Below are 72089 nucleotides of genomic sequence, written 5' to 3' on the forward strand. Positions count from 1 at the left end.
AGCATATGAATAAACACAAATTATAAAAACAAAACCCGACAGAAACACTAAAGAATGAACCAACCATCAACAATTATTTAATAAACAAAGAGGGATCAAAAAATAGTTATAAATAAATACTTTAACATAAAGATAAACCAAAAGAATTAAAAAAATCATTACCATGAGAACGAATTATTGAAACTAAAATAGAAAGACCTAAAGCACCCTCACAAACAGAAAAAACTAAAAAAATAACAGGAAAAAAATAATCATAATCAAACTCAATAAGAAAAACAATAACTAACATAAATAAAGAAAGAACAATATATTCTAATCTCAAAAGAACCATTAATAAATGTTTACGTTTAGAAGAAAAAACGTAAACACCAGCAAAATAAATCAATAAAGAAGTAAAAATAGAGAATATAAACATTAGTTTTAATAGTTTAAAAGAAACACCGGTCTTGTAAACCGGAAATAAGTCCAGCCCCCACTTTTAAAACTTCAGAGGTGGAAAAGCTTCCATCATCGGTCCCCAAAACCGGTATTTTAAATAAACTAACCCCTGAAATGATCAAAATAATAATTATATCATTATCAAATGTAATAAATATTAATTTTATTAAATTAAGACACCCAATATCAATAATGCTTTTTATTATCCTTCAAACCTTCCTAGTTGGATTAATAACAGGAGCAATAATAGAAAGATATTGATTATCATATATTTTATTTTTAACATTTCTTGGTGGTATACTAGTATTATTTATTTACATTACAAGAATTGCATCAAACGAAATATTTCAGCCTAAATCAATCACTATAATTATTACATTAATAATGTGAGTATTTATCATATTAATATTAATTATTCTAGATATATCTATATTTATAGACTTTTTCAAAAACACCGAAACTATAAATATTGATAATTCAATCAATTATCAAGAAATAACAATATCTTTAGAAAAATTATATAATAGACCAACATTCATTATTACAATAATAATAATAATTTATTTATTTTTAGCACTACTAGCAGTTGTTAAAATCACCAATATTAATCAGGGACCTATTCGTAAAATAAGATAATTACTAATGAATAAACCCTTACGATTAAGACATCCTTTAATTAAAATTATTAATAACTCTTTAATTGACTTACCTGCCCCAACAAATATTTCATTTTGATGAAATTTTGGATCCCTATTAGGGTTATGTTTGGTAATTCAAATCGTAACTGGACTATTTTTAGCTATACATTATACATCAAATATTGAAATAGCATTCAGTAGTGTAGTACACATCTGCCGAGACGTAAATAATGGTTGAATTATCCGAACCTTACACGCAAATGGAGCATCTATATTTTTTATTTGTATTTACTTACATGTAGGACGGGGAATTTACTATGGATCTTATATATATATACATACCTGAATAATTGGTACAGTGATTTTATTTTTAGTTATAGCAACTGCATTTATAGGATATGTCTTACCCTGAGGCCAAATATCTTTTTGAGGTGCAACAGTAATTACTAATTTATTATCAGCAATCCCATACTTAGGAACAGATTTAGTCCAATGAGTATGAGGAGGATTCGCTGTTGATAATGCAACATTAAATCGATTCTTCACATTCCATTTTGTATTACCATTTATTATTGCTGCTATAGCAGCAATTCATTTATTTTTTCTTCACCAAACAGGATCTAATAATCCTCTTGGACTAAATGGAGATATTGAAAAAATTCCATTCCATCCATACTTTACCTTTAAGGATTCTATTACATTTGTAATAATAACATCATTATTAATTATACTATGTTTAATTAATCCTTACCTATTAGGAGATCCAGATAACTTTGTACCTGCCAACCCATTAGTAACACCAGTTCACATTCAACCAGAATGATATTTCCTATTTGCATATGCAATTCTACGATCTATCCCTAATAAGTTAGGAGGTGTTATTGCATTATTTTTATCAATTAGAATCTTAATAATTTTACCATTTTATAATAAAACACCATTCCGAGGCATTCAATTTTACCCTATTAATCAAATTTTATTCTGAATTATAGTAGTTGTTGTATGCTTACTAACGTGAATTGGTAAACGACCTGTTGAAGAACCTTATATTATAACAGGTCAAATCTTAACAATTATTTACTTCACATATTTCTTAATTAATGTCCATGTCGCAAACGCATGAGATAAATTAATTAAGGAATAAAGTTAATTAGCTTAGGAAAAGCATATGTTTTGAAAACTTAAAATTAGAAGTTTAACTCTTCTATTAACTTTTCTCAAAAAATTTCACTAAACAAATGAGATAAATAAAATCTTTAAACCAACAAAGAAAATAAAAAAATTCAAAGATAAAGGTAAAAAACTTTTTCAAGCTAAGTACATTAATTTATCATAACGGAACCGTGGTAATGTTCCACGAACCCAAATAAAACCAAAAGATATTATAGCAAGCTTAATAAAAAATATAAAAGAATAAAAATCACCGCCCAAAAAAATTAAAGCCAATAACATTCTTATGAAGACAATTCTAGTATATTCAGCTAAAAAAATTAAAGTAAAACCACCCGCACCATACTCAATATTAAATCCTGAAACTAACTCAGATTCCCCTTCAGCAAAATCAAAAGGAGTACGATTAGTTTCAGCTAAGCAAGAAGCAAAACAAGCTAAAGCTAAAGGAAAAGAAATAATAATAAATCAACATTAAAGCTGATAGTTTATAAAATCAAACATATTAAAACTACCAATTAAAATAATTAAAGACAATAAAATTAAAGCTAAACTAACTTCATAAGAAATTGTTTGAGCAACAGAACGAAGAGAACCTAATAATGAATAATTTGAATTAGAAGATCAACCAGCAATTATAACAGTATAAACACCTAATCTAGTACAACATAAAAAAATAAAAATCCATAAGAAAAAGAACACATATAAGTTAAATAAGGAAAAATTACTCAAACGGCTAAAGAAATCATTAAATTAAAAACAGGGGAAAAATAATAAAGTAGGTAATTAGATATAATAGGAATTGGCTGCTCCTTACAAATTAACTTAATAGAATCTCTAAATGGCTGAGGAATTCCAACAAAACCTACCTTATTTGGATCCTTTCGAATCTGAATATAACCTAAAACCTTACGCTCTAATAAAGTTAAAAAGGCAACACTAATTAAAACACAAATAACCAATAAAAGAAAATTCAAAATAAATATAAATAAGTCATAAAGTATCAATACTATTTGTAGAAAAAATCTACATAAATGAATTCTAAATTCAACACATTAATCTGTCAAAATAGTAAATAAATTAATATTAATCAATATAACAAAAAATATTTTACTCATATGGTCCTTTCGTACTAATATGGATTAACAATCTTAGGATAGAAACCGACCTGGCTCACGCCGGTCTGAACTCAGATCATGTAAGAATTTAAAGGTCGAACAGACCTAATCATTGGGCTCCTGCACCCAAAATTTTTCTTAATCCAACATCGAGGTCGCAATCTGCTTTGTCGATATGAGCTCTCAAAAACAATTACGCTGTTATCCCTAAGGTAACTTAATCTTATGATCATAAATTATGTATCAAAATAACAAACATAAATAAATGATATAATAATGAAGAGTTTATCTATTCTTCATGTCACCCCAACAAAACATCATCATTAAATATAGAAAGACAAACAAAAAACTATATAAAAGTAAAATGTCAAGCTCTATAGGGTCTTCGCGTCCTAAAGAAGAATTTAAGCCTTTTGACTCAAAAGTTAAATTCAAAAATTTATTAAGAGACAGTTGATTTCTCGTCAAGCCATTCATTCCAGCCCTAATTAAGAGACTAATGATTATGCTACCTTTGCACGGTCAAAATACCGCGGCTCTTTAAAAATACGCTCAGTGAGCAGGCCAGACCTCAAAATATAAACAAGAGGACATATTTTTGATAAACAGGCGGAAATCAATTTTGCCTAGTTCCTTATAATAAGTTCACAAGGTAAAAATTTAATACAAATAAATATACTAATTCTATCATTATTACAAAAATTTTAAAATTAAATTAATAATCTTAATAAAAAACCTAAAATATTTATAAAATCAAAATAAAAAATAATGAACTAAAACGTAACCTTAAAGATAGCTGGTTTAAAGCTTACTATTTTATTTCTATAAAATAAATTATAGGTTATTAACTTCAAAGCTTATCCCTTAAAGAATAAATAAGTTAATATTTTTACTTAAAAAATTAAATAAAAACAAATAACTTTAAAAAATTAAATTTTTTCTTAAGAAACTAGATATCTTGGGAAACGATTAACATCTCATTTCTATAAATAATTTAATATAATTATGATACATTAACTATAAATTATTTATAAATCAACCCAAATCGAGACAAGTAAAATAAATACTAAAATTTTGATAAACCCTGATACAAAAGGTACAATAAATAAAATCTACTTAAAAAAATTTAAAATAATATTTCATAAAACACTTACATTACCAATAAACTATAATTTAAAAAATCAATTCTATAAAATATAATAAGACAAAAATACAATAAAATTATTTATATTAAATAATTAAATAAACAAAAAATAAATATAATAAAATAAATAATCAAGATATCCTGATTTGCACAGAAAAATTTTCAGTGTAAATGAAACACTTTACTAATAAGTTATATCTTGAAACTCTTCCTAGATACACTTTCCAGTACATCTACTATGTTACGACTTATCTCATCTAAATTGAAGCTACTTTAAAATAAAATAGAATAATCAATAATGAGAGCGACGGGCGATGTGTACACATCTCAGAGCCAATATCAGTTAAATTAAATAAATTAAATTACTATCAAATCCACCTTCATTAACAGTATTTCACTATCAAATCCGTTATAAACAAAAATCTATTGTAACCCACCTCTTCTTAACTATAAGCTGCACCTTGACCTGAAATATTTTATAATTATAAATCTTGAGAATTATAACTCTAAAAAGATTCTCTGATAACGGAGATATACAAACAAATAAATTAAGTAGAGTAAATCGTGTATTATCAATCATGGGGTAGGTTCCTCTGAATGGAAAGAGATACCGCCAAATTCTTTGGGTTTAAAGACCTTAACTAATAGTACCCTGGTAAATATAATTAACATTTAAAATAATAGGGTATCTAATCCTAGTTTATTATTTAAATTTCACAGATTCATAAAAAGGGCCACAAATAAATTTTAACATTTCACCTTACAAATTTATATTTCAACCCTAATAATATAAACAACTGTTTTAACCAATAATATTCACTTGTATCAATCGTATAACCGCGGCTGCTGGCACGAATTATGCCGATACTAAATCAATTGCTAAATCGAAAATCACTTGATAATTAAATAAATTACTGCAAAAAGAACATTTAGTCTAACAAAACTTACATATAATACAAAGAAAAAGTGAATAAACAAGCAAGAATAAAACTTTTAAAAATAAAAAATAAGAAAATTTTAAATCTATTAATTCAGGAAAAAATAAAAGATTCAAATATTTCAAGAAAAAAAAGAAAAAAACCACAAACATTAACAAAAAAAAAAAGAAACGCCCCTATGTATGACCACAACAACTTCTCTATTATATATAATTAAAGATTAATATGGAACATGTATAGCAATAAATGTATTATATTCTTTCTTATTTAATCTTTCTTTTCACTAATAAATAAAGAAAGATTAAATAATATAATAAATATATTTTATACAATTATGTAATTTAATATAATATGTTATTAATATGAATTCTTTTTTTTATATTAAGTTAACTTTCATATATATTAGTTAAATAATCTAATTATAGATAATTTACATAATTATATTATTATAATTAATATAATTATTTATATTATTTATAATATTTTATATTTAAATTAATAATTTTATTTATTATATCCAATTATAATAATATTAAATATTAAATTACATATTATTATGTATATTATATTATAATAACATATTTTAAGCTAAAAACATAAGTAGCTATAATCCTAGGTAAATAATTGCATTAAAATAATCAATTGATAATGGTAAGATGAACTTATAATACTTTAATTTCAATTAAATGTAATATATTAATATAAATTATTTATTATATATATATATATAAAATAAATAAAATGAGCAGGATAAATTAATCGTAATTAAACAAAATAATACATAAAAGAATTTCAAAAAAAAACTTTCGATTTATATATTAAATAAATGAAGTGCCTGATTAAAGGGTTACCTTGATAGGGTAAATAAAGTAAATAAAATTACCTTCATTAAAATTACATAAGATAGAATTAAACTACCTTCTTTAGTATCAAAAACTAACGTGCATCATACACCTTAATGTAAAAAGGTAAGCTAAACAAGCTAATGGGTTCATACCCCATTTATAGAGGTATCAATCCTCTCCTTTTTAATGACCAACAACTCTACAAAACTTCTCTTCCTATCAACATTAATGATAGGAACGATCCTGTCCATTTCATCAAATTCCTGATTTGGGGTTTGAATAGGACTTGAGATCAACTTACTTTCATTTATTCCGCTCCTAACAAGAAATAAAAATATAATAATAAATGAATCATCAATTAAATATTTTATTGTCCAAGCAATAGCATCGACAATATTATTATTTTCAATTTTGCTGATTCAAATAAAATATCCCATGGGATGGGAAACAGAATTTATCCCATCAATAATAATTAGATCTAGACTATTATTAAAGATTGGAGCTGCACCTTTCCATTTCTGATTTCCAGAAGTTATAGGAGCATCAAGATGAAATAATTGTTTAACATTAATAACATGACAAAAAATCGCCCCAATAATGGTCTTATCTTATTGTATTCAATTAAGAACTTTTATTTGAACAATTATTATCTTAAGAATTATTATTGGGGCAATAGGAGGTTTAAATCAAACATCCTTACGACAACTTTTAGCATATTCATCAATCAGACATCTAGGTTGAATAATTAGATCATTAACAGTCAGAGAAAACATCTGAGAACTATACTTCATTATTTACTCACTATTAAGATTAATTATAGTTTTATTATTTAAGCAAATAAATTTATTTTTCATAAATCAAATTTATTCAGCCAGAAATATAAAAACCGAAATTAAATTCATAATATTCTTATCTTTATTATCTTTAGGTGGACTACCACCATTCCTTGGATTCTTACCAAAATGAATGGTAATACAATCATTAATAGAAAACAATATAACAACTATTATAACTATTATAGTTGTATTTACTACAATTACACTCTACTACTATATACGTATTAGATTCTCAGCTCTAATTATATCATACACAGAAAATTCGTGATCTATAAAGATAAAGTCCCAAAAATCAAGAATCATTTTTCCTATAACAGTAATAATTTCAACAAAAGGATTGATTTCAACATCAACCTTAATTTCATTATACTAAGGACTTAAGTTAATCAAACTAATAACCTTCAAAGTTATAATTAAAAGAATAATCTTTTAGGCCTTAGTAAAATTTTACACCTCTAGAATTGCAGTCTAGAATCATAATTGAATATAAGACCTAAATATGATAAGAGAGAAAACATCTCATAAGTAGATTTACAGTCTACCACCTAAAATTCAGCCATCTTACCGCAAAAATGATTATTCTCAACAAACCATAAGGACATTGGTACTTTATACTTCATATTTGGAGCATGAGCAGGAATAGTAGGAACATCAATAAGAATACTTATTCGTGCTGAACTTGGCCAACCCGGATCTCTAATTGGGGATGACCAGATTTATAATGTTATTATTACAGCTCACGCATTCGTAATAATTTTCTTTATAGTAATACCTATTATAATTGGTGGATTTGGTAATTGACTTGTTCCACTAATAATTGGTGCACCAGATATAGCATTTCCACGAATAAATAATATAAGTTTTTGATTACTACCACCTTCACTAACCCTTCTTCTTACATCTTCTATAGTAGATAATGGTGCTGGTACAGGATGAACAGTTTACCCTCCTCTAGCAGGAGCTATTGCACACGGGGGTGCATCTGTAGATCTAGCTATTTTTTCACTGCACTTAGCAGGTGTATCATCTATTCTTGGTGCAGTGAATTTCATTACAACAGCAATTAATATACGATCAGAAAGTATAACTTTAGATCAAACACCTTTATTTGTATGATCTGTAGCTATTACAGCATTACTTCTCCTTCTTTCACTTCCAGTTTTAGCAGGAGCTATTACTATATTATTAACAGATCGAAATTTAAATACATCATTCTTTGACCCTGCAGGAGGGGGTGACCCAATTCTATATCAACATCTATTTTGATTCTTTGGACACCCAGAAGTTTATATTTTAATTCTACCGGGGTTCGGAATTATTTCACATATTGTATGTCAAGAAAGAGGAAAAATTGAATCATTTGGAACATTAGGTATAATTTATGCTATACTATCAATTGGACTAACAGGATTTATTGTATGAGCACATCATATATTTACAGTAGGAATGGATGTTGACACACGAGCATATTTTACATCAGCAACAATAATTATTGCTGTACCTACAGGAATTAAGGTATTTAGATGATTAGCTACATTATATGGAACTAAATTCAAGTTCAATCCACCATTATTATGAGCTCTAGGATTTATTTTCCTATTTACAATTGGTGGATTAACAGGATTAGTATTAGCAAATTCATCACTTGATATTGTATTACATGATACATATTATGTAGTAGCCCACTTTCATTATGTATTATCTATAGAAGCAGTATTTGCAATTATAGGAGGTGTCATTCAATGATATCCACTATTTACAGGATTAACTATAAATAATACATGATTAAAAATCCAATTTACAATTATATTCATTGGAGTAAATTTAACATTCTTTCCTCAACACTTCCTAGGATTAGCAGGAATACCTCGACGATACTCTGACTACCCAGACGCATATACATCATGAAACGTAGTATCAAGAATTGGGTCTACAATTTCTATTGTAGGAATCATTATATTCATTGTAATTATATGAGAAAGAATGATTACAAACCGAGCAATTATATTTAGAGCTAACATAAGAAGATCAACAGAATGACTACAAAATAACCCTCCTGCAGAACATAGTTACTCAGAATTACCATTAATCTCTAGATTCTAATATGGCAGATTAGTGCAGTAGATTTAAGCTCTACAAATAAAGGTTTGACCTTTTATTAGAAAATATTTATTAATGGCAACATGATCAAATTTATCTCTTCAAGATAGAGCTTCACCATTAATGGAGCAATTATCATTCTTTCATGATCATACTATGGTCGTATTATTATTAATTACAGTAATTGTAGGTTATGCCCTAAGTTATATATTATTTATTGCCTATACTAACCGTAATATACTTCATGGACATTTAATTGAAACAATCTGAACAGCTTTACCAGCAATTACATTAATTTTTATTGCCCTTCCATCATTACGACTATTATATTTACTTGATGATTCAGTAGATGCAATAATTACAATTAAACCATTGGACGACAATGATATTGAAGATATGAATATTCAGACTTCATAGACGTAGAATTTGACACTTATATAACACCAGAACAAGACCTAGAAAATGATGGATTCCGACTACTAGATGTAGATAACCGAACAATCCTACCAATAAATACAGAAGTACGAGTATTAACAAGAGCATCAGATGTTCTACACTCATGAGCAGTTCCTGCATTAGGGGTTAAAATTGATGCAACGCCAGGTCGGTTAAATCAAGGAACATTCACAATAAATCGACCTGGATTATTCTTTGGACAATGCTCAGAAATCTGTGGAGCAAACCACAGATATATACCAATTGTAATTGAAAGAACTTCAGTAAATTTATTTATTAAGTGATTATCTAAGATAATTTAAGGAGTTAGTTAAAATAAATAACATTAGAGTGTCAATCTAAAGTAACTAAAAAAAATTAGTACACCTTGAAATTCATCAGATGACTGAAAGTAAGTAATGGTCTCTTAAACCAAATAATACTAAATTAACGACTACTTCTGATGGGGAAATTATATCCAAATCCCTCAAATATCCCCTCTTATATGATTCTCACTATTCATTATATTTTCAGCTACATTAATCTTGTTTAATCAAATAAACTTCTTCTCATTTAAACGTAACCTTATTAAAAGAGCAGAAAAAGGAACAATTGAAATAAAAAACTTAAATTGAAAATGATAACAAATCTATTCTCAACATTTGACCCATCAACTAACATCTTTAATTTATCATTAAATTGAACTAGAACATTTCTAGGACTATTATTAATCCCATCACTATTTTGACTTACACCATCACGAATTAACATTATCTGAAATAAACTAAATTTAACCTTACATAATGAATTTAAAACACTTCTTGGACCAAAATCATTTAATGGAACAACATTCATTTTCATCTCAATTTTTATTATAATATTATTTAACAATTTCATAGGATTATTCCCTTATATTTTTACTAGAACAAGACATTTAGCATTAACATTTGCAATTGCCCTACCTATATGGCTAAGATTTATATTATTTGGATGAATTAACCATACTAATCATATATTTACACACCTTGTACCACAAGGTACACCGCCTGCATTAATATCATTTATAGTACTAATTGAAACAATTAGTAATGTTATTCGACCAGGTACATTAGCAGTACGGTTGGCAGCAAATATAATTGCAGGACACATATTATTAACCTTATTAGGAAACACAGGACCATCTATAGCAATAAACTTAATCTCATTACTAATTATTGGACAAATACTTCTATTAATTCTAGAATCAGCAGTAGCAATAATTCAAGCCTATGTTTTCTCAATTCTAAGAACTCTATATTCTAGAGAAGTATATTAAACCTATGTTAACAACTCACTCAAACCACCCATTCCACTTAGTAGACTATAGACCTTGACCATTAACAGGAGCAATTGGAGCAATAGTCCTAGTATCAGGACTAGCAAAATGATTCCACCTATTTAATATTAACTTATTCATAATTGGATTTGGAATTACCCTACTAACTATAATTCAATGATGACGAGATGTAGTACGAGAAGGAACATATCAAGGATTACATACAGGATTTGTATCAATTGGATTACGATGAGGAATAATTTTATTTATTGCATCAGAGGTATTATTTTTCGTTTCTTTTTTTTGAGCATTCTTTAGAAGAAGATTAGCACCAACAATTGAACTAGGAATACTATGACCTCCAATAGCAATTCAACCCTTTAACCCTATACAAATTCCATTACTTAATACAGCTATTCTTTTAGCATCAGGAGTAACAGTAACATGAGCACATCATAGTTTAATGGAATCTAATCATACTCAAGCACTACAAGGATTATTCTTCACAGTGTTATTAGGACTATACTTTACAATACTTCAAGCATATGAATATTGAGAAGCACCTTTTACCATTGCAGATGCAGTTTATGGATCAACATTCTTTGTTGCAACAGGATTCCATGGTTTACACGTAATTATTGGAACAATCTTTTTATCAACATGTCTACTTCGACACTCAATAAATCAATTTTCACCAAGACATCACTTTGGATTTGAAGCAGCAGCATGATACTGACACTTCGTAGACGTAGTATGATTATTCTTATATATCTCTATTTATTGATGAGGTAGATAATTGTTTTTCTAGTATAAATAGTACATTTGACTTCCAATCAGAAAGCTTGATATAAATTAAGAAAAACAATTCTAATTCTATCAACAAGAGTTTTCATTAGATTTATTATTCCAATAATTGTTATAATCCTGGCAACAACACTATCAAAAAAATTAATTAATGATCGAGAAAAAAGTTCACCATTTGAATGTGGGTTTGATCCAAAAAGATCAGCACGAATACCATTCTCAATACGATTCTTCCTAATCGCAGTAATCTTTTTAATTTTTGATGTAGAAATTGCACTAATTCTACCAATTGTAATTATTTTTAAAACTTCAGACATTATAATCTGAACAGTATCATCAATATTTTTTATTCTAGTTCTATTAGGAGGACTATACCATGAATGAAACCAAGGAGCATTTCAATGAGCAGAATAAAGGGTTGTAGTTAAATATAACATTTGGGTTGCATTCAAAAAGTATTGATATTATCAATCAACCTTAAATAGAATAAGAAGCGAAATATTGCAGTCAGTTTCGACCTGGAAGATTGGTATGTACTACCCTTATTCTTATTAATTGAAGCCAAAAAGAGGCGTATTACTGTTAATAATATAATTGAACTATAATAGTTCCAATTAAGGAAATGTAAAGCCAATATGAAAGCTGCTATCTTTTTATATTAGCGGTTAAACTCCGTTAAAATTACTAAAATTTATATAGTTTAAATAAAACATTACATTTTCACTGTAAAAATAATATATCTATATTTATAAATACTTAAAAGTAAAAATACTTCCTTAACATCTTCAGTGTCACGCTCTAATTATAAGCTATTTAAGTAAACGAAAAACTATATTACCAAAATAAATATTCAAAAAATAAAAGTTAAAAGATAAATCTTGAAATTAGAATCATATCAACCTTGAATATAACCAATTAAATAAATAAATAATCTATATAAACCTTGACCACCAAGTAATTCACCTCAACCATAATCAAATGACTTAGATGAATAATAACCTATTTTTAAAGGAATATATCTAATAAACTTAGTTGAAAGAAAAGGTATAAATCATATAGAACCAGCAAATCTAACAAAAGAAAGTATACTTAAAGAAAATAAATTATGAGAAAAATCAAAATTAGAAATAAGATAACCTAAATAAGCACCTAAAATAACAACTGTAATAGTTAAAAACTTTAAATAATAAGGTAAAGCAATCACATGAGGAATAGGAAAAATTAATCAAGATAAAAGACTACCACCAAAAACAGCAACAAACAATAGACCAATTATTCCAAATGAAATATAATAACCCTTATCATCAAAAGAAAATCTAGAATAAAAATTATTATCACCAGATATTGAATAATAAAACAAACGAAAAGAATAAGAAGCAGTTAAACCAGTAGAAAAAAAATAAAGAAAAAAAATTAAACAATTAATTCATCTTAAACAAACCATCTCAAGAATTAAATCCTTTGAATAAAATCCCGCTAAAAAAGGTATTCCACACAGAGATAAACTAGAAACATTAAAACAAACTGAAGTTAAAGGTATGAAATTAACAACTGATCCTATAAAACGAATATCCTGAGAATCCTTCAAATTATGAATTATTGAACCTGCACATATAAATAATAATGCCTTAAATAAAGCATGAGCCAATAAATGAAAAAATGCAAGCTTTGGATAACCTATAGCCAAAATTCTTATTATTAAACCAAGTTGTCTTAAAGTAGAAAGAGCAATAATCTTCTTTAAATCAAACTCAAAATTAGCGCCCAATCCAGCCATAAATATAGTTATACAACCAATTAAAAGTAAAAATCAACCACAATTATAAGTATCCAATATTGGTCTAAAACGAATTAATAAATAAACACCAGCAGTAACAAGAGTAGAAGAATGAACTAAAGCAGAAACAGGAGTAGGAGCTGCTATAGCAGCAGGAAGTCATGAAGAGAAAGGAATCTGAGCTCTCTTAGTTATAGCTGCTAAAACAATTAATATAGTAATGAGCTTTATTTCAAAAGAATTAGAAATAAAATCATAATAATAAATATAATTTCAACCACCAAAATTTGACATTCATGCAATAGAAATTAAAATAGCAACATCACCAATACGATTAGAAAGTGCAGTTAATATACCAGCACTATAAGATTTTACATTTTGATAATAAATAACTAAACAATAAGAAACTAAACCTAAACCATCTCAACCTAATAAAATTCTAATTAAATTAGGACTAATAATTAAAAAAACCATAGAAAGAATAAATATTAAAACAATAATAATAAAACGATTTATATTCTTTTCACCAGATATATAATCCTCTCTATAATAAATAACCAAAGAAGAAATATATATAACAAAAGATATAAAAATAAGAGATATTCAATCCAAAATTAAAGTTATAACAACTATAGAACCATTTAAATTGAAAAGCTCTCACTCAACAAAAACTCTATAATCAATTATTAAATAATAAATACCTAAAATATAAATTATAGTTCTCGAAATAAACAAAGAAAAAAAAACTCAAAGAACAAATAGAAAATAAATTCACGGCCTAAGATGAAAAACTTCATATCATTGATTCCACAAAACAATATTTTTAATTAAAATACTTAAGCAAACTAAACAAAGAAATATTCACCCTTTAAACAGAGAATATTTAAAGGCAATCAATGTAAAACTAAAAAAAGATATTCACGAAAATAACCAAGAGAACAAGTATAAACACCAGAATAATAATTCCCATGCTGAGAATAAGAATATAAATACAAAGTATAAACAGCTCTAAAAAAAGATAAAAAAATCAAAGCAAAGAATCTAAAAGAAGATCAAGATATAATTCTATTTAATAATCTAATTTCACCTACCAAATTTAAAGAAGGAGGAGCAGCCATATTTGATGATCTTAAAAGAAATCATTATAAAGCCATTCTTGGCATCAAATTAATTATACCCTTGTTAATTAATAATCTTCGTCTACCTAAACGTTCATAAATAATATTAGATAAACAAAATAAACCAGAAGAACATAAACCATGACCAACCATTAGAGAAAGAGAACCTACACAACCTCATCAATTCATAGTCATCAATCCACCTATAACCATTCTTATATGAGCAACAGAAGAATATGCAATTAAAGACTTTAAATCAACCTGACGAAAACAAATAAATCTTACAATAACACCCCCAGATAAACCTAAAGACAATCAAAAATAATTAAACTTTAAACCCAAATAAGAAATAAACTTTATAACACGAAAAATACCATAACCTCCTAACTTTAATAAAACACCAGCAAGAATTATTCTACCTGAAATAGGGGCCTCTACATGAGCCTTAGGAAGTCATAAATGAACCAAAAACATAGGTATCTTAACTAAAAAAGCCAAAATTATAAATACATAAAACATAAAATAATAAGAACCAAAATCAACTAATAAAGGAAAATATAAAGTATTAGAAAAATCATAAAACTAATAATAAAACTAATAATAAAGGTAATCTAGCAACCAAAGTATAAAAAATTAAATAAACACCAGCCTGCAAACGCTCAGGTTGATAACCCCAACCCAAAATTAAAAGTTAAGTAGGAACTAATCTAGCCTAAAAAAATATATAAAAAGAAAGAAGACTTAATCTAGCAAATGAACAATAAAGCATAATTATTAAAATCAAAACCATAAAAACAAAAAAATTAGAATAATATGAACTTAAATAAACTGAACCTCTAGCAGTGATTATTAAAGAACAAATCCAAAAACTAAGTAAAATTAAACTAAAAGAAAAATAATCAATACCAAAATAATATCTAATTATATTCAAATCAGCATATGAATAAACACAAATTATAAAAACAAAACCCGACAGAAACATTAAAGAATGAACCAACCATCAACAATTATTTAATAAACAAAGAGGGATCAAAAAATAGTTATAAATAAATACTTTAACATAAAGATAAACCAAAAGAATTAAAAAAATCATTACCATGAGAACGAATTATTGAAACTAAAATAGAAAGACCTAAAGCACCCTCACAAACAGAAAAAACTAAAAAAATAACAGGAAAAAAATAATCATAATCAAACTCAATAAGAAAAACAATAACTAACATAAATAAAGAAAGAACAATATATTCTAATCTCAAAAGAACCATTAATAAATGTTTACGTTTAGAAGAAAAAACATAAACACCAGCAAAATAAATCAATAAAGAAGTAAAAATAGAGAATATAAACATTAGTTTTAATAGTTTAAAAAAAACGCCGGTCTTGTAAACCGGAAATAAGTCCAGCCCCCACTTTTAAAACTTTAGAGGTGGAAAAGCTTCCATCATCGGTCCCCAAAACCGGTATTTTAAATAAACTAACCCCTGAAATGATCAAAATAATAATTATATCATTATCAAATGTAATAAATATTAATTTTATTAAATTAAGACACCCAATATCAATAATGCTTTTTATTATCCTTCAAACCTTCCTAGTTGGATTAATAACAGGAACAATAATAGAAAGATATTGATTATCATATATTTTATTTTTAACATTTCTTGGTGGTATACTAGTATTATTTATTTACATTACAAGAATTGCATCAAACGAAATATTTCAGCCTAAATCAATCACTATAATTATTACATTAATAATGTGAGTATTTATCATATTAATATTAATTATTCTAGATATATCTATATTTATAGACTTTTTCAAAAACACCGAAACTATAAATATTGATAATTCAATCAATTATCAAGAAATAACAATATCTTTAGAAAAATTATATAATAGACCAACATTCATTATTACAATAATAATAATAATTTATTTATTTTTAGCACTACTAGCAGTTGTTAAAATCACCAATATTAATCAGGGACCTATTCGTAAAATAAGATAATTACTAATGAATAAACCCTTACGATTAAGACATCCTTTAATTAAAATTATTAATAATTCTTTAATTGACTTACCTGCCCCAACAAATATTTCATTTTGATGAAATTTTGGATCCCTATTAGGGTTATGTTTGGTAATTCAAATCGTAACTGGACTATTTTTAGCTATACATTATACATCAAATATTGAAATAGCATTCAGTAGTGTAGTACACATCTGCCGAGACCTAAATAATGGTTGAATTATCCGAACCTTACACGCAAATGGAGCATCTATATTTTTTATTTGTATTTACTTACATGTAGGACGGGGAATTTACTATGGATCTTATATATATATACATACCTGAATAATTGGTACAGTGATTTTATTTTTAGTTATAGCAACTGCATTTATAGGATATGTCTTACCCTGAGGCCAAATATCTTTTTGAGGTACAACAGTAATTACTAATTTATTATCAGCAATCCCATACTTAGGAACAGATTTAGTCCAATGAGTATGAGGAGGATTCGCTGTTGATAATGCAACATTAAATCGAATCTTCACATTCCATTTTGTATTACCATTTATTATTGCTGCTATAGCAGCAATTCATTTATTTTTTCTTCACCAAACAGGATCTAATAATCCTCTTGGACTAAATGGAGATATTGAAAAAATTCCATTCCATCCATACTTTACCTTTAAGGATTCTATTACATTTGTAATAATAACATCATTATTAATTATACTATGTTTAATTAATCCTTACCTATTAGGAGATCCAGATAACTTTGTACCTGCCAACCCATTAGTAACACCAGTTCACATTCAACCAGAATGATATTTCCTATTTGCATATGCAATTCTACGATCTATCCCTAATAAGTTAGGAGGTGTTATTGCATTATTTTTATCAATTAGAATCTTAATAATTTTACCATTTTATAATAAAACACCATTCCGAGGCATTCAATTTTACCCTATTAATCAAATTTTATTCTGAATTATAGTAGTTGTTGTATGCTTACTAACGTGAATTGGTAAACGACCTGTTGAAGAACCTTATATTATAACAGGTCAAATCTTAACAATTATTTACTTCACATATTTCTTAATTAATGTCCATGTCGCAAACGCATGAGATAAATTAATTAAGGAATTAAGTTAATTAGCTTAGGAAAAGCATATGTTTTGAAAACATAAAATTAGAAGTTTAACTCTTCTATTAACTTTTCTCAAAAAATTTCACTAAACAAATGAGATAAATAAAATCTTTAAACAAACAAAGAAAATAAAAAAATTCAAAGATAAAGGTAAAAAACTTTTTCAAGCTAAGTACATTAATTTATCATAACGGAACCGTGGTAATGTTCCACGAACGAAATAAAACCAAAAGATATAATAGCAAGCTTAATAAAAAATATAAAAGAATAAAAATCACCGCCCAAAAAAATTAAAGCCAATAACATTCTTATGAAGACAATTCTAGTATATTCAGCTAAAAAAATTAAAGTAAAACCACCGGCACCATACTCAATATTAAATCCTGAAACTAACTCAGATTCCCCTTCAGCAAAATCAAAAGGAGTACGATTAGTTTCAGCTAAGCAAGAAGCAAAACAAGCTAAAGCTAAAGGAAAAGAAATAATAATAAATCAACAATAAAGCTGATAGTTTATAAAATCAGACATATTAAAACTACCAATTAAAATAATTAAAGACAATAAAATTAAAGCTAAACTAACTTCATAAGAAATTGTTTGAGCAACAGAACGAAGAGAACCTAATAATGAATAATTTGAATTAGAAGATCAACCAGCAATTATAACAGTATAAACACCTAATCTAGTACAACATAAAAAAAAAAATCCATAAGAAAAAGAACACATATAAGTTAAATAAGGAAAAATTACTCAAACGGCTAAAGATATCATTAAATTAAAAACAGGGAAAAAATAATAAAGTAGGTAATTAGATATAATAGGAATTGGCTGCTCCTTACAAATTAACTTAATAGCATCTCTAAATGGCTGAGGAATTCCAACAAAACCTACCTTATTTGGACCCTTTCGAATCTGAATATAACCTAAAACCTTACGCTCTAATAAAGTTAAAAAGGCAACACTAATTAAAACACAAATAACCAATAAAAGAAAATTCAAAATAAATATAAATAAATCATAAAGTATCAATACTATTTGTAGAAAAAATCTACATAAATGAATTCTAAATTCAACACATTAATCTGTCAAAATAGTAAATAAATTAATATTAATCAATATAACAAAAAATATTTTAACCATATGGTCCTTTCGTACTAATATGGATTAACAATCTTAGGATAGAAACCGACCTGGCTCACGCCGGTCTGAACTCAGATCATGTAAGAATTTAAAGGTCGAACAGACCTAATCATTGGGCTCCTGCACCCAAAATTTTTCTTAATCCAACATCGAGGTCGCAATCTGCTTTGTCGATATGAGCTCTCAAAAACAATTACGCTGTTATCCCTAAGGTAACTTAATCTTATGATCATAAATTATGGATCAAAATAACAAACATAAATAAATGATATAATAATGAAGAGTTTATCTATTCTTCATGTCACCCCAACAAAACATCATCATTAAATATAGAAAGACAAACAAAAAACTATATAAAAGTAAAATGTCAAGCTCTATAGGGTCTTCTCGTCCTAAAGAAGAATTTAAGCCTTTTGACTCAAAAGTTAAATTCAAAAATTTATTAAGAGACAGTTGATTTCTCGTCAAGCCATTCATTCCAGCCACTAATTAAGAGACTAATGATTATGCTACCTTTTTTTACTTAAAAAATTAAATAAAAACAAATAACTTTAAAAAATTAAATTTTTTCTTAAGAAACTAGATATCTTGGGAAACGATTAACATCTCATTTCTATAAATAATATAATAATAATTGATACATTAACTATAAATTATTTATAAATCAACCCAAATCGAGACAAGTAAAATAAATACTAAAATTTTGATAAACCCTGATACAAAAGGTACAATAAATAAAATCTACTTAAAAAAATTTAAAATAATATTTCATAAAACACTTACATTACCAATAAACTAAAATTTAAAAAATCAATTCTATAAAATATACTAAGACAAAAATACAATAAAATTATTTATATTAAATAATTAAATAAACAATAAATAAATATAATAAAATAAATAATCAAGATATCCTGATTTGCACAGAAAAATTTTCAGTGTAAATGAAACACTTTACTAATAAGTTATATCTTGAAACTCTTCCTAGATACAGTACATCTACTATGTTACGACTTATCTCATCTAAATTGAAGCTACTTTAAAATAAAATAGAATAATCAATAATGAGAGCGACGGGCGATGTGTACACATCTCAGAGCCAATATCAGTTAAATTAAATAAATTAAATTACTATCAAATCCACCTTCATTAACAGTATTTCACTATCAAATCCGTTATAAACAAAAATCTATTGTAACCCACCTCCTCTTAACTATAAGCTGCACCTTGACCTGAAATATTTTATAATTATAAGTCTTGAGAATTATAACTCTAAAAAGATTCTCTGATAACGGAGATATACAAACAAATAAATTAAGTAGAGTAAATCGTGTATTATCAATCATGGGGTAGGTTCCTCTGAATGGAATGAGATACCGCCAAATTCTTTAGGTTTAAAGACCTTAACTAATAGTACCCTGGTAAATATAATTAACATTTAAAATAATAGGGTATCTAATCCTAGTTTATTATTTAAATTTCACAGATTCATAAAAAGGGCCACAAATAAATTTTAACATTTCACCTTACAAATTTATATTTCAACCCTAATAATATAAACAACTGTTTTAACCAATAATATTCACTTGTATCAATCGTATAACCGCGGCTGCTGGCACGAATTATGCCGATACTAAATCAATTGCTAAATCCAAAATCACTTGATAATTAAATCAAATTACTGCAAAAAGAACATTTAGTCTAACAAAACTTACATATAATACAAAGAAAAAGTGAATAAACAAGCAAGAATAAAACTTTTAAAAATAAATAATAAGAAAATTTTAAATCTATTAATTCAGGAAAAAATATAAGATTCAAATATTTAAAGAAAAAAAAGAAAAAAACCACAAACATTAACAAAAAAAAAGAAACGCCCCTATGTATGACCACAACAACTTCTCTATTATATATAATTAAAGATTAATATGGAACATGTATAGCAATAAATGTATTATATTCTTTCTTATTTAATCTTTCTTTTCACTAATAAATAAAGAAAGATTAAATAATATAATAAATATATTTTATACAATTATGTGTTTTAATATAATATGTTATTAATATGAATTCTTTTTTTTATATTAAGTTAACTTTCATATATATTAGTTAAATAATCTAATTATAGAAAATTTACATAATTATATTATTATAATTAATATAATTATTTATATTAATTATAATATTTTATATTTAAATTAATTATTTTATTTATTATATCCAATTATAATAATATTAAATATTAAATTACATATTATTATATATATTATATTATAATAACCTATTTTAAGCTAAAAACATGAGTAGCTATAATCCTAGGTAAATAATTGCATGAAAATAATCAATTGATAATGGTAAGATGAACTTATAATACTTTAATTTCAATTAAATGTAATATATTAATATAAATTATTTATTATATATATATAAAAAATATAAAATGAGCAGGATAAATTAATCCTAATTAAACAAAATAATACATAAAAGAATTTCAGAAAAAAACTTTCGATTTATATATTAAATAAATGAAGTGCCTGATTAAAGGGTTACCTTGATAGGGTAAATAAAGTAAATAAAATTACCTTCATTAAAATTACATAAGATAGAATTAAACTACCTCCTTTAGTATCAAAAACTAACGTGCATCATACACCTTAATGTAAAAAGGTAAGCTAAACAAGCTAATGGGTTCATACCCCATTTATAAGGTATCAATCCTCTCCTTTTTAATGACCAACAACTCTACAAAACTTCTCTTCCTATCAACATTAATGATAGGAACGATCCTGTCCATTTCATCAAATTCCTGATTTGGGGTTTGAATAGGACTTGAGATCAACTTACTTTCATTTATTCCGCTCCTAACAAGAAATAAAAATATAATAATAAATGAATCATCAATTAAATATTTTATTGTCCAAGCAATAGCATCGACAATATTATTATTTTCAATTTTGCTGATTCAAATAAAATATCCCATGGGATGGGAAACAGAATTTATCCCATCAATAATAATTAGATCTAGACTATTATTAAAGATTGGAGCTGCACCTTTCCATTTCTGATTTCCAGAAGTTATAGGAGCATCAAGATGAAATAATTGTTTAACATTAATAACATGACAAAAAATCGCCCCAATAATGGTCTTATCTTATTGTATTCAATTAAGAACTTTTATTTGACAATTATTATCTTAAGAATTATTATTGGGGCAATAGGAGGTTTAAATCAAACATCCTTACGACAACTTTTAGCATATTCATCAATCAGACATCTAGGTTGAATAATTAGATCATTAACAGTCAGAGAAAACATCTGAGAACTATACTTCATTATTTACTCACTATTAAGATTAATTATAGTTTTATAATTTAAGCAAATAAATTTATTTTTCATAAATCAAATTTATTCAGCCAGAAATATAAAAACCGAAATTAAATTCATAATATTCTTATCTTTATTATCTTTAGGTGGACTACCACCATTCCTTGGATTCTTACCAAAATGAATTGTAATACAATCATTAATAGAAAACAATATAACAACTATTATAACTATTATAGTTGTATTAACTACAATTACACTCTACTACTATATACGTATTAGATTCTCAGCTCTAGTTATATCATACACAGAAAATTCGTGATCTATAAAGATAAAGTCCCAAAAATCAAGAATCATTCTTCCTATAACAGTAATAATTTCAACAATAGGATTGATTTCAACATCAACCTTAATTTCATTATACTAAGGACTTAAGTTAATCAAACTAATAACCTTCAAAGTTATAATTAAAAGAATAATCTTTTAGGCCTTAGTAAAATTTTACACCTCTAGAATTGCAGTCTAGAATCATAATTGAATATAAGACCTAAATATGATAAGAGAGAAAACATCTCATAAGTAGATTTACAGTCTACCACCTAAAATTCAGCCATCTTACCGCAAAAATGATTATTCTCAACAAACCATAAGGACATTGGTACTTTATACTTCATATTTGGAGCATGAGCAGGAATAGTAGGAACATCAATAAGAATACTTATTCGTGCTGAACTTGGCCAACCCGGATCTCTAATTGGGGATGACCAGATTTATAATGTTATTATTACAGCTCACGCATTCGTAATAACTTTCTTTATAGTAATACCTATTATAATTGGTGGATTTGGTAATTGACTTGTTCCACTAATAATTGGTGCACCAGATATAGCATTTCCACGAATAAATAATATAAGTTTTTGATTACTACCACCTTCACTAACCCTTCTTCTTACATCTTCTATAGTAGATAATGGTGCTGGTACAGGATGAACAGTTTACCCGCCTCTAGCAGGAGCTATTGTACACGGGGGTGCATCTGTAGATCTAGCTATTTTTTCACTGCACTTAGCAGGTGTATCATCTATTCTTGGTGCAGTGAATTTCATTACAACAGCAATTAATATACGATCAGAAAGTATAACTTTAGATCAAACACCTTTATTTGTATGATCTGTAGCTATTACAGCATTACTTCTCCTTCTTTCACTTCCAGTTTTAGCAGGAGCTATTACTATATTATTAACAGATCGAAATTTAAATACATCATTCTTTGACCCTGCAGGAGGGGGTGACCCAATTCTATATCAACATCTATTTTGATTCTTTGGACACCCAGAAGTTTATATTTTAATTCTACCGGGGTTCGGAATTATTTCACATATTGTATGTCAAGAAAGAGGAAAAATTGAATCATTTGGAACATTAGGTATAATTTATGCTATACTATCAATTGGACTAATAGGATTTATTGTATGAGCACATCATATATTTACAGTAGGAATGGATGTTGACACACGAGCATATTTTACATCAGCAACAATAATTATTGCTGTACCTACAGGAATTAAGGTATTTAGATGATTAGCTACATTATATGGAACTAAATTCAAGTTCAATCCACCATTATTATGAGCTCTAGGATTTATTTTCCTATTTACAATTGGTGGATTAACAGGATTAGTATTAGCAAATTCATCACTTGATATTGTATTACATGATACATATTATGTAGTAGCCCACTGTCATTATGTATTATCTATAGGAGCAGTATTTGCAATTATAGGAGGTGTCATTCAATGATATCCACTATTTACAGGATTAACTATAAATAATACATGATTAAAAATCCAATTTACAATTATATTCATTGGAGTAAATTTAACATTCTTTCCTCAACACTTCCTAGGATTAGCAGGAATACCTCGACGATACTCTGACTACCCAGACGCATATACATCATGAAACGTAGTATCAAGAATTGGGTCTACAATTTCTATTGTAGGAATCATTATATTCATTGTAATTATATGAGAAAGAATGATTACAAACCGAGCAATTACATTTAGAGCTAACATAAGAAGATCAACAGAATGACTACAAAATAACCCTCCTGCAGAACATAGTTACTCAGAATTACCATTAATCTCTAGATTCTAATATGGCAGATTAGTGCAGTAGATTTAAGCTCTACAAATAAAGGTTTGACCTTTTATTAGAAAATATTTATTAATGGCAACATGATCAAATTTATCTCTTCAAGATGGAGCTACACCATTAATGGAGCAATTATCATTCTTTCATGATCATACTATGGTCGTATTATTATTAATTACAGTAATTGTAGGTTATGCCCTAAGTTAAATATTATGTATTGCCTATACTAACCGTAATATACTTCATGGACATTTAATTGAAACAATCTGAACAGCTTTACCAGCAATTACATTAATTTTTATTGCCCTTCCATCATTACGACTATTATATTTACTTGATGATTCAGTAGATGCAATAATTACAATTAAAACCATTGGACGACAATGATATTGAAGATATGAATATTCAGACTTCATAGACGTAGAATTTGACACTTATATAACACCAGAACAAGACCTAGAAAATGATGGATTCCGACTACTAGATGTAGATAACCGAACAATCCTACCAATAAATACAGAAGTACGAGTATTAACAAGAGCATCAGATGTTCTACACTCATGAGCAGTTCCTGCATTAGGGGTTAAAATTGATGCAACGCCAGGTCGGTTAAATCAAGGAACATTCACAATAAATCGACCTGGATTATTCTTTGGACAATGCTCAGAAATCTGTGGAGCAAACCACAGATTTATACCAATTGTAATTGAAAGAACTTCAGTAAATTTATTTATTAAGTGATTATCTAAGATAATTTAAGGAGTTAGTTAAAATAAATAACATTAGAGTGTCAATCTAAAGTAACTAAAAAAAATTAGTACACCTTGAAATTCATCAGATGACTGAAAGTAAGTAATGGTCTCTTAAACCAAATAATAGTAAATTAACGACTACTTCTGATGGGGAAATTATATCAAAATCCCTCAAATATCCCCTCTTATATGATTCTCACTATTCATTATATTTTCAGCTACATTAATCTTGTTTAATCAAATAAACTTCTTCTCATTTAAACCTAACCTTATTAAAAGAGCAGAAAAAGGAACAATTGAAATAAAAAACTTAAATTGAAAATGATAACAAATCTATTCTCAACATTTGACCCATCAACTAACATCTTTAATTTATCATTAAATTGAACTAGAACATTTCTAGGACTATTATTAATCCCATCACTATTTTGACTTACACCATCACGAATTAACATTATCTGAAATAAACTAAATTTAACCTTACATAATGAATTTAAAACACTTCTTGGACCAAAATCATTTAATGGAACAACATTCATTTTCATCTCAATTTTTATTATAATATTATTTAACAGTTTCATAGGATTATTCCCTTATATTTTTACTAGAACAAGACATTTAGCATTAACATTTGCAATTGCCCTACCTATATGGCTAAGATTTATATTATTTGGATGAATTAACATACTAATCATATATTTTCACACCTTGTACCACAAGGTACACCGCCTGCATTAATATCATTTATAGTACTAATTGAAACAATTAGTAATGTTATTCGACCAGGTACATTAGCAGTATGGTTGGCAGCAAATATAATTGCAGGACACTTATTATTAACCTTATTAGGAAACACAGGACCATCTATAGCAATAAACTTAATCTCATTACTAATTATTGGACAAATACTTCTATTAATTCTAGAATCAGCAGTAGCAATAATTCAAGCCTGTTTTTTCTCAATTCTAAGAACTCTATATTCTAGAGAAGTATATTAAACCTATGTTAACAACTCACTCAAACCACCCATTCCACTTAGTAGACTATAGACCTTGACCATTAACAGGAGCAATTGGAGCAATAGTCCTAGTATCAGGACTAGCAAAATGATTCCACCTATTTAATATTAACTTATTCATAATTGGATTTGGAATTACCCTACTAACTATAATTCAATGATGACGAGATGTAGTACGAGAAGGAACATATCAAGGATTACATACAGGATTTGTATCAATTGGATTACGATGAGGAATAATTTTATTTATTGCATCAGAGGTATTATTTTTCGTTTCTTTTTTTTGAGCATTCTTTAGAAGAAGATTAGCACCAACAATTGAACTAGGAATACTATGACCTCCAATAGGAATTCAACCCTTTAACCCAATACAAATTCCATTACTTAATACAGCTATTCTTTTAGCATCAGGAGTAACAGTAACATGAGCACATCATAGTTTAATGGAATCTAATCATACTCAAGCACTACAAGGATTATTCTTCACAGTGTTATTAGGACTATACTTTACAATACTTCAAGCATATGAATATTGAGAAGCACCTTTTACCATTGCAGATGCAGTTTATGGATCAACATTCTTTGTTGCAACAGGATTCCATGGTTTACACGTAATTATTGGAACAATCTTTTTATCAACATGTCTACTTCGACACTCAATAAATCAATTTTCACCAAGACATCACTTTGGATTTGAAGCAGCAGCATGATACTGACACTTCGTAGACGTAGTATGATTATTCTTATATATCTCTATTTATTGATGAGGTAGATAATTGTTTTTCTAGTATAAATAGTACATTTGACTTCCAATCAGAAAGCTTGATATAAATCAAGAAAAACAATTCTAATTCTATCAACAAGAGTTTTCATTAGATTTATTATTCCAATAATTGTTATAATCCTGGCAACAACACTATCAAAAAAATTAATTAATGATCGAGAAAAAAGATCACCATTTGATTGTGGGTTTGATCCAAAAAGATCAGCACGAATACCATTCTCAATACGATTCTTCCTAATCGCAGTAATCTTTTTAATTTTTGATGTAGAAATTGCACTAATTCTACCAATCCCATACTTAGGAACAGATTTAGTCCAATGAGTATGAGGAGGATTCGCTGTTGATAATGCAACATTAAATCGATTCTTCACATTCCATTTTGTATTACCATTTATTATTGCTGCTATAGCAGCAATTCATTTATTTTTTCTTCACCAAACAGGATCTAATAATCCTCTTGGACTAAATGGAGATATTGAAAAAATTCCATTCCATCCATACTTTACCTTTAAGGATTCTATTACATTTGTAATAATAACATCATTATTAATTATACTATGTTTAATTAATCCTTACCTATTAGGAGATCCAGATAACTTTGTACCTGCCAACCCATTAGTAACACCAGTTCACATTCAACCAGAATGTTATTTCCTATTTGCATATGCAATTCTACGATCTATCCCTAATAGGTTAGGAGGTGTTATTGCATTATTTTTATCAATTAGAATCTTAATAATTTTACCATTTTATAATAAAACACCATTCCGAGGCATTCAATTTTACCCTATTAATCAAATTTTATTCTGAATTATAGTAGTTGTTGTATGCTTACTAACGTGAATTGGTAAACGACCTGTTGAAGAACCTTATATTATAACAGGTCAAATCTTAACAATTATTTACTTCACATATTTCTTAATTAATGTCCATGTCGCAAACGCATGAGATAAATTAATTAAGGAATAAAGTTAATTAGCTTAGAAAAAGCATATGTTTTGAAAACATAAAATTAGAAGTTTAACTCTTCTATTAACTTTTCTCAAAAAATTTCACTAAACAAATGAGATAAATAAAATCTTTAAACCAACAAAGAAAATAAAAAAATTCAAAGATAAAGGTAAAAAACTTTTTCAAGCTAAGTACATTAATTTATCATAACGGAACCGTGGTAATGTTCCACGAACCCAAATAAAACCAAAAGATATAATAGCAAGCTTAATAAAAAATATAAAAGAATAAAAATCACCGCCCAAAAAAATTAAAGCCAATAACATTCTTATGAAGACAATTCTAGTATATTCAGCTAAAAAAATTAAAGTAAAACCACCCGCACCATACTCAATACCAAATCCTGAAACTAACTCAGATTCCCCTTCAGCAAAATCAAAAGGAGTACGATTAGTTTCAGCTAAGCAAGAAGCAAAACAAGCTAAAGCTAAAGGAAAAGAAGTAATAATAAATCAACAATAAAGCTGATAGTTTATAAAATCAAACATATTAAAACTACCAATTAAAATAATTAAAGACAATAAAATTAAAGCTAAGCTAACTTCATAAGAAATTGTTTGAGCAACAGAACGAAGAGAACCTAATAATGAATAATTTGAATTAGAAGATCAACCAGCAATTATAACAGTATAAACACCTAATCTAGTACAACATAAAAAAAATAAAAATCCATAAGAAAAAGAACACATATAAGTTAAATAAGGAAAAATTACTCAAACGGCTAAAGAAATCATTAAATTAAAAACAGGGGAAAAATAATAAAGTAGGTAAATAGATATAATAGGAATTGGCTGCTCCTTACAAATTAACTTAATAGCATCTCTAAATGGCTGAGGAATTCCAACAAAACCTACCTTATTTGGACCCTTTCGAATCTGAATATAACCTAAAACCTTACGCTCTAATAAAGTTAAAAAGGCAACACTAATTAAAACACAAATAACCAATAAAAGAAAATTCAAAATAAATATAAATAAATCATAAAGTATCAATACTATTTGTAGAAAAAATCTACATAAATGAATTCTAAATTCAACACATTAATCTGTCAAAATAGTAAATAAATTAATATTAATCAATATAACAAAAAATATTTTAACCATATGGTCCTTTCGTACTAATATGGATTAACAATCTTAGGATAGAAACCGACCTGGCTCACGCCGGTCTGAACTCAGATCATGTAAGAATTTAAAGGTCGAACAGACCTAATCATTGGGCTCCTGCACCCAAAATTTTTCTTAATCCAACATCGAGGTCGCAAACTGCTTTGTCGATATGAGCTCTCAAAAACAATTACGCTGTTATTCCTAAGGTAACTTAATCTTATGATCATAAATTATGGATCAAAATAACAAACATAAATAAATGATATAATAATGAAGAGTTTATCTATTCTTCATGTCACCCCAACAAAACATCATCATTAAATATAGAAAGACAAACAAAAAACTATATAAAAGTAAAATGTCAAGCTCTATAGGGTCTTCTCGTCGAAAAGAAGAATTTAAGCCTTTTGACTCAAAAGTTAAATTCAAAAATTTATTAAGAGACAGTTGATTTCTCGTCAAGCCATTCATTCCAGCCACTAATTAAGAGACTAATGATTATGCTACCTTTGCACGGTCAAAATACCGCGGCTCTTTAAAAATACGCTCAGTGAGCAGGCCAGACCTCAAAATATAAACAAGAGGACATGTTTTTGATAAACAGGCGGAAATCAATTTTGCCTAGTTCCTTATAATAAGTTCACAAGGTAAAAATTTCATACAAATAAATATACTAATTCTATCATTATTACAAAAATTTTAAAATTAAATTAATAATCTTAATAAAAAACCTAAAATATTTATAAAATCAAAATAAAAAATAATGAACTAAAACGTAATCTTAAAGATAGCTGGTTTAAAGCTTACTATTAAATTTCTATAAAATAAATTATAGGTTATTAACTTCAAAGCTTATCCCTTAAAGAATAAATAAGTTAATATTTTTACTTAAAAAATTAAATAAAAACAAATAACTCTAAAAAATTAAATTTTTTCTTAAGAAACTAGATATCTTGGGAAACGATTAACATCTAATTTCTATAAATAATTTAATAATAATTATGATACATTAACTATAAATTATTTATAAATCAACCCAAATCGAGACAAGTAAAATAAATACTAAAATTTTGATAAACCCTGATACAAAAGGTACAATAAATAATAATCTACTTAAAAAAATTTAAAGTAATATTTCATAAAACACTTACATTACCAATAAACTATAATTTAAAAAATCAATTCTATAAAATATACTAAGACAAAAATACAATTAAATTATTTATATTAAATAATTAAATAAACAAAAAATAAATATAATAAAATAAATAATCAAGATATCCTGATTTGCACAGAAATATTTTTTTATGTTGTACTAGATTAGGTGCTTATACTGTTATAACTGCTGGTTGATCTTCTAATTCAAATTATTCATTATTAGGTTCTCTTCGTTCTGTTGCTCAAACAATTTCTTATGAAGTTAGTTTAGCTTTAATTTTATTGTCTTTAATTATTTTAATTGGTAGTTTTAATATGTTTGATTTTATAAACTATCAGCTTTATTGTTGATTTATTATTATTTCTTTTCCTTTAGCTTTAGCTTGTTTTGCTTCTTGCTTAGCTGAAACTAATCGTACTCCTTTTGATTTTGCTGAAGGGGAATCTGAGTTAGTTTCAGGATTTAATATTGAGTATGGTGCGGGTGGTTTTACTTTAATTTTTTTAGCTGAATATACTAGAATTGTCTTCATAAGAATGTTATTGGCTTTAATTTTTTTGGGCGGTGATTTTTATTCTTTTATATTTTTTATTAAGCTTGCTATTATATCTTTTGGTTTTATTTGGGTTCGTGGAACATTACCACGGTTCCGTTATGATAAATTAATGTACTTAGCTTGAAAAAGTTTTTTACCTTTATCTTTGAATTTTTTTATTTTCTTTGTTGGTTTAAAGATTTTATTTATCTCATTTGTTTAGTGAAATTTTTTGAGAAAAGTTAATAGAAGAGTTAAACTTCTAATTTTATGTTTTCAAAACATATGCTTTTCCTAAGCTAATTAACTTTATTCCTTAATTAATTTATCTCATGCGTTTGCGACATGGACATTAATTAAGAAATATGTGAAGTAAATAATTGTTAAGATTTGACCTGTTATAATATAAGGTTCTTCAACAGGTCGTTTACCAATTCACGTTAGTAAGCATACAACAACTACTATAATTCAGAATAAAATTTGATTAATAGGGTAAAATTGAATGCCTCGGAATGGTGTTTTATTATAAAATGGTAAAATTATTAAGATTCTAATTGATAAAAATAATGCAATAACACCTCCTAACTTATTAGGGATAGATCGTAGAATTGCATATGCAAATAGGAAATAAAATTCTGGTTGAATGTGAACTGGTGTTACTAATGGGTTGGCAGGTACAAAGTTATCTGGATCTCCTAATAGGTAAGGATTAATTAAACATAGTATAATTAATAATGATGTTATTATTACAAATGTAATAGAATCCTTAAAGGTAAAGTATGGATGGAATGGAATTTTTTCAATATCTCCATTTAGTCCAAGAGGATTATTAAATCCTGTTTGGTGAAGAAAAAATAAATTAATTGCTGCTATAGCAGCAATAATAAATGGTAATACAAAATGGAATGTGAAGAATCGATTTAATGTTGCATTATCAACAGCGAATCCTCCTCATACTCATTGGACTAAATCTGTTCCTAAGTATGGGATTGCTGATAATAAATTAGTAATTACTGTTGCACCTCAAAAAGATATTTGGCCTCAGGGTAAGACATATCCTATAAATGCAGTTGCTATAACTAAAAATAAAATCACTGTACCAATTATTCAGGTGTGTATATATATAAGATCCATAGTAAATTCCCCGTCCTACATGTAAGTAAATACAAATAAAAAATATAGATGCTCCATTTGCGTGTAAGGTTCGGATAATTCAACCATTATTTACGTCTCGGCAGATGTGTACTACACTACTGAATGCTATTTCAATATTTGATGTATAATGTATAGCTAAAAATAGTCCAGTTACGATTTGAATTACCAAACATAACCCTAATAGGGATCCAAAATTTCATCAAAATGAAATATTTGTTGGGGCAGGTAAGTCAATTAAAGAGTTATTAATAATTTTAATTAAAGGATGTCTTAATCGTAAGGGTTTATTCATTAGTAATTATCTTATTTTACGAATAGGTCCCTGATTAATAATGGTGATTTTAACAACTGCTAGTAGTGCTAAAAATAAATAAATTATTATTATTATTGTAATAATGAATGTTGGTCTATTATATAATTTTTCTAAAGATATTGTTATTTCTTGATAATTGATTGAATTATCAATATTTATAGTTTCGGTGTTTTTGAAAAAGTCTATAAATATAGATATATCTAGAATAATTAATATTAATATGATAAATACTCACATTATTAATGTAATAATTATAGTGATTGATTTAGGCTGAAATATTTCGTTTGATGCAATTCTTGTAATGTAAATAAATAATACTAGTATACCACCAAGAAATGTTAAAAATAAAATATATGATAATCAATATCTTTCTATTATTGTTCCTGTTATTAATCCAACTAGGAAGGTTTGAAGGATAATAAAAAGCATTATTGATATTGGGTGTCTTAATTTAATAAAATTAATATTTATTACATTTGATAATGATATAATTATTATTTTGATCATTTCAGGGGTTAGTTTATTTAAAATACCGGTTTTGGGGACCGATGATGGAAGCTTTTCCACCTCTGAAGTTTTAAAAGTGGGGGCTGGACTTATTTCCGGTTTACAAGACCGGCGTTTTTTTTAAACTATTAAAACTAATGTTTATATTCTCTATTTTTACTTCTTTATTTATTTATTTTGCTGGTGTTTATGTTTTTTCTTCTAAACGTAAACATTTATTAATGGTTCTTTTGAGATTAGAATATATTGTTCTTTCTTTATTTATGTTAGTTATTGTTTTTCTTATTGAGTTTGATTATGATTATTTTTTTCCTGTTATTTTTTTAGTTTTTTCTGTTTGTGAGGGTGCTTTAGGTCTTTCTATTTTAGTTTCAATAATTCGTTCTCATGGTAATGATTTTTTTAATTCTTTTGGTTTATCTTTATGTTAAAGTATTTATTTATAACTATTTTTTTGATCCCTCTTTGTTTATTAAATAATTGTTGATGGTTGGTTCATTCTTTAATGTTTCTGTCGGGTTTTGTTTTTATAATTTGTGTTTATTCATATGCTGATTTGAATATAATTAGATATTATTTTGGTATTGATTATTTTTCTTTTAGTTTAATTTTACTTAGTTTTTGGATTTGTTCTTTAATAATCACTGCTAGAGGTTCAGTTTATTTAAGTTCATATCATTCTAATTTTTTTGTTTTTATGGTTTTGATTTTAATAATTATGCTTTATTGTTCATTTGCTAGATTAAGTCTTCTTTCTTTTTATATTTTTTTTGAGGCTAGATTAGTTCCTACTTTACTTTTAATTTTGGGTTGGGGTTATCAACCTGAGCGTTTGCAGGCTGGTGTTTATTTAATTTTTTATACTTTGGTTGCTAGATTACCTTTATTACTAGTTTTAATTAAGGTTTATGATTTTTCTAATACTTTATATTTTCCTTTATTGGTTGATTTTGGTTCTTATTATTTTATGTTTCATGTATTTATAATTTTGGCTTTTTTAGTTAAGATACCTATGTTTTTGGTTCATTTATGACTTCCTAAGGCTCATGTAGAGGCCCCTATTTCAGGTACAATAATTCTTGCTGGTGTTTTATTAAAGTTAGGTGGTTATGGTATTTTTCGTGTTATAAAGGTTATTTCTTATTTGGGTTTAAAGTTTAATTATTTTTGATTGTCTTTAGGTTTATCTGGGGGTGTTATTGTAAGATTTATTTGTTTTCGTCAGGTTGATTTAAAGTCTTTAATTGCATATTCTTCTGTTGCTCATATAAGAATGGTTATTGGTGGATTGATGACTATGAATTGATGAGGTTGTGTAGGTTCTCTTTCTCTAATGGTTGGTCATGGTTTATGTTCTTCTGGTTTATTTTGTTTATCTAATATTATTTATGAACGTTTAGGTAGACGAAGATTATTAATTAACAAGGGTATAATTAATTTGATGCCAAGAATGGCTTTATGACGATTTCTTTTAAGATCATCAAATATGGCTGCTCCTCCTTCTTTAAATTTGGTAGGTGAAATTAGATTATTAAATAGAATTATATCTTGATCTTCTTTTAGATTCTTTGCTTTGATTTTTTTATCTTTTTTTAGAGCTGTTTATGCTTTGTATATATATTCTTATTCTCAGCATGGGAATTATTATTCTGGTGTTTATACTTGTTCTCTTGGTTATTTTCGTGAATATCATCTTTTACTTTTACATTGATTGCCTTTAAATATTCTCTGTTTAAAGGGTGAATATTTCTTTGTTTAGTTTGCTTAAGTATTTTAATTAAAAATATTGTTTTGTGGAATCAATGATATGAAGTTTTTCATCTTAGGCCGTGAATTTATTTTCTATTTGTTCTTTGAGTTTTTTTCTTTGTTTATTTCGAGAACTATAATTTTTATTTTAGGTATTTATTATTTAATAATTGATTATAGAGTTTTTGTTGAGTGAGAGCTTTTCAATTTAAATGGTTCTATAGTTGTTATAACTTTAATTTTGGATTGAATATCTCTTATTTTTATATCTTTTGTTATATATATTTCTTCTTTGGTTATTTATTATAGAGAGGATTATATATCTGGTGAAAAGAATATAAATCGTTTTATTATTATTGTTTTAATATTTATTCTTTCTATGTTGTTGTTGTTGTGGTCTTCAGTCCTGAGACTGGTTTGATGCAGCTCTCCATGCTACTCTATCCTGTGCAAGCTTCTTCATCTCCCAGTACCTACTGCAACCTACATCCTTCTGAATCTGCTTAGTGTACTCATCTCTCGGTCTCCCTCTACGATTTTTACCCTCCACACTGCCCTCCAATGCTAAATTTGTGATCCCTTGATGCCTCAAAACATGTCCTACCAACCGATCCCTTCTTCTAGTCAAGTTGTGCCATAAACTTCTCTTCTCCCCAATCCTATTCAATACCTCCTCATTAGTTACGTGATCTATCCACCTTATCTTCTATAGGTTTTTTAATTATTAGTCCTAATTTAATTAGAATTTTATTAGGTTGAGATGGTTTAGGTTTAGTTTCTTATTGTTTAGTTATTTATTATCAAAATGTAAAATCTTATAGTGCTGGTATATTAACTGCACTTTCTAATCGTATTGGTGATGTTGCTATTTTAATTTCTATTGCATGACTGTTAAATTTTGGTGGTTGAAATTATATTTATTATTATGATTTTATTTCTAATTCTTTTGAAATAAAGCTCATTACTATATTAATTGTTTTAGCAGCTATAACTAAGAGAGCTCAGATTCCTTTCTCTTCATGACTTCCTGCTGCTATAGCAGCTCCTACTCCTGTTTCTGCTTTAGTTCATTCTTCTACTCTTGTTACTGCTGGTGTTTATTTATTAATTCGTTTTAGACCAATATTGGATACTTATAATTGTGGTTGATTTTTACTTTTAATTGGTTGTATAACTATATTTATGGCTGGATTGGGCGCTAATTTTGAGTTTGATTTAAAGAAGATTATTGCTCTTTCTACTTTAAGACAACTTGGTTTAATAATAAGAATTTTGGCTATAGGTTATCCAAAGCTTGCATTTTTTCATTTATTGGCTCATGCTTTATTTAAGGCATTATTATTTATATGTGCAGGTTCAATAATTCATAATTTGAAGGATTCTCAGGATATTCGTTTTATAGGATCAATTGTTAATTTCATACCTTTAACTTCAGTTTGTTTTAATGTTTCTAGTTTATCTTTGTGTGGAATACCTTTTTTAGCGGGATTTTATTCAAAGGATTTAATTCTTGAGATGGTTTGTTTAAGATGAATTAATTGTTAAATTTTTTTTCTTTATTTTTTTTCTACTGGTTTAACTGCTTCTTATTCTTTTCGTTTGTTTTATTATTCAATATCTAGTGATAATAATTTTTATTCTAGATTTTCTTTTGATGATAAGGGTTATTATATTTCATTTGGAATAATTGGTCTATTGTTTGTTGCTGTTTTTGGTGGTCGTCTTTTATCTTGATTAATTTTTCCTATTCCTCATGTGATTGCTTTACCTTATTATTTAAAGTTTTTAACTATTACAGTTGTTATTTTAGGTGCTTATTTAGGTTATCTTATTTCTAATTTTGATTTTTCTCATAATTTATTTTCTTTAAGTATACTTTCTTTTGTTAGATTTGCTGGTTCTATATGATTTATACCTTTTCTTTCAACTAAGTTTATTAGATATATTCCTTTAAAAATAGGTTATTATTCATCTAAGTCATTTGATTATGGTTGAGGTGAATTACTTGGTGGTCAAGGTTTATATAGATTATTTATTTATTTAATTGGTTATATTCAAGGTTGATATGATCAAATTTCAAGATTTATCTTTTAACTTTTATTTTTTGAATATTTATTTTGGTAATATTGTTTTTCGTTTACTTAAATAGCTTATAATTAGAGCTTGACACTGAAGATGTTAAGGAAGTATTTTTACTTTTAAGTATTTAGAAATATAGATATATTATTTTTACAGTGAAAATGTAATGTTTTATTTAAACTATATAAATTTTAGAAATGTTAACGGAGTTTAACCGCTAATATAAAAAGTTAGCAGCTTTCATATTGGCTTTACATTTCCTTAATTGGAACTATTATAGTTCAATTATATTATTAACAGTAATACGCCTCTTTTTGGCTTCAATTAATAAGAATAAGGGTAGTACATACCAATCTTCCAGGTCGAAACTGACTGCAATATTTCGCTTCTTATTCTATTTAAGGTTGATTGATAATATCAATACTTTTTGAATGCAACCCAAATGTCATATTTAACTACAACCCTTTATTCTGCTCATTGTAATGCTCCTTGGTTTCATTCATGGTATAGTCCTCCTAATAGAACTAGAATAAAAAATATTGTTGATACTGTTCAGATTATAATGTCTGAAGTTTTAAAAATAATTACAGTTGGTAGAATTAGTGCAATTTCTACATCAAAAATTAAAAAGATTACTGCGATTAGGAAGAATCGTATTGAGAATGGTATTCGTGCTGATCTTTTTGGATCAAACCCACATTCAAATGGTGATCTTTTTTCTCGATCATTAATTAATTTTTTTGATAGTGTTGTTGCCAGGATTATAACAATTATTGGAATAATAAATCTAATGAAAACTCTTGTTGATAGAATTAGAATTGTTTTTCTTGATTTATATCAAACTTTCTGATTGGAAGTCAAATGTACTATTTATACTAGAAAAACAATAATCTACCTCATCAATAAATAGAGATATATAAGAATAATCATACTACGTCTACGAAGTGTCAGTATCATGCTGCTGCTTCAAATCCAAAGTGATGTCTTGGTGAAAATTGATTTATTGAGTGTCGAAGTAGACATGTTGATAAAAAGATTGTTCCAATAATTACGTGTAAACCATGGAATCCTGTTGCAACAAAGAATGTTGATCCATAAACTGCATCTGCAATGGTAAAAGGTGCTTCTCAATATTCATATGCTTGAAGTATTGTAAAGTATAGTCCTAATAACACTGTGAAGAATAATCCTTGTAGTGCTTGAGTATGATTAGATTCCATTAAACTATGATGTGCTCATGTTACTGTTACTCCTGATGCTCAAAGAATAGCTGTATTAAGTAATGGAATTTGTATAGGGTTAAAGGGTTGAATTCCTATTGGAGGTCATAGTATTCCTAGTTCAATTGTTGGTGCTAATCTTCTTCTAAAGAATGCTCAAAAAAAAGAAACGAAAAATAATACCTCTGATGCAATAAATAAAATTATTCCTCATCGTAATCCAATTGATACAAATACAAATCATGTATGTAATCCTTGATATGTTCCTTCTCGTACTACATCTCGTCATCATTGAATTATAGTTAGTAGGGTAATTCCAAATCCAATTATGAATAAGTTAATATTAAATAGGTGGAATCATTTTGCTAGTCCTGATACTAGGACTATTGCTCCAATTGCTCCTGTTAATGGTCAAGGTCTATAGTCTACTAAGTGGAATGGGTGGTTTGAGTGAGTTGTTAACATAGGTTTAATATACTTCTCTAGAATATAGAGTTCTTAGAATTGAGAAAACATAGGCTTGAATTATTGCTACTGCTGATTCTAGAATTATTAGAAGTATTTGTCCAATAATTAGTAATGAGATTAAGTTTATTGCTATAGATGGTCCTGTGTTTCCTAATAAGGTTAATAATAAGTGTCCTGCAATTATATTTGCTGCCAACCGTACTGCTAATGTACCTGGTCGAATAACATTACTAATTGTTTCAATTAGTACTATAAATGATATTAATGCAGGCGGTGTACCTTGTGGTACAAGGTGTGTAAATATATGATTAGTATGGTTAATTCATCCAAATAACATAAATCTTAGCCATATAGGTAGGGCAATTGCAAATGTTAATGCTAAATGTCTTGTTCTAGTAAAAATATAAGGGAATAATCCTATGAAATTGTTAAATAATATTATAATTAAAAATTGAGATGAAAATGAATGTTGTTCCATTAAATGATTTTGGTCCAAGAAGTGTTTTAAATTCATTACGTAAGGTTAAATTTAGTTTATTTCAGATAATGTTAATTCGTGATGGTGTAAGTCAAAATAGTGATGGGATTAATAATAGTCCTAGAAATGTTCTAGTTCAATTTAATGATAAATTAAAGATGTTAGTTGATGGGTCAAATGTTGAGAATAGATTTGTTATCATTTTCAATTTAAGTTTTTTATTTCAATTGTTCCTTTTTCTGCTCTTTTAATAAGGTTAGGTTTAAATGAGAAGAAGTTTATTTGATTAAACAAGATTAATGTAGCTGAAAATATAATGAATAGTGAGAATCATATAAGAGGGGATATTTGAGGGATTTGGATATAATTTCCCCATCAGAAGTAGTCGTTAATTTACTATTATTTGGTTTAAGAGACCATTACTTACTTTCAGTCATCTGATGAATTTCAAGGTGTACTAATTTTTTTTTAGTTACTTTAGATTGACACTCTAATGTTATTTATTTTAACTAACTCCTTAAATTATCTTAGATAATCACTTAATAAATAAATTTACTGAAGTTCTTTCAATTACAATTGGTATAAATCTGTGGTTTGCTCCACAGATTTCTGAGCATTGTCCAAAGAATAATCCAGGTCGATTTATTGTGAATGTTCCTTGATTTAACCGACCTGGCGTTGCATCAATTTTAACCCCTAATGCAGGAACTGCTCATGAGTGTAGAACATCTGATGCTCTTGTTAATACTCGTACTTCTGTATTTATTGGTAGGATTGTTCGGTTATCTACATCTAGTAGTCGGAATCCATCATTTTCTAGGTCTTGTTCTGGTGTTATATAAGTGTCAAATTCTACGTCTATGAAGTCTGAATATTCATATCTTCAATATCATTGTCGTCCAATGGTTTTAATTGTAATTATTGCATCTACTGAATCATCAAGTAAATATAATAGTCGTAATGATGGAAGGGCAATAAAAATTAATGTAATTGCTGGTAAAGCTGTTCAGATTGTTTCAATTAAATGTCCATGAAGTATATTACGGTTAGTATAGGCAATAAATAATATATAACTTAGGGCATAACCTACAATTACTGTAATTAATAATAATACGACCATAGTATGATCATGAAAGAATGATAATTGCTCCATTAATGGTGAAGCTCCATCTTGAAGAGATAAATTTGATCATGTTGCCATTAATAAATATTTTCTAATAAAAGGTCAAACCTTTATTTGTAGAGCTTAAATCTACTGCACTAATCTGCCATATTAGAATCTAGAGATTAATGGTAATTCTGAGTAACTATGTTCTGCAGGAGGGTTATTTTGTAGTCATTCTGTTGATCTTCTTATGTTAGCTCTAAATATAATTGCTCGGTTTGTAATCATTCTTTCTCATATAATTACAATGAATATAATGATTCCTACAATAGAAATTGTAGACCCAATTCTTGATACTACGTTTCATGATGTATATGCGTCTGGGTAGTCAGAGTATCGTCGAGGTATTCCTGCTAATCCTAGGAAGTGTTGAGGAAAGAATGTTAAATTTACTCCAATGAATATAACTGTAAATTGGATTTTTAATCATGTATTATTTATAGTTAATCCTGTAAATAGTGGATATCATTGAATGACACCTCCTATAATTGCAAATACTGCTCCTATAGATAATACATAATGAAAGTGGGCTACTACATAATATGTATCATGTAATACAATATCAAGTGATGAATTTGCTAATACTAATCCTGTTAATCCACCAATTGTAAATAGGAAAATAAATCCTAGAGCTCATAATAATGGTGGATTGAACTTGAATTTAGTTCCATATAATGTAGCTAATCATCTAAATTCCTTAATTCCTGTAGGTACAGCAATAATTAGTGTTGCTGATGTAAAATATGCTCGTGTGTCAACATCCACTCCTACTGTAAATATATGATGTGCTCATACAATAAATCCTATTAGTCCAATTGATAGTATAGCATAAATTATACCTAATGTTCCAAATGATTCAATTTTTCCTCTTTCTTGACATACAATATGTGAAATAATTCCGAACCCCGGTAGAATTAAAATATAAACTTCTGGGTGTCCAAAGAATCAAAATAGATGTTGATATAGAATTGGGTCACCCCCTCCTGCAGGGTCAAAGAATGATGTATTTAAATTTCGATCTGTTAATAATATAGTAATAGCTCCTGCTAAAACTGGAAGTGAAAGAAGGAGAAGTAATGCTGTAATAGCTACAGATCATACAAATAAAGGTGTTTGATCTAAAGTTATACTTTCTGATCGTATATTAATTGCTGTTGTAATGAAATTCACTGCACCAAGAATAGATGATACACCTGCTAAGTGCAGTGAAAAAATAGCTAGATCTACAGATGCACCCCCGTGTACAATAGCTCCTGCTAGAGGAGGGTAAACTGTTCATCCTGTACCAGCACCATTATCTACTATAGAAGATGTAAGAAGAAGGGTTAGTGAAGGTGGTAGTAATCAAAAACTTATATTATTTATTCGTGGAAATGCTATATCTGGTGCACCAATTATTAGTGGAACAAGTCAATTACCAAATCCACCAATTATAATAGGTATTACTATAAAGAAAATTATTACGAATGCGTGAGCTGTAATAATAACATTATAAATCTGGTCATCCCCAATTAGAGATCCGGGTTGGCCAAGTTCAGCACGAATAAGTATTCTTATTGATGTTCCTACTATTCCTGCTCATGCTCCAAATATGAAGTATAAAGTACCAATGTCCTTATGGTTTGTTGAGAATAATCATTTTTGCGGTAAGATGGCTGAATTTTAGGTGGTAGACTGTAAATCTACTTATGAGATGTTTTCTCTCTTATCATATTTAGGTCTTATATTCAATTATGATTCTAGACTGCAATTCTAGAGGTGTAAAATTTTACTAAGGCCTAAAAGATTATTCTTTTAATTATAACTTTGAAGGTTATTAGTTTGATTAACTTAAGTCCTTAGTATAATGAAATTAAGGTTGATGTTGAAATCAATCCTATTGCTGAAATTATTACTGTTATAGGAAGAATGATTCTTGATTTTTGGGACTTTATCTTTATAGATCACGAATTTTCTGTGTATGATATAATTAGAGCTGAGAATCTAATACGTATATAGTAGTAGAGTGTAATTGTAGTTAATACAACTATAATAGTTATAATAGTTGTTATATTGTTTTCTATTAATGATTGTATTACAATTCATTTTGGTAAGAATCCAAGGAATGGTGGTAGTCCACCTAAAGATAATAAAGATAAGAATATTATGAATTTAATTTCGGTTTTTATATTTCTGGCTGAATAAATTTGATTTATGAAAAATAAATTTATTTGCTTAAATAATAAAACTATAATTAATCTTAATAGTGAGTAAATAATGAAGTATAGTTCTCAGATGTTTTCTCTGACTGTTAATGATCTAATTATTCAACCTAGATGTCTGATTTATGAATATGCTAAAAGTTGTCGTAAGGATGTTTGATTTAAACCTCCTATTGCCCCAATAATAATTCTTAAGATAATAATTGTTCAAATAAAAGTTCTTAATTGAATACAATAAGATAAGACCATTATTGGGGCGATTTTTTGTCATGTTATTAATGTTAAACAATTATTTCATCTTGATGCTCCTATAACTTCTGGAAATCAGAAATGGAAAGGTGCAGCTCCAATCTTTAATAATAGTCTAGATCTAATTATTATTGATGGGATAAATTCTGTTTCCCATCCCATGGGATATTTTATTTGAATCAGCAAAATTGAAAATAATAATATTGTCGATGCTATTGCTTGGACAATAAAATATTTAATTGATGATTCATTTATTATTATATTTTTATTTCTTGTTAGGAGCGGAATAAATGAAAGTAAGTTGATCTCAAGTCCTATTCAAACCCCAAATCAGGAATTTGATGAAATGGACAGGATCGTTCCTATCATTAATGTTGATAGGAAGAGAAGTTTTGTAGAGTTGTTGGTCATTAAAAAGGAGAGGATTGATACCTCTATAAATGGGGTATGAACCCATTAGCTTGTTTAGCTTACCTTTTTACATTAAGGTGTATGATGCACGTTAGTTTTTGATACTAAAGGAGGTAGTTTAATTCTATCTTATGTAATTTTAATGAAGGTAATTTTATTTACTTTATTTACCCTATCAAGGTAACCCTTTAATCAGGCACTTCATTTATTTAATATATAAATCGAAAGTTTTTTTTTGAAATTCTTTTATGTATTATTTTGTTTAATTAGGATTAATTTATCCTGCTCATTTTATTTTTATATATATATATATATATATATATATATATATATATATATATATAATAAATAATTTATATTAATATATTACATTTAATTGAAATTAAAGTATTATAACTTCATCTTACCATTATCAATTGATTATTTTAATGCAATTATTTACCTAGGATTATAGCTACTTATGTTTTAGCTTAAAATAGGTTATTATAATATAATATATGTTATAATATGTAATTTAATATTTAATATTATTATAAATATATACCTCCTATATATTTTTCATAAATCAAAATTATTCAGCCGGAAATATAAAAACCGAAATTAAATTCATAATATTCTTATCTTTATTATCTTTAGGTGGACTACCACCATTCCTTGGATTCTTACCAAAATGAATTGTAATACAATCATTAATAGAAAACAATATAACAACTATTATAACTATTATAGTTGTATTAACTATAATTACACTCTACTACTATATACGTATTAGATTCTCAGCTCTAATTATATCATACACAGAAAATTCGTGATCTATAAAGATAAAGTCCCAAAAGTCAAGAATCATTCTTCCTATAACAGTAATAATTTCAGCAATAGGATTGATTTCAACATCAACCTTAATTTCATTATACTAAGGACTTAAGTTAATCAAACTAATAACCTTCAAAGTTATAATTAAAAGAATAATCTTTTAGGCCTTAGTAAAATTTTACACCTCTAGAATTGCAGTCTAGAATCATAATTGAATATAAGACCTAAATATGATAAGAGAGAAAACATCTCATAAGTAGATTTACAGTCTACCACCTAAAATTCAGCCATCTTACCGCAAAAATGATTATTCTCAACAAACCATAAGGACATTGGTACTTTATACTTCATATTTGGAGCATGAGCAGGAATAGTAGGAACATCAATAAGAATACTTATTCGTGCTGAACTTGGCCAACCCGGATCTCTAATTGGGGATGACCAGATTTATAATGTTATTATTACAGCTCACGCATTCGTAATAATTTTCTTTATAGTAATACCTATTATAATTGGTGGATTTGGTAATTGACTTGTTCCAGTAATAATTGGTGCACCAGATATAGCATTTCCACGAATAAATAATATAAGTTTTTGATTACTACCACCTTCACTAACCCTTCTTCTTACATCTTCTATAGTAGCTAATGGTGCTGGTACAGGATGAACAGTTTTCCCTCCTCTAGCAGGAGCTATTGCACACGGGGGTGCATCTGTAGATCTAGCTATTTTTTCACTGCACTTAGCAGGTGTATCATCTATTCTTGGTGCAGTGAATTTCATTACAACAGCAATTAATATACGATCAGAAAGTATAACTTTAGATCAAACACCTTTATTTGTATGATCTGTAGCTATTACAGCATTACTTCTCCTTCTTTCACTTCCAGTCTCAGCAGGAGCTATTACTATATTATTAACAGATCGAAATTTAAATACATCATTCTTTGACCCTGCAGGAGGGGGTGACCCAATTCTATATCAACATCTATTTTGATTCTTTGGACACCAAGAAGTTTATATTTTAATTCTACCGGGGTTCGGAATTATTTCACATATTGTATGTCAAGAAAGAGGAAAAATTGAATCATTTGGAACATTAGGTATAATTTATGCTATACTATCAATTGGACTAATAGGATTTATTGTATGAGCACATCATATATTTACAGTAGGAATGGATGTTGACACACGAGCATATTTTACATCAGCAACAATAATTATTGCTGTACCTACAGGAATTAAGGTATTTAGATGATTAGCTACATTATATGGAACTAAATTCAAGTTCAATCCACCATTATTATGAGCTCTAGGATTTATTTTCCTATTTACAATTGGTGGATTAACAGGATTAGTATTAGCAAATTCATCACTTGATATTGTATTACATGATACATATTATGTAGTAGCCCACTTTCATTATGTATTATCTATAGGAGCAGTATTTGCAATTATAGGAGGTGTCATTCAATGATATCCACTATTTACAGGATTAACTATAAATAATACATGATTAAAAATCCAATTTACAATTATATTCATTGGAGTAAATTTAACATTCTTTCCTCAACACTTCCTAGGATTAGCAGGAATACCTCGACGATACTCTGACTACCCAGACGCATATACATCATGAAACGCAGTATCGAGAATTGGGTCTACAATTTCTATTGTAGGAATCATTATATTCATTGTAATTATATGAGAAAGAATGATTACAAACCGAGCAATTATATTTAGAGCTAACATAAGAAGATCAACAGAATGACTACAAAATAACCCTCCTGCAGAACATAGTTACTCAGAATTAGCATTAATCTCTAGATTCTAATATGGCAGATTAGTGCAGTAGATTTAAGCTCTACAAATAAAGGTTTGACCTTTTATTAGAAAATATTTATTAATGGCAACATGATCAAATTTATCTCTTCAAGATGGAGCTTCACCATTAATGGAGCAATTATCATTCTTTCATGATCATACTATGGTCGTATTATTATTAATTACAGTAATTGTAGGTTATGCCCTAAGTTATATATTATTTATTGCCTATACTAACCGTAATATACTTCATGGACATTTAATTGAAACAATCTGAACAGCTTTACCAGCAATTACATTAATTTTTATTGCCCTTCCATCATTACGACTATTATATTTACTTGATGATTCAGTAGATGCAATAATTACAATTAAAACCATTGGACGACAATGATATTGAAGATATGAATATTCAGACTTCATAGACGTAGAAATTTGACACTTATATAACACCAGAACAAGACCTAGAAAATGATGGATTCCGACTACTAGATGTAGATAACCGAACAATCTTACCAATAAATACAGAAGTACGAGTCTTCAGTTAAAACTTCCAGGCTGAGGGGCCGTGGTCGATGTATAAAATTTCCACCTGACGTTTCGTCTCCAGCTGCGGGAGACATCTTCCGAGGTCGTCCGGCTACTGCCACTGAGGCTCCAGGTACTCTCGCATTTATAGAGCGCATAGAGGGCACCACCATTCGTCACGTGATGCCGACAGTATGCCTATCTTTGGAGGCGTCATTATTCTCGATTAAGAGTAATCGATTGTCATTCTTCTTGCGCAACGTCGACATCCATATTTTGTCCAATTTTAAAACTTCCTCTTTTCTATTAAAATTGTTGTGGTGTTTGTGGATCTCTATTGCTTCCCTATACATGCGTGCATGATAATGGGATGTTCGTGCTAGAACGCTAGTCTCATTAAATTTAATTTCGTGGTTGCCATCTCGAAAAACATGCTCAGCTACGGCCGATTTTTCGATGTGTCCTAAGCGACAGTTTCTCTTATGTTCGGCCAAGCGGGTGTTTACACTTCTTTTTGTTGTTCCAATGTATACTTGTCCACAACTGCATGGAATTTTGTATACCCCAGGTGTTGCTAGGGGGTGTCGAGCGTCTTTTGCAGTTCTTAAATATTCCTTAATCTTCTTGGTGGGTCTGAAGATAGTTTCGATCCCATGTTTAGCCAAAACTTTGCCGATGCGGTCCGTGACTTTATTAATGAACGGTAAGAAAACTTTTCCAGTAGGTGACCGTTGTTGCTCTGGAATTCTGGCTTCTTTTCTCCTTTGATGGAGCGCTCGATCAATTTCCTTGCTGGTATATCCGTTTTTCATGAAGGCCGAACATAAGTGATATAATTCGTCTTGCAAGTAAGCCGGCTCGCAGATTTTGTTGGCTCTGTCCACCAAGGTTTTCATGACACCTCTCTTTTGCCTAGGATGATGGTTTGATTCCTTGTGGAGGTATCGATCCGTGTGAGTGTTCTTTCAATATACCTTGTGGCCCAGCGTCCCATCCACCCGTTTAATTACCGACACATCCAGGAAATTGAGTTGACCGTTGCTCTCTTTCTCCATCGTAAACTGTATCTTCGGGTTAATACTGTTCAGGTGCACCAAGAAGACATCCAGCTCTTCTTCACCATGAGTCCACACTACAAATGTGTCATCAACATAGCGGTACCATTTAGCTGGCTTTTTACTGGCAGTCTGCAGCGCTCGCTGTTCGAAGATCTCCATAAATAAATTGGCAACTGCTGGGCTGAGAGGGCTTCCCACCGCCACCCCGTCGATCTGTTCGTAAAACTCGTTGTTGTACTGGAAATAAGTTGTCGTCAGGCAGTGTCTAAATAAAGCCACTAAGTCAGTCGGGAAAATATCTGCTATATATGAAATAGCTTCGTTTACAGGCACCATGGTGAACAATGACACTACATCGAAGCTCACAAGAATATCACTTGAGCTAACGTTAATCTCCCTCAGTTTTTCAATAAAATGTGCCGAGTTTTTAATATAACTGTCAGTTCTGCCAATGTATGGTTGCAGCAAGCAGGCGAGATATCTGGCCACCTCTTGTGTTGGAGATCCTATAGCACTCACAATCGGTCTTAATGGTACCTGTGCTTTATGTACCTTCGGGAGTCCATATAGCCTGGGAGGATAAGCTTCCGTTTTGCAGAGTTGTTTTTTATCATCCGAAGAAAGAGAAGATTGTTTTACCAGTTGATTGGTATTTCTCAAAATTTTGTTTGTAGGATACTTCTGAAGCTTTTTATACGTAGTGGCATCCAAAAGGTCACTAATCTTCTTGTGATAATCTTCGGTGTTCAACAAAATGCGAGAGTACCTGGAGCCTCAGTGGCAGTAGCCGGACGACCTCGGAAGATGTCTCCCGCAACTGGAGACGAAACGTCAGGTGGAAATTTTATACATCGACCACGGCCTCTCAGCCCGGAAGTTTTAACTGAAGACTATTCCGGCCATGAAAGCCTGCACTCCAGAAGTACGAGTATTAACAAGAGCATCAGATGTTCTACACTCATGAGCAGTTCCTGCATTAGGGGTTAAAATTGATGCAACGCCAGGTCGGTTAAATCAAGGAACATTCACAATAAATCGACCTGGATTATTCTTTGGACAATGCTCAGAAATCTGTGGAGCAAACCACAGATTTATACCAATTGTAATTGAAAGAACTTCAGTAAATTTATTTATTAAGTGATTATCTAAGATAATTTAAGGAGTTAGTTAAAATAAATAACATTAGAGTGTCAATCTAAAGTAACTAAAAAAAATTAGTACACCTTGAAATTCATCAGATGACTGAAAGTAAGTAATGGTCTCTTAAACCAAATAATAGTAAATTAACGACTACTTCTGATGGGGAAATTATATCCAAATCCCTCAAATATCCCCTCTTATATGATTCTCACTATTCATTATATTTTCAGCTACATTAATCTTGTTTAATCAAATAAACTTCTTCTCATTTAAACCTAACCTTATTAAAAGAGCAGAAAAAGGAACAATTGAAATAAAAAACTTAAATTGAAAATGATAACAAATCTATTCTCAACATTTGACCCATCAACTAACATCTTTAATTTATCATTAAATTGAACTAGAACATTTCTAGGACTATTATTAATCCCATCACTATTTTGACTTACACCATCATGAATTAACATTATCTGAAATAAACTAAATTTAACCTTACATAATGAATTTAAAACACTTCTTGGACCAAAATCATTTAATGGAACAACATTCATTTTCATCTCAATTTTTATTATAATATTATTTAACAATTTCATAGGATTATTCCCTTATATTTTTACTAGAACAAGACATTTAGCATTAACATTTGCAATTGCCCTACCTATATGGCTAAGATTTATATTATTTGGATGAATTAACCATACTAATCATATATTTACACACCTTGTACCACAAGGTACACCGCCTGCGTTAATATCATTTATAGTACTAATTGAAACAATTAGTAATGTTATTCGACCAGGTACATTAGCAGTACGGTTGGCAGCAAATATAATTGCAGGACACTTATTATTAACCTTATTAGGAAACACAGGACCATCTATAGCAATAAACTTAATCTCATTACTAATTATTGGACAAATACTTCTTCTATTAATTCTAGAATCAGCAGTAGCAATAATTCAAGCCTATGTTTTCTCAATTCTAAGAACTCTATATTCTAGAGAAGTATATTAAACCTATGTTAACAACTCACTCAAACCACCCATTCCACTTAGTAGACTATAGACCTTGACCATTAACAGGAGCAATTGGAGCAATAGTCCTAGTATCAGGACTAGCAAAATGATTCCACCTATTTAATATTAACTTATTCATAATTGGATTTGGAATTACCCTACTAACTATAATTCAATGATGACGAGATGTAGTACGAGAAGGAACATATCAAGGATTACATACAGGATTTGTATCAATTGGATTACGATGAGGAATAATTTTATTTATTGCATCAGAGGTATTATTTTTCGTTTCTTTTTTTTTGAGCATTCTTTAGAAGAAGATTAGCACCAACAATTGAACTAGGAATACTATGACCTCCAATAGGAATTCAACCCTTTAACCCTATACAAATTCCATTACTTGATACAGCTATTCTTTTAGCATCAGGAGTAACAGTAACATGAGCACATCATAGTTTAATGGAATCTAATCATACTCAAGCACTACAAGGATTATTCTTCACAATGTTATTAGGACTATACTTTACAATACTTCAAGCATATGAATATTGAGAAGCACCTTTTACCATTGCAGATGCAGTTTATGGATCAACATTCTTTGTTGCAACAGGATTCCATGGTTTACACGTAATTATTGGAACAATCTTTTTATCAACATGTCTACTTCGACACTCAATAAATCAATTTTCACCAAGACATCACTTTGGATTTGAAGCAGCAGTATGATACTGACACTTCGTAGACGTAGTATGATTATTCTTATATATCTCTATTTATTGATGAGGTAGATAATTGTTTTTCTAGTATAAATAGTACATTTGACTTCCAATCAGAAAGCTTGATATAAATCAAGAAAAACAATTCTAATTCTATCAACAAGAGTTTTCATTAGATTTATTATTCCAATAATTGTTATAATCCTGGCAAAAACACTATCAAAAAAATTAATTAATGATCGAGAAAAAAGATCACCATTTGAATGTGGGTTTAATCCAAAAAGATCAGCACGAATACCATTCTCAATACGATTCTTCCTAATCGCAGTAATCTTTTTAATTTTTGATGTAGAAATTGCACTAATTCTACCAATTGTAATTATTTTTAAAACTTCAGACATTATAATCTGAACAGTATCAACAATATTTTTTATTCTAGTTCTATTAGGAGGACTATACCATGAATGAAACCAAGGAGCATTACAATGAGCAGAATAAAGGGTTGTAGTTAAATATAACATTTGGGTTGCATTCAAAAAGTATTGATATTATCAATCAACCTTAAATAGAATAAGAAGCGAAATATTGCAGTCAGTTTCGACCTGGAAGATTGGTATGTACTACCATTATTCTTATTAATTGAAGCCAAAAAGAGGCGTATTACTGTTAATAATATAATTGAACTATAATAGTTCCAATTAAGGAAATGTAAAGCCAATATGAAAGCTGCTAACTTTTTATATTAGCGGTTAAACTCCGTTAACATTTCTAAAATTTATATAGTTTAAATAAAACATTACATTTTCACTGTAAAAATAATATATCTATATTTATAAATACTTAAAAGTAAAAATACTTCCTTAACATCTTCAGTGTCACGCTCTAATTATAAGCTATTTAAGTAAACGAAAAACAATATTACCAAAATAAATATTCAAAAAATAAAAGTTAAAAGATAAATCTTGAAATTAGAATCATATCAACCTTGAATATAACCAATTAAATAAATAAATAATCTATATAAACCTTGACCACCAAGTAATTCACCTCAACCATAATCAAATGACTTAGATGAAAATAACCTATTTTTAAAGGAATATATCTAATAAACTTAGTTGAAAGAAAAGGTATAAATCATATAGAACCAGCAAATCTAACAAAAGAAAGTATACTTAAAGAAAATAAATTATGAGAAAAATCAAAATTAGAAATAAGATAACCTAAATAAGCACCTAAAATAACAACTGTAATAGTTAAAAACTTTAAATAATAAGGTAAAGCAATCACATGAGGAATAGGAAAAATTAATCAAGATAAAAGACTACCACCAAAAACAGCAACAAACAATAGACCAATTATTCCAAATGAAATATAATAACCCTTATCATCAAAAGAAAATCTAGAATAAAAATTATTATCACCAGATATTGAATAATAAAACAAACGAAAAGAATAAGAAGCAGTTAAACCAGTAGAAAAAAAATAAAGAAAAAAAATTAAACAATTAATTCATCTTAAACAAACCATCTCAAGAATTAAATCCTTTGAATAAAATCCCGCTAAAAAAGGTATTCCACACAAAGATAAACTAGAAACATTAAAACAAACTGAAGTTAAAGGTATGAAATTAACAATTGATCCTATTAAACGAATATCCTGAGAATCCTTCAAATTATGAATTATTGAACCTGCACATATAAATAATAATGCCTTAAATAAAGCATGAGCCAATAAATGAAAAAATGCAAGCTTTGGATAACCTATAACCAAAATTCTTATTATTAAACCAAGTTGTCTTAAAGTAGAAAGAGCAATAATCTTCTTTAAATCAAACTCAAAATTAGCGCCCAATCCAGCCATAAATATAGTTATACAACCAATTAAAAGTAAAAATCAACCACAATTATAAGTATCCAATATTGGTCTAAAACGAATTAATAAATAAACACCAGCAGTAACAAGAGTAGAAGAATGAACTAAAGTAGAAACAGGAGTAGGAGCTGCTATAGCAGCAGGAAGTCATGAAGAGAAAGGAATCTGAGCTCTCTTAGTTATAGCTGCTAAAACAATTAATATAGTAATGAGCTTTATTTCAAAAGAATTAGAAATAAAATCATAATAATAAATATAATTTCAACCACCAAAATTTAACATTCATGCAATAGAAATTAAAATAGCAACATCACCAATACGATTAGAAAGTGCAGTTAATATACCAGCACTATAAGATTTTACATTTTGATAATAAATAACTAAACAATAAGAAACTAAACCTAAACCATCTCAACCTAATAAAATTCTAATTAAATTAGGACTAATAATTAAAAAACCTATAGAAAGAATAAATATTAAAACAATAATAATAAAACGATTTATATTCTTTTCACCAGATATATAATCCTCTCTATAATAAATAACCAAAGAAGAAATATATATAACAAAAGATATAAAAATAAGAGATATTCAATCCAAAATTAAAGTTATAACAACTATAGAACCATTTAAATTGAAAAGCTCTCACTCAACAAAAACTCTATAATCAATTATTAAAAAATAAATACCTAAAATAAAAATTATAGTTCTCGAAATAAACAAAGAAAAAAAACTCAAAGAACAAATAGAAAACAAATTCACGGCCTAAGATGAAAAACTTCATATCATTGATTCCACAAAACAATATTTTTAATTAAAATACTTAAGCAAACTAAACAAAGAAATATTCACCCTTTGAACAGAGAATATTTAAAGGCAATCAATGTAAAAGTAAAAGATGATATTCACGAAAATAACCAAGAGAACAAGTATAAACACCAGAATAATAATTCCCATGCTGAGAATAAGAATATATATACAAAGTATAAACAGCTCTAAGAAAAGATAAAAAAATCAAAGCAAAGAATCTAAAAGAAGATCAAGATATAATTCTATTTAATAATCTAATTTCACCTACCAAATTTAAAGAAGGAGGAGCAGCCATATTTGATGATCTTAAAAGAAATCATCATAAAGCCATTCTTGGCATCAAATTAATTATACCCTTGTTAATTAATAATCTTCGTCTACCTAAACGTTCATAAATAATATTAGATAAACAAAATAAAACAGAAGAACATAAACCATGACCAACCATTAGAGAAAGAGAACCTACACAACCTCATCAATTCATAGTCATCAATCCACCAATAACCATTCTTATATGAGCAACAGAAGAATATGCAATTAAAGACTTTAAATCAACCTGACGAAAACAAATAAATCTTACAATAACACCCCCAGATAAACCTAAAGACAATCAAAAATAATTAAACTTTAAACCCAAATAAGAAATAACCTTTATAACACGAAAAATACCATAACCACCTAACTTTAATAAAACACCAGCAAGAATTATTGTACCTGAAATAGGGGCCTCTACATGAGCCTTAGGAAGTCATGAATGAACCAAAAACATAGGTATCTTAACTAAAAAAGCCAAAATTATAAATACATAAAACATAAAATAATAAGAACCAAAATCAACCAATAAAGGAAAATATAAAGTATTAGAAAAATCATAAACCTTAAATAAAACTAATAATAAAGGTACTCTAGCAACCAAAGTATAAAAAATTAAATAAACACCAGCCTGCAAACGCTCAGGTTGATAACCCCAACCCAAAATTAAAAGTAAAGTAGGAACTAATCTAGCCTCAAAAAAAATATAAAAAGAAAGAAGACTTAATCTAGCAAATGAACAATAAAGCATAATTATTAAAATCAAAACCATAAAAACAAAAAAATTAGAATGATATGAACTTAAATAAACTGAACCTCTAGCAGTGATTATTAAAGAACAAATCCAAAAACTAAGTAAAATTAAACTAAAAGAAAAATAATCAATACCAAAATAATATCTAATTATATTCAAATCAGCATATGAATAAACACAAATTATAAAAACAAAACCCGACAGAAACATTAAAGAATGAACCAACCATCAACAATTATTAATAAACAAAGAGGGATAAAAAAAATAGTTATAAATAAATACTTTAACATAAAGATAAACCAAAAGAATTAAAAAAATCATTACCATGAGAACGAATTATTGAAACCAAAATAGAAAGACCTAAAGCACCCTCACAAACAGAAAAAACTAAAAAAATAACAGGAAAAAAATAATCATAATCAAACTCAATAAGAAAAACAATAACTAACATAAATAAAGAAAGAACAATATATTCTAATCTCAAAAGAACCATTAATAAATGTTTACGTTTAGAAGAAAAAACATAAACACCAGCAAAATAAATCAATAAAGAAGTAAAAATAGAGAATATAAACATTAGTTTTAATAGTTTAAAAAAAACGCCAGTCTTGTAAACCGGAAATAAGTCCAGCCCCCACTTTTAAAACTTCAGAGGTGGAAAAGCTTCCATCATCGGTCCCCAAAACCGGTATTTTAAATAAACTAACCCCTGAAATGATCAAAATAATAATTATATCATTATCAAATGTAATAAATATTAATTTTATTAAATTAAGACACCCAATATCAATAATGCTTTTTATTATCCTTCAAACCTTCCTAGTTGGATTAATAACAGGAACAATAATAGAAAGATATTGATTATCATATATTTTATTTTTAACATTTCTTGGTGGTATACTAGTATTATTTATTTACATTACAAGAATTGCATCAAACGAAATATTTCAGCCTAAATCAATCACTATAATTATTACATTAATAATGTGAGTATTTATCATATTAATATTAATTATTCTAGATATATCTATATTTATAGACTTTTTCAAAAACACCGAAACTATAAATATTGATAATTCAATCAATTATCAAGAAATAACAATATCTTTAGAAAAATTATATAATAGACCAACATTCATTATTACAATAATAATAATAATTTATTTATTTTTAGCACTACTAGCAGTTGTTAAAATCACCAATATTAATCAGGGACCTATTCGTAAAATAAGATCATTACTAATGAATAAACCCTTACGATTAAGACATCCTTTAATTAAAATTATTAATAACTCTTTAATTGACTTACCTGCCCCAACAAATATTTCATTTTGATGAAATTTTGGATCCCTATTAGGGTTATGTTTGGTAATTCAAATCGTAACTGGACTATTTTTGGCTATACATTATACATCAAATATTGAAATAGCATTCAGTAGTGTAGTACACATCTGCCGAGACGTAAATAATGGTTGAATTATCCGAACCTTACACGCAAATGGAGCATCTATATTTTTTATTTGTATTTACTTACATGTAGGACGGGGAATTTACTATGGATCTTATATATATATACATACCTGAATAATTGGTACAGTGATTTTATTTTTAGTTATAGCAACTGCATTTATAGGATATGTCTTACCCTGAGGCCAAATATCTTTTTGAGGTGCAACAGTAATTACTAATTTATTATCAACAATCCCATACTTAGGAACAGATTTAGTCCAATGAGTATGAGGAGGATTCGCTGTTGATAATGCAACATTAAATCGATTCTTCACATTCCATTTTGTATTACCATTTATTATTGCTGCTATAGCAGCAATTCATTTATTTTTTCTTCACCAAACAGGATCTAATAATCCTCTTGGACTAAATGGAGATATTGAAAAAATTCCATTCCATCCATACTTTACCTTTAAGGATTCTATTACATTTGTAATAATAACATCATTATTAATTATACTATGTTTAATTAATCCTTACCTATTAGGAGATCCAGATAACTTTGTACCTGCCAACCCATTAGTAACACCAGTTCACATTCAACCAGAATGATATTTCCTATTTGCATATGCAATTCTACGATCTATCCCTAATAAGTTAGGAGGTGTTATTGCATTATTTTTATCAATTAGAATCTTAATAATTTTACCATTTTATAATAAAACACCATTCCAAGGCATTCAATTTTACCCTATTAATCAAAGTTTATTCTGAATTATAGTAGTTGTTGTATGCTTACTAACGTGAATTGGTAAACGACCTGTTGAAGAACCTTATATTATAACAGGTCAAATCTGAACAATTATTTACTTCACATATTTCTTAATTAATGTCCATGTCGCAAATGCATGAGATAAATTAATTAAGGAATAAAGTTAATTAGCTTAGGAAAAGCATATGTTTTGAAAACATAAAATTAGAAGTTTAACTCTTCTATTAACTTTTCTCAAAAAATTTCACTAAACAAATGAGATAAATAAAATCTTTAAACCAACAAAGAAAATAAAAAAATTCAAAGATAAAGGTAAAAAACTTTTTCAAGCTAAGTACATTAATTTATCATAACGGAACCGTGGTAATGTTCCACGAACCCAAATAAAACCAAAAGATATAATAGCAAGCTTAATAAAAAATATAAAAGAATAAAAATCACCGCCCAAAAAAATTAAAGCCAATAACATTCTTATGAAGACAATTCTAGTATATTCAGCTAAAAAAATTAAAGTAAAACCACCCGCACCATACTCAATATTAAATCCTGAAACTAACTCAGATTCCCCTTCAGCAAAATCAAAAGGAGTACGATTAGTTTCAGCTAAGCAAGAAGCAAAACAAGCTAAAGCTAAAGGAAAAGAAATAATAATAAATCAACAATAAAGCTGATAGTTTATAAAATCAAACATATTAAAACTACCAATTAAAATAATTAAAGACAATAAAATTAAAGCTAAACTAACTTCATAAGAAATTGTTTGAGCAACAGAACGAAGAGTACCTAATAATGAATAATTTGAATTAGAAGATCAACCAGCAATTATAACAGTATAAACACCTAATCTAGTACAACATAAAAAAAATAAAAATCCATAAGAAAAAGAACACATATAAGTTAAATAAGGAAAAATTACTCAAACGGCTAAAGAAATCATTAAATTAAAAACAGGGGAAAAATAATAAAGTAGGTAATTAGATATAATAAGAATTGGCTGCTCCTTACAAATTAACTTAATAGCATCTCTAAATGGCTGAGGAATTCCAACAAAACCTACCTTATTTGGACCCTTTCGAATCTGAATATAACCTAAAACCTTACGCTCTAATAAAGTTAAAAAGGCAACACTAATTAAAACACAAATAACCAATAAAAGAAAATTCAAAATAAATATAAATAAATCATAAAGTATCAATACTATTTGTAGAAAAAATCTACATAAATGAATTCTAAATTCAACACATTAATCTGTCAAAATAGTAAATAAATTAATATTAATCAATATAACAAAAAATATTTTAACCATATGGTCCTTTCGTACTAATATGGATTAACAATCTTAGGATAGAAACCGACCTGGCTCACGCCGGTCTGAACTCAGATCATGTAAGAATTTAAAGGTCGAACAGACCTAATCATTGGGCTCCTGCACCCAAAATTTTTCTTAATCCAACATCGAGGTCGCAATCTGCTTTGTCGATATGAGCTCTCAAAAACAATTACGCTGTTATCCCTAAGGTAACTTAATCTTATGATCATAAATTATGGATCAAAATAACAAACATAAATAAATGATATAATAATGAAGAGTTTATCTATTCTTCATGTCACCCCAACAAAACATCATCATTAAATATAGAAAGACAAACAAAAAACTTAATATAAAAGTAAAATGTCAAGCTCTATAGGGTCTTCTCGTCCTAAAGAAGAATTTAAGCCTTTTGACTCAAAAGTTAAATTCAAAAATTTATTAAGAGACAGTTGATTTCTCGTCAAGCCATTCATTCCAGCCACTAATTAAGAGACTAATGATTATGCTACCTTTGCACGGTCAAAATACCGCGGCTCTTTAAAAATACGCTCAGTGAGCAGGCCAGACCTCAAAATATAAACAAGAGGACATGTTTTTGATAAACAGGCGGAAATCAATTTTGCCTAGTTCCTTATAATAAGTTCACAAGGTAAAAATTTCATACAAATAAATATACTAATTCTATCATTATTACAAAAATTTTAAAATTAAATTAATAATCTTAATAAAAAACCTAAAATATTTATAAAATCAAAATAAAAAATAATGAACTAAAACGTAATCTTAAAGATAGCTGGTTTAAAGCTTACTATTATATTTCTATAAAATAAATTATAGGTTATTAACTTCAAAGCTTATCCCTTAAAGAATAAATAAGTTAATATTTTTAATTAAAAATTAAATAAAAACAAATAACTTTAAAAAATTAAATTTTTTCTTAAGAAACTAGATATCTTGGGAAACGATTAACATCTCATTTCTATAAATAATTTAATAATAATTATGATACATTAATATAAATTATTTATAAATCAACCCAAATCGAGACAAGTAAAATAAATACTAAAATTTTGATAAACCCTGATACAAAAGGTACAATAAATAAAATCTACTTAAAAAAATTTAAAATAATATTTCATAAAACACTTACATTACCAATAAACTATAATTTAAAAAATCAATTCTATAAAATATACTAAGACAAAAATACAATAAATAATTAAATAAACAAAAAATAAATATAATAAAATAAATAATCAAGATATCCTGATTTGCACAGAAAAATTTTCAGTGTAAATGAAACACTTTACTAATAAATTATACCTTGAAACTCTTCCTAGATACACTTTCCAGTACATCTACTATGTTACGACTTATCTCATCTAAATTGAAGCTACTTTAAAATAAAATAGAATAATCAATAATGAGAGCGACGGGCGATGTGTACACATCTCAGAGCCAATATCAGTTAAATTAAATAAATTAAATTACTATCAAATCCACCTTCATTAACAGTATTTCACTATCAAATCCGTTATAAACAAAAATCTATTGTAACCCACCTCCTCTTAACTATAAGCTGCACCTTGACCTGAAATATTTTATAATTATAAATCTTGAGAATTATAACTCTAAAAAGATTCTCTGATAACGGAGATATACAAACAAATAAATTAAGTAGATTAAATCGTGTATTATCAATCATGGGGTAGGTTCCTCTGAATGGAATGAGATACCGCCAAATTCTTTGGGTTTAAAGACCTTAACTAATAGTACCCTGGTAAATATAATTAACATTTAAAATAATAGGGTATCTAATCCTAGTTTATTATTTAAATTTCACAGATTCATAAAAAGGGCCACAAATAAATTTTAACATTTCACCTTACAAATTTATATTTCAACCCTAATAATATAAACAACTGTTTTAACCAATAATATTCACTTGTATCAATCGTATAACCGCGGCTGCTGGCACGAATTATGCCGATACTAAATCAATTGCTAAATCCAAAATCACTTGATAATTAAATCAAATTACTGCAAAAAGAACATTTAGTCTAACAAAACTTACATATGATACAAAGAAAAAGTGAATAAACAAGCAAGAATAAAACTTTTAAAAATAAAAAATAAGAAAATTTTAAATCTATTAATTCAGGAAAAAATAAAAGATTCAAATATTTAAAGAAAAAAAAAGAAAAAAACCAGAAACATTAACAAAAAAAAAAAAGAAACGCCCCTATGTATGACCACAACAACTTCTCTATTATATATAATTAAAGATTTATATGGAACATGTATAGCAATAAATGTATTATATTCTTTCTTATTTAATCTTTCTTTTCACTAATAAATAAAGAAAGATTAAATAATATAATAAATATATTTTATACAATTATGTAATTTAATATAATATGTTATTAATATGAATTCTTTTTTTTATATTAAGTTAACTTTCATATATATTAGTTAAATAATCTAATTATAGATAATTTTCATAATTATATTATTATAATTAATATAATTAGATGTCTGATTGATGAATATGCTAAAAGTTGTCGTAAGGATGTTTGATTTAAACCTCCTATTGCCCCAATATTAATTCTTAAGATAATAATTGTTCAAATAAAAGTTCTTAAATGAATACAATAAGATAAGACCATTATTGGGGCGATTTTTTGTCATGTTATTAATGTTAAACAATTATTTCATCTTGATGCTCCTATAACTTCTGGAAATCAGAAATGGAAAGGTGCAGCTCCAATCTTTAATAATAGTCTATATCTAATTATTATTGATGGGATAAATTCTGTTTCCCATCCCATGGGATATTTTATTTGAATCAGCAAAATTGAAAATAATAATATTGTCGATGCTATTGCTTGGACAATAAAATATTTAATTGATGATTCATTTATTATTATATTTTTATTTCTTGTTATAACTAAAAATAAAATCACTGTACCAATTATTCAGGTATGTATATATATATAAGATCCATAGTAAATTCCCCGTCCTACATGTAAGTAAATACAAATAAAAAATATAGATGCTCCATTTGCGTGTAAGGTTCGGATAATTCAACCATTATTTACGTCTCGGCAGATGTGTACTACGCTACTGAATGCTATTTCAATATTTGATGTATAATGTATAGCTAAAAATAGTCCAGTTACGATTTGAATTACCAAACATAACCCTAATACGGATCCAAAATTTCATCAAAATGAAATATTTGTTGGGGCAGGTAAGTCAATTAAAGAGTTATTAATAATTTTAATTAAAGGATGTCTTAATCGTAAGGGTTTATTCATTAGTAATTATCTTATTTTACGAATAGGTCCCTGATTAATATTGGTGATTTTAACAACTGCTAGTAGTGCTAAAAATAAATAAATTATTATTATTATTGTAATAATGAATGTTGGTCTATTATAAATTTTTCTAAAGATATTGTTATTTCTTGATAATTGATTGAATTATCAATATTTATAGTTTCGGTGTTTTTGAAAAAGTCTATAAATATAGATATATCTAAAATAATTAATATTAATATGATAAATACTCACATTATTAATGTAATAATTATAGTGATTGATTTAGGCTGAAATATTTCGTTTGATGCAATTCTTGTAATGTAAATAAATAATACTAGTATACCACCAAGAAATGTTAAAAATAAAATATATGATAATCAATATCTTTCTATTATTGTTCCTGTTATTAATCCAACTAGGAAGGTTTGAAGGATAATAAAAAGCATTATTGATATTGGGTGTCTTAATTTAATAAAATTAATATTTATTACATTTGATAATGATATAATTATTATTTTGATCATTTCAGGGGTTAGTTTATTTAAAATACCGGTTTTGGGGACCGATGATGGAAGCTTTTCCACCTCTGAAGTTTTAAAAGTGGGGGCTGGACTTATTTCCGGTTTACAAGACCGGCGTTTTTTTTAAACTATTAAAACTAATGTTTATATTCTCTATTTTTACTTCTTTATTTATTTATTTTGCTGGTGTTTATGTTTTTTCTTCTAAACGTAAACATTTATTAATGGTTCTTTTGAGATTAGAATATATTGTTCTTTCTTTATTTATGTTAGTTATTGTTTTTCTTATTGAGTTTGATTATGATTATTTTTTTCCTGTTATTTTTTTAGTTTTTTCTGTTTGTGAGGGTGCTTTAGGTCTTTCTATTTTAGTTTCAATAATTCGTTCTCATGGTAATGATTTTTTTAATTCTTTTGGTTTATCTTTATGTTAAAGTATTTATTTATAACTATTTTTTTGATCCCTCTTTGTTTATTAAATAATTGTTGATGGTTGGTTCATTCTTTAATGTTTCTGTCGGGTTTTGTTTTTATAATTTGTGTTTATTCATATGCTGATTTGAATATAATTAGATATTATTTTGGTATTGATTATTTTTCTTTTAGTTTAATTTTACTTAGTTTTTGGATTTGTTCTTTAATAATCACTGCTAGAGGTTCAGTTTATTTAAGTTCATATCGTTCTAATTTTTTTGATTTTATGGTTTTGATTTTAATAATTATGCTTTATTGTTCATTTGCTAGATTAAGTCTTCATTCTTTTTATATTTTTTTTGAGGCTAGATTAGTTCCTACTTTACTTTTAATTTTGGGTTGGGGTTATCAACCTGAGCGTTTGCAGGCTGGTGTTTATTTAATTTTTTATACTTTGGTTGCTAGATTACCTTTATTAATTGTTTTATTTAAGGTTTATGATTTTTCTAATACTTTATATTTTCCTTTATTGGTTGATTTTGGTTCTTATTATTTTATGTTTTATGTATTTATAATTTTGGCTTTTTTAGTTAAGATACCTATGTTTTTGGTTCATTTATGACTTCCTAAGGCTCATGTAGAGGCCCCTATTTCAGGTAGAATAATTCTTGCTGGTGTTTTATTAAAGTTAGGTGGTTATGGTATTTTTCGTGTTATAAAGGTTATTTCTTATTTGGGTTTAAAGTTTAATTATTTTTGATTGTCTTTAGGTTTATCTGGGGGTGTTATTGTACGATTTATTTGTTTTCGTCAGGTTGATTTAAAGTCTTTAATTGCATATTCTTCTGTTGCTCATATAAGAATGGTTATTGGTGGATTGATGACTATGAATTGATGAGGTTGTGTAGGTTCTCTTTCTCTAATGGTTGGTCATGGTTTATGTTCTTCTGGTTTATTTTGTTTATCTAATATTATTTATGATCGTTTAGGTAGACGAAGATTATTAATTAACAAGGGTATAATTAATTTGATGCCAAGAATGGCTTTATGATGATTTCTTTTAAGATCATCAAATATGGCTGCTCCTCCTTCTTTAAATTTGGTAGGTGAAATTAGATTATTAAATAGAATTATATCTTGATCTTCTTTTAGATTCTTTGCTTTGATTTTTTTATCTTTTTTTAGAGCTGTTTATACTTTGTATATATATTCTTATTCTCAGCATGGGAATTATTATTCTGGTGTTTATACTTGTTCTCTTGGTTATTTTCGTGAATATCATCTTTTACTTTTACATTGATTGCCTTAAAATATTCTCTGTTTAAAGGGTGAATATTTCTTTGTTTAGTTTGCTTAAGTATTTTAATTAAAAATATTGTTTTGTGGAATCAATGACATGAAGTTTTTCATCTTAGGCCATGAATTTATTTTCTATTTGTTCTTTGAGTTTTTTTTCTTTGTTTATTTCGAGAACTATAATTTTTATTTTAGGTATTTATTATTTAATAATTGATTATAGAGTTTTTGTTGAGTGAGAGCTTTTCAATTGAAATGGTTCTATAGTTGTTATAACTTTAATTTTGGATTGAATATCTCTTATTTTTATATCTTTTGTTATATATATTTCTTCTTTGGTTATTTATTATAGAGAGGATTATATATCTGGTGAAAAGAATATAAATCGTTTTATTATTATTGTTTTAATATTTATTCTTTCTATAGGTTTTTTAATTATTAGTCCTAATTTAATTAGAATTTTATTAGGTTGAGATGGTTTAGGTTTAGTTTCTTATTGTTTGGTTATTTATTATCAAAATGTAAAATCTTATAGTGCTGGTATATTAACTGCACTTTCTAATCGTATTGGTGATGTTGCTATTTTAATTTCTATTGCATGAATGTTAAATTTTGGTGGTTGAAATTATATTTATTATTATGATTTTATTTCTAATTCTTTTGAAATAAAGCTCATTACTATATTAATTGTTTTAGCAGCTATAACTAAGAGAGCTCAGATTCCTTTCTCTTCATGACTTCCTGCTGCTATAGCAGCTCCTACTCCTGTTTCTGCTTTAGTTCATTCTTTTACTCTTGTTACTGCTGGTGTTTATTTATTAATTCGTTTTAGACCAATATTGGATACTTATAATTGTGGTTGATTTTTACTTTTAATTGGTTGTATAACTATATTTATGGCTGGATTGGGCGCTAATTTTGAGTTTGATTTAAAGAAGATTATTGCTCTTTCTACTTTAAGACAACCTGGTTTAATAATAAGAATTTTGGCTATAGGTTATCCAAAGCTTGCATTTTTTCATTTATTGGCTCATGCTTTATTTAAGGCATTATTATTTATATGTGCAGGTTCAATAATTCATAATTTGAAGGATTCTCAGGATATTCGTTTTATAGGATCAATTATTAATTTCATACCTTTAACTTCAGTTTGTTTTAATGTTTCTAGTTTATCTTTGTGTGGAATACCTTTTTTAGCGGGATTTTATTCAAAGGATTTAATTCTTGAGATGGTTTGTTTAAGATGAATTAATTGTTTAATTTTTTTTCTTTATTTTTTTTTCTACTGGTTTAACTGCTTCTTATTCTTTTCGTTTGTTTTATTATTCAATATCTGGTGATAATAATTTTTATTCTAGATTTTCTTTTGATGATAAGGGTTATTATATTTCATTTGGAATAATTGGTCTATTGTTTGTTGCTGTTTTTGGTGGTAGTCTTTTATCTTGATTAATTTTTCCTATTCCTCATGTGATTGCTTTACCTTATTATTTAAAGTTTTTAACTATTACAGTTGTTATTTTAGGTGCTTATTTAGGTTATCTTATTTCTAATTTTGATTTTTCTCATAATTTATTTTCTTTAAGTATACTTTCTTTTGTTAGATTTGCTGGTTCTATATGATTTATACCTTTTCTTTCAACTAAGTTTATTAGATATATTCCTTTAAAAATAGGTTATTATTCATCTAAGTCATTTGATTATGGTAGAGGTGAATTACTTGGTGGTCAAGGTATATATAGATTATTTATTTATTTAATTGGTTATATTCAAGGTTGATATGATTCTAATTAAAAAGATTTATCTTTTAACTTTTATTTTTTGAATATTTATTTTGGTAATATTGTTTTTCGTTTACTTAAATAGCTTATAATTAGAGCGTGACACTGAAGATGTTAAGGAAGTATTTTTACTTTTAAGTATTTATAAATATAGATATATTATTTTTACAGTGAAAATGTAATGTTTTATTTAAACTATATAAATTTTAGAAATGTTAACGGAGTTTAACCGCTAATATAAAAAGTTAGCAGCTTTCATATTGGCTTTACATTTCCTTAATTGGAACTATTATAGTTCAATTATATTATTAACAGTAATACGCCTCTTTTTGGCTTCAATTAATAAGAATAAGGGTAGTACATACCAATCTTCCAGGTCGAAACTGACTGCAATATTTCGCTTCTTATTCTATTTAAGGTTGATTGATAATATCAATACTTTTTGAATGCAACCCAAATGTTATATTTAACTACAACCCTTTATTCAGATCATTGTAATGCTCCTTGGTTTCATTCATGGTATAGTCCTCCTAATAGAACTAGAATAAAAAATATTGTTGATACTGTTCAGATTATAATGTCTGAAGTTTTAAAAATAATTACAATTGGTAGAATTAGTGCAATTTCTACATCAAAAATTAAAAAGATTACTGCGATTAGGAAGAATCGTATTGAGAATGGTATTCGTGCTGATCTTTTTGGATCAAACCCACATTCAAATGGTGATCTTTTTTCTCGATCATTAATTAATTTTTTTGATAGTGTTGTTGCCAGGATTATAACAATTATTGGAATAATAAATCTAATGAAAACTCTTGTTGATAGAATTAGAATTGTTTTTCTTGATTTATATCAAGCTTTCTGATTGGAAGTCAAATGTACTATTTATACTAGAAAAACAATTATCTACCTCATCAATAAATAGAGATATATAAGAATAATCATACTACGTCTACGAAGTGTCAGTATCATGCTGCTGCTTCAAATCCAAATTGATGTCTTGGTGAAAATTGATTTATTGAGTGTCGAAGTAGACATGTTGATAAAAAGATTGTTCCAATAATTACGTGTAAACCATGGAATCCTGTTGCAACAAAGAATGTTGATCCATAAACTGCATCTGCAATGGTAAAAGGTGCTTCTCAATATTCATATGCTTGAAGTATTGTAAAGTATAGTCCTAATAACACTGTGAAGATTAATCCTTGTAGTGCTTGAGTATGATTAGATTCCATTAAACTATGATGTGCTCATGTTACTGTTACTCCTGATGCTAAAAGAATAGCTGTATTAAGTAATGGAATTTGTATTGGGTTAAAGGGTTGAATTCCTATTGGAGGTCATAGTATTCCTAGTTCAATTGTTGGTGCTAATCTTCTTCTAAAGAATGCTCAAAAAAAAGAAACGAAAAATAATACCTCTGATGCAATAAATAAAATTATTCCTCATCGTAATCCAATTGATACAAATCCTGTATGTAATCCTTGATATGTTCCTTCTCGTACTACATCTCGTCATCATTGAATTATAGTTAGTAGGGTAATTCCAAATCCAATTATGAATAAGTTAATATTAAATAGGTGGAATCATTTTGCTAGTCCTGATACTAGGACTATTGCTCCAATTGCTCCTGTTAATGGTCAAGGTCTATAGTCTACTAAGTGGAATGGGTGGTTTGAGTGAGTTGTTAACATAGGTTTATTATACTTCTCTAGAATATAGAGTTCTTAGAATTGAGAAACCATAGGCTTGAATTATTGCTACTGCTGATTCTAGAATTAATAGAAGTATTTGTCCAATAATTAGTAATGAGATTAAGTTTATTGCTATAGATGGTCCTGTGTTTCCTAATAAGGTTAATAATAAGTGTCCTGCAATTATATTTGCTGCCAACCATACTGCTAATGTACCTGGTCGAATAACATTACTAATTGTTTCAATTAGTACTATAAATGATATTAATGCAGGTGGTGTACCTTGTGGTACAAGGTGTGTAAATATATGATTAGTATGGTTAATTCATCCAAATAATATAAATCTTAGCCATATAGGTAGGGCAATTGCAAATGTTAATGCTAAATGTCTTGTTCTAGTAAAAATATAAGGGAATAATCCTATGAAATTGTTAAATAATATTATAATAAAAATTGAGATGAAAATGAATGTTGTTCCATTAAATGATTTCGGTCCAAGAAGTGTTTTTAATTCATTATGTAAGGTTAAATTTAGTTTATTTCAGATAATGTTAATTCGTGATGGTGTAAGTCAAAATAGTGATGGGATTAATAATAGTCCTAGAAATGTTCTAGTTCAATTTAATGATAAATTAAAGATGTTAGTTGATGGGTCAAATGTTGAGAATAGATTTGTTATCATTTTCAATTTAAGTTTTTTATTTCAATTGTTCCTTTTTCTGCTCTTTTAATAAGGTTAGGTTTAAATGAGAAGAAGTTTATTTGATTAAACAAGATTAATGTAGCTGAAAATATAATGAATAGTGAGAATCATATAAGAGGGGATATTTGAGGGATTTGGATATAATTTCCCCATCAGAAGTAGTCGTTAATTTACTATTATTTGGTTTAAGAGACCATTACTTACTTTCAGTCATCTGATGAATTTCAAGGTGTACTAATTTTTTTTAGTTACTTTAGATTGACACTCTAATGTTATTTATTTTAACTAACTCCTTAAATTATCTTAGATAATCACTTAATAAATAAATTTACTGAAGTTCTTTCAATTACAATTGGTATAAATCTGTGGTTTGCTCCACAGATTTCTGAGCATTGTCCAAAGAATAATCCAGGTCGATTTATTGTGAATGTTCCTTGATTTAACCGACCTGGCGTTGCATCAATTTTAACCCCTAATGCAGGAACTGCTCATGAGTGTAGAACATCTGATGCTCTTGTTAATACTCGTACTTATGTATTTATTGGTAGGATTGTTCGGTTATCTACATCTAGTAGTCGGAATCCATCATTTTCTAGGTCTTGTTCTGGTGTTATATAAGTGTCAAATTCTACGTCTATGAAGTCTGAATATTCATATCTTCAATATCATTGTCGTCCAATGGTTTTAATTGTAATTATTGCATCTACTGAATCATCAAGTAAATATAATAGTCGTAATGATGGAAGGGCAATGAAAATTAATGTAATTGCTGGTAAAGCTGTTCAGATTGTTTCAATTAAATGTCCATGAAGTATATTACGGTTAGTATAGGCAATAAATAATACATAACTTAGGGCATAACCTACAATTACTGTAATTAATAATAATACGACCATAGTATGATCATGAAAGAATGATAATTGCTCCATTAATGGTGAAGCTCCATCTTGAAGAGATAAATTTGATCATGTTGCCATTAATAAATATTTTCTAATAAAAGGTCAAACCTTTATTTGTAGAGCTTAAATCTACTGCACTAATCTGCCATATTAGAATCTAGAGATTAATGGTAATTCTGAGTAACTATGTTCTGCAGGAGGGTTATTTTGTAGTCATTCTGTTGATCTTCTTATGTTAGCTCTAAATATAATTGCTCGGTTTGTAATCATTCTTTCTCATATAATTACAATGAATATAATGATTCCTACAATATCAATTGTAGACCCAATTCTTGATACTACGTTTCATGATGTATATGCGTCTGGGTAGTCAGAGTATCGTCGAGGTATTCCTGCTAATCCTAGGAAGTGTTGAGGAAAGAATGTTAAATTTACTCCAATGAATATAATTGTAAATTGGATTTTTAATCATGTATTATTTATAGTTAATCCTGTAAATAGTGGATATCATTGAATGACACCTCCTATAATTGCAAATACTGCTCCTATAGATAATACATAATGAAAGTGGGCTACTACATAATATGTATCATGTAATACAATATCAAGTGATGAATTTGCTAATACTAATCCTGTTAATCCACCAATTGTAAATAGGAAAATAAATCCTAGAGCTCATAATAATGGTGGATTGAACTTGAATTTAGTTCCACATAATGTAGCTAATCATCTAAATACCTTAATTCCTGTAGGTACAGCAATAATTATTGTTGCTGATGTAAAATATGCTCGTGTGTCAACATCCATTCCTACTGTAAATATATGATATGCTCATACAATAAATCCTATTAGTCCAATTGATAGTATAGCATAAATTATACCTAATGTTCCAAATGATTCAATTTTTCCTCTTTCTTGACATACAATATGTGAAATAATTCCGAACCCCGGTAGAATTAAAATATAAACTTCTGGGTGTCCAAAGAATCAAAATAGATGTTGATATAGAATTGGGTCACCCCCTCCTGCAGGGTCAAAGAATGATGTATTTAAATTTCGATCTGTTAATAATATAGTAATAGCTCCTGCTAAAACTGGAAGTGAAAGAAGGAGAAGTAATGCTGTAATAGCTACAGATCATACAAATAAAGGTGTTTGATCTAAAGTTATACTTTCTGATCGTATATTAATTGCTGTTGTAATGAAATTCACTGCACCAAGAATAGATGATACACCTGCTAAGTGCAGTGAAAAAATAGCTAGATCTACAGATGCACCCCCGTGTGCAATAGCTCCTGCTAGAGGAGGGTAAACTGTTCATCCTGTACCAGCACAATTATCTACTATAGAAGATGTAAGAAGAAGGGTTAGTGAAGGTGGTAGTAATCAAAAACTTATATTATTTATTCGTGGAAATGCTATATCTGGTGCACCAATTATTAGTGGAACAAGTCAATTACCAAATCCACCAATTATAATAGGTATTACTATAAAGAAAATTATTACAAATGCGTGAGCTGTAATAATAACATTATAAATCTGGTCATCCCCAATTAGAGATCCGGGTTGGCCAAGTTCAGCACGAATAAGTATTCTTATTGATGTTCCTACTATTCCTGCTCATGCTCCAAATATGAAGTATAAAGTACCAATGTCCTTATGGTTTGTTGAGAATAATCATTTTTGCGGTAAGATGGCTGAATTTTAGGTGGTAGACTGTAAATCTACTTATGAGATGTTTTCTCTCTTATCATATTTAGGTCTTATATTCAATTATGATTCTAGACTGCAATTCTAGAGGTGTAAAATTTTACTAAGGCCTAAAAGATTATTCTTTTAATTATAACTTTGAAGGTTATTAGTTTGATTAACTTAAGTCCTTAGTATAATGAAATTAAGGTTGATGTTGAAATCAATCCTATTGTTGAAATTATTACTGTTATAGAAAGAATGATTCTTGATTTTTGGGACTTTATCTTTATAGATCACGAATTTTCTGTGTATGATATAATTAGAGCTGAGAATCTAATACGTATATATTAGTAGAGTGTAATTGTAGTTAATACAACTATAATAGTTATAATAGTTGTTATATTGTTTTCTATTAATGATTGTATTACAATTCATTTTGGTAAGAATCCAAGGAATGGTGGTAGTCCACCTAAAGATAATAAAGATAAGAATATTATGAATTTAATTTCGGTTTTTATATTTCTGGCTGAATAAATTTGATTTATGAAAAATAAATTTATTTGCTTAAATAATAAAACTATAATTAATCTTAATAGTGAGTAAATAATGAAGTATAGTTCTCAGATGTTTTCTCTGACTGTTAATGATCTAATTATTCAACCTAGATGTCTGATTGATGAATATGCTAAAAGTTGTCGTAAGGATGTTTGATTTAAACCTCCTATTGCCCCAATAATAATTCTTAAGATAATAATTGTTCAAATAAAAGTTCTTAATTGAATACAATAAGATAAGACCATTATTGGGGCGATTTTTTGTCATGTTATTAATGTTAAACAATTATTTCATCTTGATGCTCCTATAACTTCTGGAAATCAGAAATGGAAAGGTGCAGCTCCAATCTTTAATAATAGTCTAGATCTAATTATTATTGATGGGATAAATTCTGTTTCCCATCCCATGGGATATTTTATTTGAATCAGCAAAATTGAAAATAATAATATTGTCGATGCTATTGCTTGGACAATAAAATATTTAATTGATGATTCATTTATTATTATATTTTTATTTCTTGTTAGGAGCGGAATAAATGAAAGTAAGTTGATCTCAAGTCCTATTCAAACCCCAAATCAGGAATTTGATGAAATGGACAGGATCGTTCCTATCATTAATGTTGATAGGAAGAGAAGTTTTGTAGAGTTGTTGGTCATTAAAAAGGAGAGGATTGATACCTCTATAAATGGGGTATGAACCCATTAGCTTGTTTAGCTTACCTTTTTACATTAAGGTGTATGATGCACGTTAGTTTTTGATACTAAAGGAGGTAGTTTAATTCTATCTTATGTAATTTTAATGAAGGTAATTTTATTTACTTTATTTACCCTATCAAGGTAACCCTTTAATCAGGCACTTCATTTATTTAATATATAAATCGAAAGTTTTTTTTTGAAATTCTTTTATGTATTATTTTGTTTACTAAGGATTAATTTATCCTGCTCATTTTATTTTTTATATATATATATATATATATATATAATAAATAATTTATATTAATATATTACATTTAATTGAAATTAAAGTATTATAAGTTCATCTTACCATTATCAATTGATTATTTTAATGCAATTATTTACCTAGGATTATAGGTACTTATGTTTTTAGCTTAAAATAGGTTATTATAATATAATATATATAATAATATGTAATTTAATATTTAATATTATTATAATTGGATATAATAAATAAAATTATTAATTTAAATATAAAATATTATAATTAATATAAATAATTATATTAATTATAATAATATAATTATGTAAATTATCTATAATTAGATTATTTAACTAATATATATGAAAGTTAACTTAATATAAAAAAAGAATTCATATTAATAACATATTATATTAAATTACATAATTGTATAAAATATATTTATTATATTATTTAATCTTTATTTATTTATTAGTGAAAAGAAAGATTAAATAAGAAAGAATATAATACATTTATTGCTATACATGTTCCATATTAATCTTTAATTATATATAATAGAGAAGTTGTTGTGGTCATACATAGGGGCGTTTCTTTTTTTTTTGTTAATGTTTGTGGTTTTTTTCTTTTTTTTTCTTTAAATAATTGAATCTTTTATTTTTTTCCTGAATTAATAGATTTAAAATTTTCTTATTTTTTATTGTTAAAAGTTTTATTCTTGCTTGTTTATTCACTTTTTCTTTGTATTATATGTAAGTTTTGTTAGACTAAATGTTCTTTTTGCAGTAATTTGATTTAATTATCAAGTGATTTTGGATTTAGCAATTGATTTAGTATCGGCATAATTCGTGCCAGCAGCCGCGGTTATACGATTGATACAAGTGAATATTATTGGTTAATACAGTTGTTTATATTATTAGGGTTGAAATATAAATTTGTAAGGTGAAATGTTAAAATTTATTTGTGGCCCTTTTTATGAATCTGTGAAATTTAAATAATAAACTAGGATTAGATACCCTATTATTTTAAATGTTAATTATATTTACCAGGGTACTATTAGTTAAGGTCTTTAAACCCAAAGAATTTGGCG

General features: G+C 27.5%; 1 long non-coding RNA gene across 1 annotated transcript; it reads left to right on the forward strand.

Moving 5' to 3' along the window:
* Nucleotides 1-3324: 3324 nt before the first annotated feature.
* Nucleotides 3325-29646, forward strand: LOC126298698 (uncharacterized). Its single transcript, XR_007552649.1, has 2 exons — nucleotides 3325-3576; nucleotides 29330-29646. It is a non-coding gene; the product is annotated as an uncharacterized LOC126298698 (long non-coding RNA).
* The last annotated feature ends 42443 nt before the right edge of the window (nucleotides 29647-72089 follow it).

This window comes from Schistocerca gregaria, chromosome X, assembly GCF_023897955.1.
Source record: "Schistocerca gregaria isolate iqSchGreg1 chromosome X, iqSchGreg1.2, whole genome shotgun sequence".
NCBI classification, from domain to species: Eukaryota; Metazoa; Arthropoda; class Insecta; order Orthoptera; family Acrididae; genus Schistocerca; species Schistocerca gregaria.